Source organism: Elaeis guineensis, chromosome 7 (assembly GCF_000442705.2).
Source record: "Elaeis guineensis isolate ETL-2024a chromosome 7, EG11, whole genome shotgun sequence".
Taxonomy (NCBI): domain Eukaryota; kingdom Viridiplantae; phylum Streptophyta; class Magnoliopsida; order Arecales; family Arecaceae; genus Elaeis; species Elaeis guineensis.
Window position 1 is genome coordinate 69,873,438 of NC_025999.2, and position 72,089 is coordinate 69,945,526.

General features: G+C 35.8%; 2 protein-coding genes across 7 annotated transcripts; one reads left to right on the forward strand and one right to left on the reverse strand.

Annotated features, from left to right (window-relative positions):
* Positions 1-29,164: 29,164 nt before the first annotated feature.
* On the forward strand, positions 29,165-35,029 carry LOC105048964 (mitochondrial import inner membrane translocase subunit TIM8). 2 transcript variants are annotated; one of them, XM_010928466.3, is made up of 2 exons: positions 29,165-29,344; positions 34,685-35,029. In XM_010928466.3, exons 1-2 carry the CDS (start codon positions 29,309-29,311, stop codon positions 34,871-34,873), a joined length of 225 nt encoding a protein of 74 aa, XP_010926768.1. In that variant the 5' UTR covers positions 29,165-29,308; the 3' UTR covers positions 34,874-35,029. The 2 variants fall into 2 exon arrangements, with proteins under 2 accessions (XP_010926768.1, XP_073117237.1); XM_073261136.1 differs by lacking the exon at positions 29,165-29,344 and adding an exon at positions 32,561-32,614.
* A 5,826-nt stretch (positions 35,030-40,855) lies between these two features.
* Positions 40,856-43,439, reverse strand: LOC105048965 (double-stranded RNA-binding protein 3). 5 transcript variants are annotated; one of them, XM_073261063.1, is made up of 5 exons: positions 43,145-43,439; positions 42,950-43,003; positions 42,478-42,727; positions 42,130-42,349; positions 40,856-42,022 (listed from the first exon to the last, which is right to left on the reverse strand). In XM_073261063.1, the coding sequence occupies exons 3-5, from the start codon at positions 42,721-42,723 to the stop codon at positions 41,130-41,132; spliced, it is 1,359 nt and encodes a 452-aa protein (XP_073117164.1). In that variant the 5' UTR covers positions 42,724-42,727; positions 42,950-43,003; positions 43,145-43,439; the 3' UTR covers positions 40,856-41,129. The 5 variants fall into 5 exon arrangements, with proteins under 5 accessions (XP_073117164.1, XP_073117163.1, XP_029121544.2 ...); XM_073261062.1 differs by having other exon boundaries at positions 42,478-42,806; positions 42,951-43,003; positions 43,145-43,438; XM_029265711.2 differs by having other exon boundaries at positions 40,856-41,983; positions 42,478-42,806; positions 42,951-43,003; positions 43,145-43,432.
* Between the last annotated feature and the right edge of the window lie 28,650 nt (positions 43,440-72,089).

Here is a 72,089-nt window from a genome sequence, read left to right on the forward strand (position 1 = left end):
AATGCCAAATTAATGCATGGTGATTAGTTAGGTTGGGGAGCCATTTTGCTCCCATTTAAAGAGATTCTCCCTTTTTGCTCCCCTCACTCCCTCCCAAAGGTGATTTTCCTACTTCCCAATGCCTCTAGCTTCTAGTTTCTTCTAGGTTCTAAGAGTCTTCTACATCTTGCTAGGTTGGCATTCCTCTTTCTAACCCTTTCCCTTTTTCCTCCATTCCTTTGTATTCAGTTGGGTGTGTTGTGATGAGTAGCACACCTTCAAATGATTTACTAATGAGCTAGTCATCTAGTCCACCTTCTCTTGGTTGGTCCTCCGATAATTTGAAGACCGTCGAATGTTCTATTTGGTCCAAGCACAAAGAAGTGTATCCTGGATCATATAGATCTAGATAGATTCTGAAAGAGTTTTTACATTATGGAAAGCTTCTCTCTTAGGTTGCTCGACCCCGTGGGGAAGGTCAACTTTCTCCTGCATCAGCTCAGCCTCTATGAGGAGACTCTGAAGGTTGGACTAAAGTTTCCTCTTTATCATTTTATTGTCTTCCTTGTCCAATTTCACTTAGTTCCCACCCAATTGATTCCTAACTCATGGCCTATTATCATAGGATTTTTGTCACTTTTGGCTCTGCATGGTGTTCAACCTGACTGTCAACCTTTTTAGGGCCTTTTACATTTTGAAGGACCATCCCTTCTAGCAAGGCTAGTGATATTTTTCTGCTCGGAGTGACTGTCAACCCGTTTAGGATGGTCCTTCCTTAATGTATGGCTGGAAGTGTTGCTTCTTTTTTATCCTATCCAAGCAACCATATGGGTTTAATCCTCTCTGGAGCACTCTGAAGAAGGATTTGAATAAAGCTCTAAGCCTTCATCGATGTTGAATAGTATGTATTCGAGGCTTTATGTAACACCAAGGCCCCGCCTATTCAGAAGCTTTTGGTTTAGCAAACCTTGGTCAACATCAGCCTAAGTCCAACTCAACCTTCAGGTGAGGAACTTTCCTCTATATTTTATCATATATTTCATTATTAAGATTTTCTTGACCTTACTTCATTTGTGCAGAAATAGTGAACAAGATTCAGCTCAAAAAAGTCATCATTAATTATCAAGCGCAATGCAATGGAAGGTAGGCTAACCTCACCTGCCAAGAGGACAAGATGTGCTTTGACCTCTTAGGTGGGTGTGGGTTAGAGTTCAATTGAGTCTCCTTAGATTGATCCCAAGCTAGAAATTTGCCTGACTCTAGCTTGCTTTTGTTGGGCTTCCATCACTTACTCTCTAATCTATCACCATCACCCATTCCCTAATCTATCACTCTAGAGGTGCCTTCTCAACCCATTGCCGCAAAAAATGTGCTCCATAATTCCAGGAGCATGATGAAGTCTTCGGCCTCCATGCTAACTAACCTTAAGGTGGTGTAGGAATTAATGAGAGGGATCATTCTCCCTGCAGACTAACAAAAGCTGGAAGAGCGCACCATAAAGGGCCTTATTTGATGGAGCCTTCTAAGCAACTATCATGGTGATCTTAGAGCTATGGCCTATCAGACTTTAATTTTCTTCAAATGATCTAATTGCTAAAATGTTTGCTTTTTTATAGAATGTCATCCATACCACCCTCATCCAGGAGAGGTACTGAGCTCTCCATTAGTATTTTAGGTAGCTAGAGTGGGAGAGGGACGAGGCCAGAAAGGTGGCCGAGCTAGAGGCCTTGAAATGGTCAAGTTGTAGGGCATAGAAAGCTAGCATGAGTCAACTCAGTTTAATGCTGATGTAGCCAAGAAAGCACACACATAGCCTAGTAGTGGGTAGCCAAGGCTGAGAGGAGAACCCTTCAAGCTATGGAGTATAAGGCCTCAGAGGCCTATCATCAAGTGGTGAGGCTTGTGCCTAAGGTTGACTTTAACTATCTCAAGCCTTTGCAGAAGATGGTGATGGCAATACCGAGGAGCTTGAGGAGGATAAAGCCAAAGAATGATAGGAAGGTTCTGAAGGGTAGGGTGGCAAGAAGAGACCACCGCTAATCTCCCTCCACCACCAATCTACCTAGTCTGTTGTGGTCGAGGCCCTTCCATCAGGTCCCGAGGAATTAGCCTTGGTGTAGGTCTTCTTTTTTCACTTCTTTACACCATTTTGGAGTAAGATGAGGTGGAGGGTGGCTTCCTAAGCCTAGTAACATTGCCAAAGTTATCGATCTTGTAGAATTTTAGCACTGTAAGCTTGATCTTATTCAAAGCCAGCGATCTTATAGGGCTTAACATGGCCAACTTGATTTTTTATTTTTTGTTTTTGTACTAATTTTCTAAGGTTGATTGGTCATCGAGCTAATTTTGCCCTATAATTAGACTCAATCAATGGAAGTAATTTCTTTTCATTCATACATTGTTCTTGTCTACATTAAATTAATGCTTTTTTATCGAAATGACTAAGATCATTTTGTGGACATTCAGGTTGGCTGAGCTTAAGCCAACATGTCTTTGAGAGTAGGCTAGGGTGTAATCACATTGGGATGCATAAGGATTTCATGCATGCATTTCCAAAAATTTTTCAACGGAACAACATTAGATTAAACTATTTAATCTACAAATGCATGCATAAGATCTAATCTTAAAATTTCTACAAATAGATCTATGATATAAATTTATATACATAAAAATTTGAATCTAAAATGACAAGCATGTGAACCAAAAACAGTATTTAGTAATAGATCTAATCTACCACTTCTAAAGTTTCGAACCCAATACCTGAGCATGGATAGTCAAACTTCATGATTGAGAATGTAGATCTGAATGTCTTCTCTAATCGCTCGCAGCTGCACAAGTATCCGACCTCAATGGATGGTCCACACGAAGTCCCTGGATCGATTAGCCCTTCGCAGGAGTGCTAGCTTCGCGCAGTCAGCTTCTGATGGTAGATCTGATTAGATCTCCTTCTTCGATTCATCTCAAATCTTTTCGATGTTGAAGAAGGATCAAAGGAGGATGCTGGATGGTGAAGAAAAATATAATAAAGATTCTCTTCTCTTTGATTTCTCCCTCATCCAAAAATCCTAGAACAGTTCTATGTCTCTCACCCAAAAAGAGATTGGTCTCCTCTTTTGTTCACACCAAAAAGAAAGAAACCCACCCAAACCTCACACCCCAAAGAAGGCTTTTGGCCCTTCTTTCCCTTTGGTATCTCACAGTGAAAAGTTCTCATCAATTGGCATACAAAAATATAGCCTTTTTATGGTTGTCGCACAAACCAAGTAAGATAGGATAAGAGCTAGAGTTTGCTGCAATTCAAACCATTTTGAATTTCAATTTGACTCCAACTTTTTCTCACCCTTATCTAACTTAAAGAGAGACTTACCAAAAATATTTAGGCATAGAAATAATCAAGAATACTTTTTTTTCTCACACAACATGGGTGCCTTCAAAAGAAGCCGACATGTGGAAGGATAAGGATAGGATTTTAGGTTGAAATTCAAACCATTTTGAATTCAATTCAAAACCAACCAAATCCTATCTTTAATGGATAACAAAAAAAGAGTTAGCTTCTAGTTTTCTCATACATAAATTGATTTTGTACGACGAGAAAAGGTGTGAGACCTTTTGGGTGGCGCAAGAGAGAGAGTCCCATTCATTTGGGACTAGGGTTTAACCAATTGAATTTCTTTCAAACCCAATCTAATTAGATCCAAATAAAATATGATGAATCTAATCTAATTAGACTCCTATAACTCAATTAAATTTGATCAAATTAATAAATTAATCGAGTCATAGATCCGATTAAATCAAGATCACTTCTCCCTTATTGATTAGGTCATCTCATAACCTAATCAGACCTGACCTGATTGAATCCAATTCAATCAGACTTGATCCAAACTTTAATGCTCAATCAAATTAAACTAATTAATGATCTAATCATCAATTAATCCTTTATTAATGATAGAGTTCAAGTGCAGTGGGACTCTTCACCAAAGTCTCCATCCAGTGGGACTCTTTAGTAAATCTCCATGGACTCTGGTGTGAGTCTCAATCCACTAAAACTCTTCAGATTAGCCATGTGATCAAAGAAAAACTTCTAATATGTGTGATTCATAGGTTCGAACCTAATCCGATAGTACAAAATAGATTTTTGTACCAATTAGAGTAACCATCTAACAATGGTACCTGACGTCCGGATAGGCCGAATATATGCAAAGCAACACTCAAGAACTATTTGGATATAGTTATCATATAATTCATCCTTTTGAACCTTGATGTTAGGATGATTTAGAGTTTAAACTATCAACTCTCAATAGTACATCCATTATGTGTCTCAACCTAATAAACCATGTGACTCCTCACAGGGATTGCCTGGCAAGGTCTTACTAAATTGAAACACAAAGCATTCTCTCAATTTTTAGAGTGGTTAATTCCATCTTGATTCACGCACCAATTTTACAAGTACTTGACTGTGTCCAGAAATCTTTCAATCCTAAATTAAAAATTTAGGTAGTTCTGAACCGAAAGCACAGTGAGTTGCTTGCAAGTCACATGGTGATCTCAGATCAGAAAGAACTTATACCTATATCCTTTCGAAGTGACTCTTGATAGCAGAGTGCTCCGGAGTTGGTCACGTTCAGTGAAATATACTCCTACATTTCACCTACACGCATACCAGCATCTCCACGCTCCTTGGTTAAGAGGACAACCAACTTATATGGCACACAATGACCTACACTTGATATGTCTATCATCTTAGTAATAGCATATCATTTGGTCACGAACTCATTTAAGAACTAAATGATAAATCCTCCATTATCGATTTAAAATAGTCCTAAGAATTTTCATCATAACACAGAAGTTCGATAGAAGATGTACAAGCTTATGATAAAAATTATCAAATAAATATTTTATTAATTAATTCATATATAATTACATCAAATAGCACAACCGTCAATAGGCTGACAATTGATTTAGGACATATTTTCAAGAGCTTCCACTTGTACTAAAGCCAATGATACAGTATCGTATACCCATTTTCATTTTGTGATCTTTGAACTCCTTTACCGCAAGACTTTAGTTAATGGGTCAATCAAGATCTCCTTTCCATCGATCTTCTGAGGGTCGACGTAATCTCGATCTATAATTTTTGAATAAGGTGGTAGGGATGCAGAATATACTTTATCTGCTGATGTGCCTTCGGCTCCTTTGCCTGAGCTATAGCTCCAGTACTATCACAATAAAGCAAAATTGGACCATCGATGGAGGGTGCCACTCCAATTTCGGTGATGAACTTCCTCAGCCATATAGCTACCTTTGCAGTATCGGATGCCGCGATGTATTCCATCTCATATACTGAATCAGCTATGGTGTACTTCTAAAACTTTTTTAGCAGACAACTCCACCATTTAGGATAAAGATGTATCCAGACATATTTTTACTATTATCACGATCTGACTGAAAACTAAAATCAGTATATCCCATAAGTTTCAAGTCAGATTCTCCATAAAGAAGCCACTGATCCTTAGTATTTCTCAAATACTTAAGGATGGTTTTTGCAACCTTCCAATAATTCTCATCCGAATCTGATTGGTATCTGCTCACTACTCCTAGTGAGTATGCTACATCCGATCTCGTACATATTATGGTATACATTATAGAATTCACTGTCAGATATATGAAATTCTACTCATACGCTCTCTCTCTTGAGGAGTTGTCGAACAATCCTTCTTCGAGAGAGAAATTTCATGATCTATGGAAGATAACCTTTCTTGAAATTCTCTATGCTGAACCATTTCAGCATGGTATCTATATACATTGATTGGGAGAGTCCGAGCAGCCCTTAGATCTATCCCTATAGATCTTCATCTCTAGAATATAGGCTGCTTCTCCCAGATACTTCATGGAGAATTGTGACGACAGCTACACATTTATTCTCTGTAATACAGGGACATCATCCTCGATTAAGAAGAATATTGTCCACATACAAAATAAGAAACACAATTACTAAATCATTAATCCACTTATATATACAGGATTTCTCTCCATTCTTAACGAAGCCATACATTTTGATTACCTTATCAAAATATATGTTCCAACTCTGAGATACTTGCTTTAATCCATAAATAGATCTCTGAAGCTTACACATCTTGGATTTGTCAGTAGATGTGAACCCTTCAGATTGTATTATATACACTTCTTCATTTAGCTCTCTATTTAGGAAAGCTATCTTCATATCCATTTGCTAGACTTTATAGTTCAGGTATGCCGCTATCGCAAGTATGATCCGAATAGACTTAGCATTGTCACAGGAGAAAAATATCTCATTATAGTCAATATCATAACATTGACGATATCCCTTAGCAATCAGATGGGCTTTATAGGTCTTCACCTTTTCGTCTGCATCCCTTTTCCTTTTGAAGACCTACTTACACCCTATGAGTTTTACTCCTTCAGGTGGATCAACCAATATCCACACATTGTTAATCTTCATGGACTTCATTTTAGATTTCATAGCTTCAAGCCATTTTTCAAAGTTGGACCTCTATATTGTATTCATATAGGTGACTGGATCCACGTTATTCTCATCGAGCTCAACAGGATCCCCATTTTGAACCAAAAAATCTAGGTATCTGTCCGGTTGACACGGTACTCAACTAGATCACCTTAAAGATGTTAGTATATTGGGCTCTGGGTTTGATCTTATCAATTTCGATAAAAATTCAGTCACTGGTGTCAGTTTTTTTACCTATTAAACTTCATCAAGCTCGACTTTAGAGACACTTATTCTTTCACTAAAGAACTCTTTTTTCAAAAAATGTGCCTTACTGCTGAAAAATATCTTTTGTTCAACAGGGAGGTAAAAGTAATATTCTCTCATTTTCTTGGGATATGCCTACAAAATTACACTTATCGGACTTAGGTCTGAGCTTGTTGGTTTGTAATCGTTTGACATAAGTCGGACACCCCCAAACCTTAAGGTAAGTGAGGTTCGGCCTATGCCCTGACCATATCTCATATGGTGTTTTACTAACTGACTTGCTCGAAATATTATTGAGCAACAAATAGGCTGTCTCAAGTACATATCCCCAAAAGAAGATTGACAGATTTGTAAACCCCATCATGAATCGAACCATGTCCAACAAAGTATGATTTCTCCTTTCTGAGACACCATTATGCTGTGGTGTCCCTGGATGAGTCCATTATGAGAGAATCTAATTCTCTTCAAGATATATCAGAAATTTACTGAAAATGTATTCACTCCCTCAATCAAATCAAAGAGTCTTAATATTTTTTTCAGTTTATTTCTCTACTTCATTACGAAATCGTTTGAATATTTCAAGTGATTCGGACTTGTGTTTCATCAAGTAGATATACCATACCTAGATAGATCATTTATGAATGTAATGAAATAGCTATACCCTCATCTGGCACTAATATTTATAGGTCTGCAAACATCACTATGTATTAGACCTAGAACATCACTAGCTCATTCATCTTTTTCAGTAAAAGGTGACTTAGTCATCTTTCTAAGAAGATAAGACTCACAGGTCAGTAATGATTCATAATCATTGATATTGAGGATACCTTCTTGTGCTAACATGTTTATCCTACTTTTGTTAATATGACCGAGCCTACAATGTCAAAGGTAGGCATCTATGATATTATCTAATTTTGAATGTTTATTTGGAGTGTATATTATACTCACAAACTGTGACAAAATATAGATGTCATTTCTTAATTGTCCTTACATTATTGTAACATCATTTATAATGATATCACAATAATCATTCTTTATTGATAAACTATAACCATCTCTAGCTAAAAAACCAACAGAGATTATATTCATTAAGAAAAATGGACAATAATGACAATCACTCAAAATGACACTATTAGACTTGAAAATAAGCTCAACGACTCCTAAAGTCCGGATTGAAACTTGACTTCTATCTCTCACATTTAAGAATCTCTCGTCATTCTCAAATTTTCTACTAACTTGAAGTCCTTGCAATGAATTGCATATATGAACTGGACTTCCGATATCCAATACCCAGGTAGTAGTGTCACATATAGAAAAATTACAAGGTGTTATCATATAAGCACCTTGATCATTAACTAATTGTTCGTTTCTCTTTAGCCTGTTTGGGTCATAGTCTGCTTGACTCAATTCAGCTCCAAACTTTTTAGTTAGATTGGGCTCAAGACCAATATTCAACTTCTGATATTGGCTATCGAAGTTGGATCCAATAAGCTCATCACTGTCAAACAGTGAGTGAAGCGACAAATTATTAGCTATTTCTGAAAAAAAGAAAACATAGACCTAATTAGTATATGAATTAATCAAGCCTAAAGATATAAACTTTAGTCTAAAGATTATTCCACTATTTTATATGAATTGGTAGCCTCTACCTTCAATTCAAAAAATTATCTTAATTCCTTAGTGGGGACTAGAATCTGCACAGACTGCATATAGGCCCGAGTATGGCTCGACCAATCCATATGCATATATGGGTAGGTTCTCAACTAATTATTTCTTCAAATAATTTTTAGTAATTAATTTTGCCCCAGATTTCATGTCAGTAGGCGATGGGCCTCCACTGAAAGTTCTGGTTAGGTCCAACCATTAACATGAATCTACTCAGTGATTCTAACTAATGAATAATCAGATCCGAGTATGACTCAGCCAACCCAACCATTCATCAGATAGTATAATAGAGTCATCATATGATAAATAATAATTTCATCATTCAGAGAAATACCAAATGGATGGCACCTGTAATGTCAATCAGCTGAAATAATAGACTCATTACCATTCACCTTAATGAAAGGCTATGATCTAGTTATCACCATAACTAACTCATTTTATGGACTTAATAATTTAGAGAATTTGATTAATATAATTTAACAGAATTAAATACATAGACCAGCTAATCTTAATCCTCTCACTGACTTCACCAATTCAGATCAGGGTGGACTAAAAATAAGTCGGTCCTATTGACAAGTTATCAATCTTCCCACTGACTTCACCAAGTCATGTCGAGGATAAAGACAAGTCGAACTAGGGGCACCTAAATCAGTCAAACTAATTTTCTAGTAAGCATGGGTCAACCCTAATCATTAAGCGATCTGATCAAAACTTGATTCACCATGTTGACCAGATAACTAAGATCGATGGGAGGGATATGCCATTAACTTGTCATAGACTCAATGTATGCGAGTAGCTTCCAATTAATAACTACCAGTCAAGACTGCCAAACTTACCTTAGATGCCAACTGATTAATCAGTTTCAATTGGATCTACTTATAGATTTGGGTGCGACCACGAAGCTCAAGATCAAAGTCCATTTGGGTCTAATCAAAGATATGGACTCGACCAACTACAACTATTGTATTGGCTCTAAAAAAATTCTGATTTAATCTAATTTTTCTTCTTAGTCTATTTAATTTTTGATTCTAACCCTAGGATCTAACCCAATTAGGAGGACTTGATCAAGCTAACCCATAAATCCATCACCCACATTTTATGTGAATGACATTAGATCTTTAATTCATAATTCTAGATCTAATAGGTTCAATTTAATTTTTAATTAAGTTTGAAGCTGTGGGTAGGGATTCGATATTTAAAAATAATTTTAAATTTTATAAAATATTTTTATAATTAATTTTATACACAATCATTTAGATCTGAAACTTGAATCGGCTCACCTCTGGATTGAGCCGACTCATCACAATGGGTCAACTAAGTTTTGAGACTTAGTTGACTCATTGATGATGAACTATTAATTATAATTTTTAATCTATTTTATTGAGTCAACTCAATAGAAATTGAGCTGATGGATCAGGATCTTGAGTCAACTCAACAGACGAACTATAATAATTATATTAATTTTAGATCAAAATAATTCTACATAAATAGTAATAAAATCAATCATAAGTTATTTTAGAATTATTATAAATATATTTATGATTCTAGATTTTATTTACAAAGATTAGATGCTACCTTTCATATAATGTATCACATACACAATCCTAAAATTTTACAAAAAAATAAAATTTTTTTTTGCATTCATCTTCATGGGATATAATTACAATGGCACCCGTACACATTATAAGAGAATCTAATTGAATGAAAAAATAAAGGATCTAATCTCTATTACCTCCTATGACCAGATGGCCTGGTGACTAATCCAATCTGATTACTTCGCTATTCAGATCATCTAATCTAAATAATTTAGATCTAATCTAAATTATTTTAAATCTAATTATTATATTTTAATTATATCAAAATTAGATAATAATCATTATAAATAAATTTTATATGCTTCAAATTAAAATCAGATTTTATAAAGATCAGTACAAATTAGGACAATCTTTGCACTGTAAGAGGTCAACCTTACAGCAGGACAACCTTATATCAGTTTGTGTAATCAGATCTATAACTAATTTTAAATTTAAATATCATATATCAGATCTAATCTAAATTAAATTATAGATCTAAATGCATATAATATCATGTCATATCGAATCATGGCTCTAATACCATTATTGGGATGCGCAGGGGTTTCATGCATATATTTCAAAAATTTTTCAATGAAAGAACATTAGATTAAACTATTTCATCTATAAATGCATGCATATGATCTAATCTTAAAATTTTTATAAATGAATCTATGATATGAATTTATATACATAAAAATCTGAATCTAAAATGACAAGCATGTGAACCAAAAATAATATTTAGTAATAGATCTAATCTACCACTTCTAGGATTTCAAACCCAATACCTAAGCATGAGTAGTTAAACTCCATGATTAAGAATATAGATCTAGAAGTCTTCTATAATCGCTCACAGTCGCACAAGCATCCAGCCTCTACAGATGGTCCACATGAAGTCCATGGATCGATCAACTCTCTACGAGAGTGCTAGCTCGTACAGTCGGTTTTTGATGGTGGATCTGATTGGATCTCCTCTTTCGATCACTTCTAATCTTTTTGATATCAAAGATGGATCAGAGGAGGATGCTAGATGATAAAAAAAAATCTGATAAAGATTCTCTTCTCTTTGATTTCTCCCTCATTCAAAAATTCTAGAACAGTTCTAGGTCTCTCACCCGAGAGGAGATCGGTCTCCTTTTTTGTTCAAGCCAAGGAAGAAAGAAACTCACCCAAACCTCACTCCCCAAAGAAGATTTTTAGCCCTTCTTTCCCTCTGATATCTCATGGTAAAAAGCTCTCATCAGTTGGCATACAAAAATATAGCTTTTTTATGGTTGTCGCACAAACTAGGTAAGATAAGATAAGAGCTGGAGTTTGTTACAATTCAAATCATTTTGAATTTCAATTTGACTCTAACTTTTTTTCACCCTTATCTGACTTAAAGAGTAACTTACTAGAGAAATTTAGATGTAGAAAACAATCAAGAATACTTCTTTTTCTCACACAAAATGGGTACCTTCAAAAGAAGCCGACGTGTAGAAAGATAAGGATAGGATTTTAGGTTGAGATTCAAACCATTTTGAATTCAATTCAAAACCAACCAAATCCTATCCTTAATGGACGATAAAAGAAAGATTAGCTTCTAGTTTTATTATGTACAAACTAATTTTGTATGGTGAAAAAAGGCATGAGATCTTTTGGGTGTTGCAAGGGAGAGAGTCCCATTCATCTAAGACTTTAGGGTTTAACCAATTAGATTTCTTTCAAATTCAATCCAATTAGATCCAAATAAAATATGATGAACCTAATCTAATTAGGCTCCTATAACCTTAATTAAATTTGATCAAATCAATAAATTAATTGAGCCATAGATCCAATCAAATCAGGATCATTTCTTCCTCATCGATTAGGTCATCTCATAACCTAATCAGACCTGACCTGATTTAATCCAATTCAATCAGACTTGATCCAGACTTTAGTGCTTAATTAAATTGAGCTAGTTAGTAATTTAATCATTAATTAATTTTTTATTTATGATAGAGTCCAAATCCAGTGAGACTCTTCACCAGAGTCCTCATCCAGTGGGACTCTTCAGTAGAGTCTCCATCCAGTGAGACTCTTCACCAGAGTCTCAGTCCATTGAAACTCTTCAGATTAGCCATGTGATTGAAGAAGAACTTCTAATGTGTATGACCTCGTAGGTTTGAATTTAATCTGATAGTACAGAAATAGATTTCTATACCAATCGGAGTAACCATCTAGTAATGGTACCCAGCGTCTGGATAGGCCGAATATATGCAAAGCAATACTCAAGAATCTATTTGGATATAGTTACCGTATAATTCATCTCTTTGATCGTTGATGCTAGGATGACTTAGAGTTTAAACTGTTAACTCTCAATAGTACATCCAGTATGCGTCTCAACCTAATAAATCCTGTAACTCCTCATAAGGATTATCCTGACCAAGATTTTACTAAATTGAAACACAAAATATTCTCTCCAATCCTTTGGAGTAGCCAATTCCATCTTGATTTATGCACCGACTTCACAAGTACTTGACTATGCCTAGAAAACTTTCGATCTTGAATTAAAAATTTAGGTAGTCCGGCACCAAAGTACAGTGAGTTGCTTGTAAGTCACTGTGGTGATCTCATGTCAGAGGGACACCTATACCTATATCCCTTTGGAGTGACTCTTGACAGTAGAGTGCTCCAAAGTTGGTCATGTTTAGTAAAATGTACTCCTATATTTCACCTGCATGCCATACCAGCATCTCCACATCCTTGGTTAAGAGGACAACCAACCTATATGGCACACAATGACCTACACTTGATATGTCTATCATCCTAGTAATAGCATATCATTTGGTTGCAAACTCATTTAAAGACTAAACAATAAATTTTTTTTTATCGATTTAAAATAGTTTTAAGGACTTTTATCATAATACAGAAGTTTGATAGAAGATGTACAAGCTTATGATAAAACTTTTTAAATAAATATTTTATTAATTAATTTATATACAATTACATCAAATAGCACAACCGTCAATAAGCTGACGATTGACTTTAGGATATATTTTCCAACAACTCTCACTTGCACTAAAGTCAATCGGTACAGTATCGAATACCCATCTTCATTTTGTGATCTTCAAACTCCTTTACTATAAAGACTTTAGTTAATGGGTCAGTCAGGTTCTCTTTTTTATCGATCTTCTGAAGGTCGACGTCATCTCGATCTACGATTTCTCTAACAAGGTGGTAGCAATGGAGAATATACTTTATCTGCTGATGTGTCGTCGGCTCTTTTTCCTGAGCTATGGCTCTAGTACTATCGTAATAAAGTAAAACTGGACCATCCATGAAGGGTGCCATTCCAAGCTCGATGATGAACTTCCTCAGCCACCAGCTTCCTTTGCAGCATCGGATGCCGCGATGTCTTCCACCTCACATACTGAATCAGCTACGGTGTGCTACTTAAAATTTTTTCAGCAGACAGCTCTACCATTTAAGATAAAGATGTATCCCAACACGCTTTTGCTATCATCGCGATCTGATTAAAAATTGAAATCAGTATATCCCATGAGTTTCAAGTCAGATTTTTCATAAACGAGCCACTGGTCCTCAGTATTTCTCAAATACTTAAGGATGGTTTTTGCAACCTTCCAATGGTTCTCACCTAGATCTGATTGATATCTGCTCACTACTCCTAGTGAGTATACTATATCCGATCTCGTATATGTCATGGCATACATTATAGAACCCACTGTCGAGGCATATAGAATTCTACTCATACGCTCTCTCTCTTGAGGGGTTGTCAGACAATCCTTCTTCGAGAGAAAAATTTCATGGTCTATCGAAAGATAGCTTTTCTTGAAATTCTCTATGCTGAACCATTTCAGCATGGTATCTATGTACATTGATTGGGAGAGTCCGAGCAGTCTCTTAGATCTATCCCATAGATCTTCATCCCTAAGATGTAGGCTGCTTCTCTCAGATCTTTCATGAAGAATTGTGACGACAGACACACATTCATTTCTCGTAATACAGGGATATCATTTTCGATTAAGAAAATATCATCCATATATAAAATAAGAAATATAATTACTGAACCATTAACCTACTTATATATACAAGATTTCTCTCCATTCTTAACGAAGCCATACATTCTAATCATCTTATAAAAATATATGTTCCAACTCCGAGATGTTTGCTTTAATCCATAAATGGATCTCTGAAGCTTGCATACTTTGGATTCGTCTGTGGATGTGAATCCTTCAGGTTGTATCATATACACCTCTTCATTTAGCTCTCTATTTAGAAAAGCTATCTTCACATCTATTTGTCAGATTTTATAGTCCAGGTTTGCCGCTATCGCAAGCATGATCCAAATAGACTTGAGCATTATCACAAAAAAAATATCTCGTCATAGTCAATATCATAATATTTACGATACCCCTTAGCAACCAGATGGGCTTTAAAGGTCTTCACCTTTCCGTATGTACTCCTTTTTCTTTTGAAGACCCACTTACACCCTACGAATTTTATCCCTTCTGATGGATCAACCAATGTCCACACATTGTTGATCTTCATAGACTTTATTTTGAATTTCATGGCTTCAAACCATTTTTCAAAGTCGGACCTCTGTATTACATCCATATAGGTGACTAGATCCTCGTTATTCTCATCAAGCTCAACAGGATCTCCGTCCCAGATCAAGAAACCTAAGTATCTGTTTGATTGATGCGGTACTCTATCAGATCATCTTAAAGATGTTTGTATATTGGGCTCCGAATTTGATCTTATCAATTTCGGTTCAGATTCAGTCACTGGTGTCAGTTCTTCTACCTATCGAACTTCGTCAAGCTTGACTTTAGAGGCACTTATTCCTTCACTGAGAAACTTCTTTTTCAAAAAGTATACCTTACTGCTGACAAATACCTTTTGTTCAGTAGGGAGGTAAAAGTGATATCCCCTCATTTTTTTGAGATACCCTAAAAAATTATACTTATCAGACCTAGGTCTGAGCTTGTTGGTTTGTAATCATTTGACATTAGCCGGACATCCCCAGACCTTAAAGTAAGTGAGGTTCGGCCTATGTCCTGACCATATCTCATATGGTGTTTTACTAACTGACTTGCTCAGAATATTATTGAGCAATAAATAGGCTGTCACAAGTGCAATCTCCAAAAAGAGATCGACAGACTTGTAAATCCCATCATGGATCTAACCATATCCAACAAGGTTCGATTCCTCCTTTCTGAGACACCATTATGCTGTGGTGTCCCTGGAGGGTCTATTATGAGAAAATCTCATTCTCTCCAAGATATGTTAGAAATTCACTAGAAAGGTATTCACTCTCTTGATCAGACCAAAGAATCTAAATACTTTTTTTAGTTTATTTTTTTACTTTATTATGAAATCGTTTGAACATTTTAAACGATTCGGACTTGTATTTCATCAAGTAGATATACCTATACCTAGATAGATTGTCTATGAATGTAATGAAATAGCTATACCCTCTTCTGGTACTAGTATTCATAGGTCCACAAACATCACTATATATTAGACCTAGAATTTTATTAGCTCGTTCATCTTTTTCAGTAAAAGATGACTTAATCATCTTTCCAAGAAGACAAGACTCACAGGTCGGTAATGATTCACAATCATTGATATTGAGGATACTCTCTTGTACTCACCTGTTTATTCTGCTTTTGTTAATATGACTGAGCTTGCAATACCAAAGATAGGCATCTGTGATATTATCTAATTTTGGATATTTATTTGGAGTGTACATTACACTCACAGGCTGTGACAAAATATAGATGTCATTTCTTAATTATCCTCAAAGTATTGTAACATCATTCATAATGATATCATAATAATTATTCTTTATTGATAAACTATAACCATCTCTGGCTAAAAGACTAACAGAGATTATATTCATCAAGAAAGATTGACAATAATAATAATCACTCAAAATGACATTATTAGATTTGAAAACAAGCTCAACGACTCCTAAAGCTCAGATTGAAACTTGACTTCCATCTCCAATATTTAGGAATCTCTCATCATTCTCAAATTTTCTACTAACTTGAAGTCCTTGCAATGAATTACATATGTGAACTGGACTTTCGGTATCCAATATCCAGATAGTAGTGTCACATATAGAGAAATTATAAAGTATTATCATATAAGCATCTTGATCAGTAACTAATTGCTCGTTTCTCTTTAACCTATTTGGGTCATAGTCTGCTTGACTTGATTTAGCCTAAACTTTTTAGCTAGATTGGGCTCAAGATCAATGTCCAACTTCTGATACTGGCTATCGAAGTTGGGTCCAATAAGCTTATCACTGTCAAACAATGAGTGGAGAGGTAAATTATTAGCCATTTCTGAAAAGAAAGAAAAACACAGACCTAATTAGTATATGAATTAATCAAGCCTAAAGACATAGACTTTAGTCTAAAGATTCTTCCATCATTTTATATGAATTGATAGCCTCTACCTTCAATTCAAAGAATTACCTTAATTTCTTAATAGATATTAGAATCCGCACAAACTGCATACAGGTCCAAGTATGGCTCGATCAACCCATATGCATCTATGAGTAGGTTCTCAATCAATTATTTTCTCAAATAACTTTTAGTAATTAATTTTACCTCAGATTTTATTTCAATAGACGATGGACCTCCACTGAAAGTCCTAGTTAGGTCCAACCATTAACATGAACCTACTCAATGATTCTAACTAATGAATAATCAGCTCCGAATATGGCTCGATCAACCTAACCATTCATCAGATAGTATAATAGAGTTATCATATAATGAATAATAATTTTATCATTCAGAGAAATACCAAATGGATGGCGCCTGTAATGTCAATCAGAAATAATGGACCTATTACCATTCACCTTAATGGGAGGCTATGATCTACTTATCACTATAACTAGCTCATTTTATAAATCTAATAATTTAAAAGATTTAGTTAACATAATTTAAGAGAATTAAATATACAAACCAGCTAATTTTAGTCCTCCCACTGACTCCATCAAGTCAGATCTGGGTGGACTAAAAACAAACTAATCCATTGACAAGTTATCAATCCTCTCACTGACTTTATCAAGTCATGTCGAGGATAAAGACAAGTCGAACTAGGGGCACCTAAATCAATCAAACTAATTTTTTAGTAAGCATGGGTCAATCCTAATCATTAAGTGATCTGATCAAAACTTGATTCACCATATTGGCCAAGTCAGTGAGATTGGTGGGAGGGATATGCCATTAACTCATCATAGACAATCTATGCGAATAGCTCTCAATTAATGACCACCGATCAAGACTGCCAAACTTACCTTAATATCAACTAGTTAATCAGTTTTAATTGGATCTACTTATAGATTTGGGTTCAACCACTGAGCTCGAGATCAAAGTCTATTTGGGTCTAATCAAAGATATGGACTTGACCAACTACAACTATTGTATTGACTCTAGAAAAATTTTGATTTAATCTAATTTTTTTTCTTAGTTTATTTAATCTTTGATTCTAACCCTAGGTCTAACCCAATTAGGAGGATCTAATCAAGCTAACCCATAAACCCATCACCCACATTTTATGTGAATGATATTAGATCTTTAATTCATAATTCTAGATCTAATAGGTTCAACTTAATTCTCAATTAAGTTTGAGGCTGTGGGTAGGGGTTTGATATTTAAAAATAATTTTAAATTTTATAAAATATTTTTATAATTAATTTTATGCACAATCATTTAGATCTGAAACTTGAATCGGCTCACCCCTGTATTGAGCCGACTCATCATAATGGATCGATTAAGTTTTAAAACTTAGTTGACTCATTGATGATAAACTTTTAGTCATAATTTTTAGTCTGTTTTATTGAGTCAACTCAACAAAAATTGAGCTGACTGACCAGGATCCTGAGTCGACCCAAACAATACTGAGTCGACTCAACAGACGAACTATAATAATTGTATTAATTTTAGATCAAAATAATTCTACATAAATAGCAATAAAATCAATCATAAATTATTTTAGAACTATTCTAAACATATGTATGATTCTAAATTTTATTTGCAAAGATTAGATACAACTATCTTTTATATAATGTATCACATATATAATCCTAGAATTTTACAAAAAAATAAATTTTTTTTTCATATTTATCTTCATGGGATATAGTCACAATGACATCCCTACACATCATAAGAAGATTCAATTGAATGAAAAAAAAAGAGATCTAATCTCTATTACCTCCTATGACCGGATGGCCTGGTGACAAATCTAATTTGATTACTTCACTATTCAGATCATCTAATCTAAATAATTTAGATCTAATCTAAATTATTTCAGATCTGATTATTATATTTTAATCATATCAAAATTAAATAATAATTATTATAAATAAATTTTATATGCTTCAAATTAAAATCAAATTTTATAAAGATCAGCACAAATGAGGACAACCTTTGCACTGTAAGGGATAAACTTTATAGTAGGACAACCTTATATCAGTTTATGTGATCAGATCTATAACTAATTTTAAATCTAAATATCATATATCAAATTTAATCTAAATTAAATTATAGATCTAAATACATATAATATCATGTCATATCGAACCATGGCTCTGATACCACTATTGGGATGCACAGGGGTTTCATGTATGGATTTCAAAAATTTTTCAATGGAAGAATATTAGATTAAATTATTTAATCTATAAATACATGCATAAGATCTAATCTTAAAATTTTTATAAATAGATCTATGATATGAATTTATATGCATAAAAATTTGAATCTAAAATGACAAGCATGTGAACCAAAAATAGTATTTAGTAATAGATCTAATCTACCACTTCTAGAGTTTCGAACCCAATATCTGAGCGTGGGTAGTCGAACTCCATGATCAAGAATATAGATCTGAAAATCTTCTTTAGTTGCTTACAGCCACACAAGCATCTGGCTTCTACGGATGGTCCATATGAAGCCCTTGGATCGATCAGTCCTCTGCGGGAGTGCTAGTTCATGCCGTCGACTTCTGATAATGGATCTGATTGGATCTCCTTCTTCGATCATCTCAAACTTTTTTGATATCGAAGATGGATCAAAGGAGGATGCTGGATGGTAGAGAAAAATTTGATGAAGACTCTCTTCTCTATGATTTCTCCCTCCTCCAAAAATCCTAGAACAATTCTAGGTCTCTCACCCGAGAGGAGATCGGTCTCCTCTTTTGTTCACACCAAAAAAGAAAGAAATCCACCCAAACCTCATGCCCCAAAGAAGATTTTTGGCCCTTCTTTTTCTCTGATATCTCACAGTGAAAAGCTCTCATCAGTTGGTATATAAAAATATAGCCTTTTTATGGTTGTCGCACAAACCAGATAAGATAGGATAAGAGCTGGAATTTGTTGCAATTCAAACCATTTTAAATTTCAATTTGACTCTAACTTTTTCTCACCCTTATCTGACTTGAAGAGGGACTTACCAAAGAAATTTAAGCATGGAAAACAATCACAAACACTTCTTTTTCTTGCATAAAATGGGCACCTTCAAAAGAAGCCGACATGTGAAAGGATAAGGATAGGATTTTAGGTTGAAATTCAAACTATTTTGAATTCAATTCAAAACCAACCAAATCTCATCCTTAATGGGTGACAAAAGAAGAGTTAGCTTCTAATTTTCTCATGCACAAACTAATTTTGTGTGGTGAAAAAAAGTATGAGACCTTTTGGGTGGTGCAAGGGAGAGAGTCGTATTCATCTGGGACTCTAGGGTTTAACCAATTAGATTTCTTTCAAACCCAATCCAATTAGATTCAAATAAAATATGATGAACCTAATCTTATTAGGCTCCTATAATTTTAATTAAATTTGATCAAATTAATAAATTAATTGAGTCATAGATCCGATTAAATTAGAATCATTTCTTCCTTACCGACTAGGTCATCTCATAACCTAATCAGATCTGACCTGATTGAATCCAATTCAATCAGACTTGATCCAGACTTTAATGTTCAATCAATTAAGCTAATTAGTGATCTAATTATTAATTAATCCTTCATTAATGATAGAGTCCAAATTCAGTGGGACTCTTCACTAGAGTCTCCATCCAATGGGTCTCTTCACCAGAGTCCTAATCCACTGAAACTCTTTAGATTAGTCATGTGATCGGAGAAAAATTTCTAATATGTGTGATCCCATAGGTTCAAACCTAATTCGATAGTACAAAAATAAATTTTTGTTTCAATCAGAGTAACCATCTGCAATGGTATCCGATATTCGGATAAGTCGAATGTATGCAAAGCCACACTCAAAAACTTATTTGGATATAGTTACCGTATAATTCATCCCTTTGACCTTTGATGCTAGGATGACTTAGAGTTTAAACTATCAACTCTCAATGGTATATCTATTATGTGTCTCAACCTAATAAATCCTGTGACTCCTCACAAGGATTATCCTAGCCAAGATCTTATTAAATTGAAATACAAAGCATTCTCTCCAATCCTTTGGAGTGGTCAATTTCATCTTAATTCATGGACTGACTTCACAAGTACTTGACTGTGCTCAGAAACCTTCCGATCTTAAATTAAAAATTCAAGTAGTCCGACATTAAAGCACAGTGAGTTACTTGTAATTCACCGTGGTGATCTCAGATTGGAGGGACACTTATACCTATTTTTTTTGGAGTGACTCTTGACAGTAGAGTACTCTGGATTGATCATATTCAGTGAAATATACTCCTATATTTCACCTGCATGCTATACTAGTATCTCCATGCTCCTTGATTAAGAGGATAACCAACCTATATGGTACACAACGGCCTACACTTGATATGTCTATCATTTTAATAATAGCATATTATTTGATTACGAACTCATTTAAGAATTAAATGATAAATTCTTCTTTATCGATTTAAAATAATCCTAAGAACTTTCATCATAATACAGAAGTTCAATATAGAAGATGTACAAGCTTATGATGAAAATTACTAAATAAATATTTTATTAATTAATTTATATATAATTATATCAAATAGCACAACTGTCAATAGACTGACAATTAGTTTTGGGATGTATTTCCCAACAATAATTACCTGGGTAGTCATTCAGGTCGGCTCTTCCTAAGAACAAGGTGAGGAACCACTTCCTTGTGGTTCATCGAGGTCCTACCCCCATAATCAATGCTGCTAGGTCAAGGACTTTGATTCCCTGCGAGTGTAAGAATATAGATCGAGAGCACCCATCCTAATTGTCGAGACCCATAAACTATAGATTTGTTAGCTAGGGTGGTAAGCTTTAATACTTGCTGGCAAGGCCAAGCATTCGATGTGGGCTCAAACCTTAGTCTCCCACATTTGTCATTGCTTTTAGGTTGGTGAGCCATACCTGCTTTGTCATCGCTTTCAATTTAGTGGGTCATAGTCACTCTGTCATTGCTTTTGAGTTGACGAGTCATACCCATTTTGTGTCACTTTTGACTCGACTTCTCATCCTAAAGTTATCATTTCCAACCTGAAGAGGTCAGGTTATTTGGAGTTCAACTCATTGGATCTTTTTTCAATTAGGTTCTTTAGAAAGCTATTATCCGAGAGATCAAGCTAGGCATTCTTCCTTTTATCTGAGCTTAGTTTTTACTAGATTTATTCATCAGCTCTTAGCTAGTAAAATAGAGGTTCCAGTTGCTTTTGGATTATCTCCTTACCATCTTGGGCTTGCTAGCCAATGGCCTCTTGAAATAAGACTACATCAGAAGAAAAAAGATATGGTCATCTATCTAAAGTGATGACATAGCGAAGACAACAGCAGTAATGACTATCAAATATTAAATTATAGAGATTTTATAGAACTATACCAATTAGTAACTATTATATTATATCACACATAAGAGTAATAGCTACCATCCATAATTTTGATCACCAAGAGCACTACTACATGCTAACACCATATAAATTATTTTTTTTATTATTGTAGGGTGGCAAGCCATCGAAAAATTAATGAGGAAACATACAATATAGAGTCAACCAAAATAAACTAGGATAATTTTAAAGAAAAATCAAACACCAACAGGCAATCTCTACACGGCATACACGATGATGGTTGATTTATTTCAAATATTATTAGACTAGGTATTACCAAAGTATTATAAAATGGAAAGCATAAGGAAATAAACACCTAAATAATAAATAACTTTGAAATGGCTTCCTTACCCTACTGCACTTTTTCTTAATTTCTTGATATCCATATTGTAGCATCATCCATTACAACACATCATTATTATTTAAATTGACTAACTTAATAGCAGTAAATTATTTTTAAGACTTTTCTTAAATTGGAAATTGAAGAATTATTTAATAAAGTGGTCCAAAATATTTAATGCAATAGCTATATATCTTCGCAGACACATCAATGCCACATAGGCTTATAGGTCAAAACATGTTGCCAAAATTGATCCTAGTGTATTTTTTTATCTTTTCAAGCTAAAATTTATTTTTGAAAAATATAACTTCATTTTTAGGAAAGAATTTGTGAGAATATCTCTATTCTAGATCAAATAGTTTTCTAGTATCATCTCTACATGGAGTTGTTTTACATCGCAAAAAGTCTACTAGTTAGTATTTAAAGATTAGGATATCAAAGTAATTCTTTACTTATTACTCTCTAAATTCAAGACATAATATGACCATGCTATCAAAAGAAACTACCCATGCTAATACGAAGCCAACAATTATAATCTCAAATAAAATAAGAGATCTAAATCCATCATCCATTACATAATTAAATAAATATCTGTTTAGGGCAATTAAATCCAAATTTAAATATCAAAACCCATAACCTCACAATTCATAAAATCAAGAATTATAAATTCATAATCATAAAAAATTAAAAATTTTTGTTACAAAATCTCCAAGCTTGCTAGCATAAACTCCAAGCCTAGATCATCTTTCATTCTCAATGATCTTATTCTTTTGAAAAATAAATGAAATAAGATATAAGCTATACAACTCAGTAACTAAATCTTACACTATCTTACTCAATCAAGCATAAATTTGATACGAATAATTAATGCATCATTAAGAAAGCAATAATTATTTTAAGATAAGGCATTTCATAGATTCAATATGATAAAGAAAGTCAGAAAGCCAATCATTCATACACAAATCATCCATATTTCACAAACATGGTTCTAAGTGTATAGCATAAATAAAATTATAAATCATTTGCCAATTAATCATATCATAGTTCAATTATTTCTCTCAAACTAAATGCTAAGATTACTATTATACCTATGATAGGATAGTAATCGATAAAATACCTACTACTATTATTTATTGGTATGGTTGTATGCCAACTACTATTACCTACTAGTAAGATCATATGACAACTACTATTATCAATTAGCAAGGTTGTATACCAACTACTATTATCAATTAGTAGGATCATCCATTTTTATGGATGATATATAGCTATCTGAGAATTTTTTTTTCATATTTCTTAAAATAAGTATTTTTAAATTATTTTTTATTAAATCATACTTTCTTAAATTATGCATAAATAAGTTCATGGTCCATAAATAACCTTTAACAGTTGAAATCATGCAATCCTTCTTTTTATTATAACAAAAATATAAATTTCATAAATATAAAGTTCATGTTTCATAAACAAGTCATTAACATTATTCATGGAACCATTATTTTAGAAAAAATTATGAGTTTCATAATATCATATGCTCGATTCTTATTTTAAGAATTATATAGAATTATTTTTTATGATAAAATAATCGATAATTCAAAATAAATAAAAAGTGTCAGGTTACTTATTTCTTTCACTTTGAACTTTCAAAATTCAACAATACAAATCCACTAAACCTATTTAAGACATTAAAAGAAATATTAATTCCAGTTTGATAACTTTATTAGCATCATAAGAAAAAGGCACGATTGTTCAAACAACTATAGCTCCAGGTGGCACAAGTTTAAATGATTTGATCAATGAATAGAAAGCACAAACTTGATTAAGGCCAAGATCATTTGACAAGGATTATCAATAATTAATTTTAAAGATACTCGACACGGTCGGGATGATCAATCCAACAAGCTGTCTGGACATCAGGATGATTCAAAGCCTTCTTTTGGCATCAACACACATCCATAAGATAAGGAAACTAGACTTCAAACTAGAATCCTTAGGTCGGTTTCGAGAGAGAAAGAGAAAGAATAGAGAGAGAATCAAGAGAGATATGTGTCCTCTTCTCGCTCTCTTCTTCTTCTTTTTGGTAAAGCAGGGGAAAAGGGAGATGGTCAATGGTTTGGTGGAGTGCAATAGTATAGCCAGTGTTTCGGCAATGGACAACAAAACATGGCCAGTAGTGAGCGGTAGTAGACAACAAGTGCTAATGATTGTCTAGCAAGAAAACAAGAAAACAAACTTTAAAAAATAGGAGAATCAGACTTTTCTTTTGTTTTTTGCTGTTGGTCATTCACTGGTACCCATGGCTCAGCCTTGGAAGAAGATAAGGAAGTCAAGAAGCTCAGTTGAGGGCTTACCAATGGAAAGTAGTCCGATGGTTGTGGAAAATGGAAAGGAAGGCCAAAAAATAGAGATATAGTCGAGCTTTTTCTTGATTGATTTTGTTTGATTTATTGATAGAAATTGGCTAGCAAAGGGTCCTTATCATAGGAGAAGATGAAGAGGAAGGAGATCGAGACTCACTTTGGGCTCTGACGACATCTCCAACCTCAATTTTCAAGAAGCAAGATAATGGGATTCTAGCAAAATAACACAAGAAGAGGGAGAAAGAAGGGACGATGATTGTGGTGAAAGGTCATGGAGGAGAGGGGATCCAATTTATAAAGGACCTCCAAGGGTTTCGCTTGAGTCTGGCGGCCCTAAGAGTCCTTTTTCTTTTTGGACTTTTTGAAGAAGAAGACTCCCGATCTCCCATTGGGAGTCTTCTCACTAACTCTTTTTTTCCTCTTTGGGTGGGACACAAACCAACTTGGTGATGAGTTGATCAACTGATCGGGCCATCACATTCTATTCCTACTTTAAAGAGTTTCATCCTTGAAACTTATCATATCTTCATTTTCAAACAAATAGAAATGGTTAGTCTTTGTCTAATACTCCATCATGCTTCCGTTGCACAAGATAATCTAAACCCATTCTTCTATACTCATCTTGTGCCTAACCCTAATCATAGATGTAAGCTTAATTTTCTATCTATGATCAAATTTATTACTCTAATACTATCATGCATCAAGTTTGAAACATAATATGGCCATGTTAGTGAGGGGAACGGCCCACGATAATATAAAACCAACAATCATAATCTCAAATAAAATAAAAGATCCAAATCCATCATCCATCAAATTATTAAATAAATATTGATTTAGAGTGGCTAAATCCAAATTTAAATACCACCTTCAAAATTTATAAAATTGGAAACTATAAATTTATAGTTAATAAAAGAACTAAAAATTTTTGTTATAGAAACTCCAAGCTTGTGAGATGAACTCCAAGATCGGATCATCCTTTATTCCTAATGATAATCTTCTTTTGACAAAATAAAAAGAAATATGAGCTATACTACTCAATAAGTAAACCTTACACTATCTTATTGAATCAAGCATATGTTTAATATGAGCGATGCATTATTTAAGAAAGTAATAATTATTTCAAAGTAAGATATTTCATAGTTTAGTATGATGAATCCACTAGTAAGATCGTATACCATCTACTATTATCCACTGGTGGAATTGTATGCCAACTATTACTATCCACTGATAGGATTGTATAGATGCTAGCTTTAGATGTTAATCTTTTCTCTACTTTTAGGGGCCATATATAGCTATCTAAGAGTCTCTTTTCATTTTTCTTGAAACAAGTATTTTTAAAATATATTTCATTGAATCATATTCTCTCAAATCATACAAAAATAAGACACTATATAATTTTTATAAAGTTCTTGGTCTATAAATAATCTTTAATAGTAGAACTATTATGCAATCCTTCTTTGCATGGCAAAAATATAAATTTCATTAATATAAAGTTTATATTTTATAAACAAGTCATTAACATTAAAATATTTATGGAATCGCTATTTTAGAATAAAACATGAGTTTAATATATCATATGCTCGATTCTTATTTTAAGAATAACATAGAATAATATTTTTTATAATAAAATAACTGATAATTTAAAAATAAATAAAAAATGTCAGTGTTACTTATCTCTTCCATTTTGAACCTTCAAAATTCAACTATATGAATTTGCTAAACCTATTTAAAGACATTGAAAGAAATATTAAATTCTATTTAATAACTTTACTAGCATCACAAGAGGGACAGTAGTCTGAATCAAGGTTTTTCATACCGTGCTAAATCGACCGGTACATCCCGTATCGTATCGGACCGGTGAGGAACCGAAATGATTCGATCGGTAAATTCAGTACACCGGTAGTACGAAAAGAAAAAAGAAAAAAAGTGAGAAAGAGAGAGAGGAGGAGAGGGAGGGAGGTGGGAGCCGTCGGAGGCCGGCAGTGGCCAGTTACGGCCGCTGGAGGGCTTTCGAACTCCATATCACCCGATAGGACTTTTAAAAGAGTGAGAAAGAGAGAAAGGCACTCGGAGGGATCTATCGGACGGACGGTGCCTCCGTCACGAGACCCCCGATGGCTGACGAGCTGATGGCCTGAAGGCGATCGAGCAGGTGGAGCCCCTCCATGGCTCCGCCCCCTTCTTCTTTTTCGAAACAGACCGTCATCTATTTTTATTTTTTTTTTGATTTTAAACTGATGAAGTCGGCAACTCAGTTGCTGACTCCAGAGATTTTTTTTAAAGAAATTTAAAAATCGTAAAGCCGGCAAATTATTTGCTGGCTTCATTTAAAACTAGATTTTTTTAAAAACAACTCGTGAAACAGGGGTGTTGCCCCTGTTTCATGCTCGCGGTGTCGCGCATGTGGATTGCACCTTCCGACTGGCCACCATTTGCCAGCTTCACTTAAAACTAGATTTTTTTTAAATAAACTCGTAAAATAGGGGCATTGCCCCTGTTTCACGCCTGCGGCATCGCGCGCATGGATTGTGCCCTCCGACGGCCACGACGCCCAGCCGGAGGCCGTCCAGTAGCCCCACCAGCTACTTTCCCTTCCTTTTTTTCTTTCTTCCTCTTTCTCTCTCTATTTTTCTCTCTTTCTCTCTTTTTCTTCTTTCGATTCTTGCCTGCTTGCCTTCATCGATTCTCCTCGATTTGATACGGTACAAAATCATACCATCGATCGGCCAATACGATCGGTGATACCAGCTCAGCATATCTTGGTCTGAATGATAGGGGCTCCGAGTGAGTCAAATTTAAGCAATTCAATCAATAAATCAGGAAGCACAGACTTAATCAAGACCAAAATTATTTAATAAGGATCATCAATAATAGATTTCAAAGACTTGACAGGACTAAGATGATCAGTTCAACAAGCTTCCTAGGCACTAGGGTGGTTCAGGGTTTCCTTACTAGGATCAATACAAGTTCATAAGACAAGGAGATTAGACTTTGAACTAGGATCCATAGGTCAACTTAGAGAGAGAAAGAGAGAGAATAGAGAGAGATGTGTCTTCTTCTTCTCTCTCTCTCTTCTTCTTCTTCTTCTTTTTCTCTTTTGTTCTTCTTCTTTTTGGCAAAGCAAGAGAAAAGGTAGGTGGTCACTGGTCTAATGGAGTGTGGTTGTGCAGCTAGAGGTCCAGCAATGGATGGCAAGGTATAGCCAATGACAGATGGTGGTGGACAATTGATGATGATGCCTAACCAACAAGAAAATAAGGAAAAACTCAGAAAAATAATGGAATCAGGCTTTTCTTTTGTTTTTGGCCATTGGCCATCCATCCGTGGTCATGGCTTCATCATTGAGGAAGCTAGGGAAGTCAAGAAGCTCGACCAAAGACTTACCAATGAATAAAGGTGTAGGTGGCGGCCGAAAAAAAAGAAGAAAGAAAGGTCAGAAAATAAGTAATATAGAACCAAGCCTTTTCTTGGTTGATTTTGACTGATTTATTAGTGGAAACCAGCAAGCAAATGATTGTTATCATAGGAGAAGATGAAAAGGTAGGGAAATCGGGACTTGCTTTGGGCTCTAGTGGTGTCTTAGTGACTATAATGATGGGATTCCAGCAAAATAACACAAGAAAGAGAGAGAAAAAAGTGGAAGGGATCTAATTTCTAAAGACCCTCAAGTGTTCCACGCTGGTCTGGCAACCTTAAGAGTTTTTTTTCTTTTCGAACTTATCAAGAAGAGAGAGACTCAAGGGTCTTCCTCTAACTCTTTTTTCTCCTCTTTGGGTGGGATGCGAGCCGACTTGACGATGGGCTGGTCAATGGACCAGACCATCACATTATTAGTATTTTATCTTTACAATAATTTTTAATTAATATAGTTGATTTGGTATATCATAAACTAATAATATTATGATGCAATTCATATAATATAATTTATAAATATAATATAATATAATATAATATATAACTCACGTATTAGAGATTAAAAAATATATTTTGTTTTGTTTACAAGTATTTTAAACCTTTTAGATCAAATCCAACGGTTTGTACCTTCAAATTTTTTTCAATCATTCCCTTCAAGAAATAAGTGAGTAAGGTTTTGCAAAAGAAATAAATCATCTTGCTCAAACCCGACTTAGTTTGTGAAAAAAAAAAAATTTATGCACCGTAGATGGTATAAAAATTTCAATATGGAACACACTATCTTATCCGATTGATCCACTTAATCATCACTTTCTGACGTATATTTAATACCCACAGATCTTTTTTTCGTTTAAAAATTTTATATGATAAAAATATTTTTATTTTTTAATTATAATATTTTTTTATAAAAATTATAACATTTTTTCAAAAAAATTATGGCATCTTTATTTTTTTTTAAAATTATGATATTTTTTTATAAAAATTATTACCATAATTTTTATGAAGAGATATCATAATTTTTATGATAAAATATCAAATTTCTGTAAAAGAGGGGTATCATAATATTTATGAAGTATCATAATTTTATAAAAAATATTATAATTTTTTTAAAAAAAATATCATAATTTTTAAAAAAAATATCATAATTTTTTTAAAAAATATTTTTATTATTTAAAATTTTAAATAAAAATATAAAATTATAAATATTAAATATATATTAAAAAAAATAATAACATGAGCCAATAGAGTAAAGTGGTGCGCTCCAGACTTTCTGTCCCCGGGCGGTGCACAAAGAATTTCTCGCCTGTGAGGCCTTGTGGGTTATTAACAGCCATTTTGGGCCCTACAATTACGAGTAGGGTTTTGAGGGTTTTAGGTCAAGCAATCTAGTGATCTATCCCTAGGGTTTGCAGAGAAGAGGCGAGATGGAGAACTCCGCCGAGATGCAGCGATTCCTGGAGGTTAGATCCACTAGCTTCTTCTATTCTCTTAGAAATTTATTGGTCCTGACATGGTTATTTTTCCTTGCGGTTGAATATTCTTGAATTTTACTGAATTTTACATTCAAAAATTTCATTTTTGATGCAATTTTCCAGTGCTGCGCTTCATCTAAATCTTTCTCTTTAGTGAAATTCAGGTAGGTTTTTTCATAAAAAATTCTTTTCATGTCGATGTTTTCAATACATCTGGGGAATTGGAATTGTGGATTTGGGAACAACGATGGATTTATGTTGGAATTCTTAAGATTCCAGTTTCTTACTTCACTGCGATTCAGAGCTTTCAGAGTTCGCTTTTCCCACGGAAAGGGTCATGTTGGTTTTTTTGGTTGGTCTAAAACATGTCTGAAAAAGCCTATCCTTTTGCCTTCCCTTTGCGCTTGCTTATTCCTATTTCCCATTTGTTCCTGATCGGTAGATGTCTTGGACCTAAATACTAAGAGGAAAGAAAGTGATCGTAAGAAGTGATCGTAATTCACTTTAAAGACTTAGCAGTCTTTCTACACTAATCCAACCCTTTTTTTGCTCTGCCTCAACTGGACTGTAAGAGCAACTAACAGAAAACACTAGATCAAGACTGAAACTCCAGCAAGAACAAGAGAATCGGACTCTTCTGAAATAACTACTGGGGATTTGACCCTCACCAATGATAGGTTGATTGCATGAATGAGTCGGGATGACAAGCACAGTTCTTAAGCTTAGTAGTGAACCTTTGTTATGTGGAGATTTTTCCCTCTCAGGTTCATTCATAGGAGGTGTAAGGTGGAAGGAAGAATAGTTTTTGGGCTTGGATATAGGTCTACAAGAGATTTTTCTGGCATTTTGTGAAGCTGGAAAAGAGATATAAGGTGGCCATAGCCCTTATGGAAATCTCTCTTTAACAGATGTGAGCATTACATCACAAACCTGTTCAAAACCCACTTTTGTTTTCAAGGTGTTTCGCTTGACATTTTAAAAAGTCTTCTTCATATTGGAATCCAGATCAAGGGCTCCATGGGCAGAAGGATAAGGGAGGTTAGAAAAGCTTGTAGTAGGAAAGCAGTTCTCATTGCAAAAGGGGGCTGTGCAAGGGGGCATATTGTCTAGAAATTGGAAGGGTGAATTATGAAAGAAGATTAATGGATTGAGGACTTGAATTAAGTTAGACTAGGGAAGGATACAGCTTTAGGGGGTATATCAGTTGATAGAATATGTAGTTAAGGACCTGAGGTCAACAGAGAAAAATTTTTTTCTCTAAAAGGTTCTTTCTGCACTGGATTTAATGGTGGAAGGAGGAGAAATGTTTGGAAGATTGAGTGGGATTATATTATGGTGGATGAAGTGAGATGCACATATGATAGCCAATGGTCTAGATTTATGCTGTGTTAGGATGCTGGTCAGTGTCATACAAGAATGAGGATGTTTTAAGTAGATACATTGTAATGTTAAGAAGGGTAGGTCAGAAATGGCCATAATAGGGAAGATTATGATTTTTTTAAGCATTGTCAACATCGGATAGAGTGGAAATGTTTGGTGGTGGCAATATAGTGAGCCATGAACAGTGTAGCGAGAAGGGCTCGAATTCATATTGATAAGTTAGTAAAGACATAGGAAACCCAAAGGAAATTTGGATGGATGAGTACAAACAGATTTTAGGTTTTTTCTAGTTTGAGGGGTTTCAGATTTCAATAGGAAGTTAGGAACTCGATAAAGACAAAGGAGGATCCTTAAAGTTGATTCCTAATTGAAAAATGATGTAGTTTTCATATTACAAGAGTTGCACTATTAGTACATCATTCACAGAAGGTTAGCATGATCTGAGGGTTGGGCCCTTCATCAGGCATCATACCGAAAGGGAGTGGCTTCATGAATGTAGTGCTGTGCATAGATTTTCCTTGTAAAAAGCCTGTTCATGGCTAAAGAATCTTATTGGTAACACATGTTGGGGGTTTTTGTACCCATTTGAAGATTTATGCTAGGAAGCATGGATACGTCAAAATGGCTGCCGTACCAATGTCGGATACGTATGTATCGTACCATACCTCATATCCATATAGCAAAATGGCTGTCATATTTTTAAGAATTTGTTGTATCTCCGTATCCGTATCATACCGTACTCGTGTCCTGTATCGTATCTGTGCTTCCTAGAATCCATGTCTCACTATTAAGAATTTGATGTTTCCACTAAATACTTTGACCCAAGGTCGGAAAGATGCTGTTTTTGAGTAAAACAAAATCACACAATATTTCCCTTGTAGCAAGAGTTGACTTTCTTGTACCAGTGCCTGTGTTGCATTGACACATGGTACCCCTCTTGGTGTCAACACAGCATTAACAAGGTGATATACCATGCATTGGTACTGCTATTGATGGGTGTATGGTATTATTATCGTGCATTGCAGCCAGTACAGACACACCAGTTTCCAGCCTTACCTTGTGGTCTTTATAGTAGGTTACATAAAAAGCTTAAAAGTAGATTTGTTTCATTTTTTCCCTTTACCCATCCCCACTTCCCTTTTTTTCCTCAGGGGAGGGAGCTAAGTGGGGAGTGGTGGCAGCTGACTAGGGAGATGGAAGGTACTTCTCATTTCTATTTTACATTGGAATGGTTTAAATTATTTTTATTAATAAGATTAAGGACTTGACAAAATGAGTATCAAGTGTTTTCTTGTTGTTAAATTTGCTAATAAGACTATTGATAAAGTAGCTTGATTGGTGGAGAAACATCACATACATACAAAGTTTAAATTTCTCAGGTAATTAGACATTATTTTATTGCTTAAAGAAGCTTCCATTATGTTAGTTCCAACTCATAGACACACACTGTATACATGACTCTGAACGAATAATAGAATATGTTTCTCTTTTATAGCTCCGAAATCGCATCTGAAAGAATGTGATTCTTATGAAATTATTAGGTTTTGTGGTGTCAAGAAGAGAAAAATAGGTGTTTATTTGGGATGTTTCCTTTCAGTCTTTTTCAGATGACATCATATTGATTTTGTAAATAACAAAGGATTTCATGTGCAGTAAAATTTCATCTAGTATGTTTTAAACTAAATGTCTGAATGGATATCTATAGGAAGCATCAACAATAAGCATTTTATTATTGTATAGGAACATCCTTATGTCAAGAGTGCATTATTTGATCTTGTTATTGATGTCTTAATTGGAGCTTAATGGTTCCTTTTATTTTTTTTCCACATGATTATAAACATGCTCAAAACCAGTCATCAGCTAGTCCACATCTCCCATGTAAGTCAGATAATACCCATTCTGTCCTCTTTCTCCTGATTTTGTGTTTGTTAAATTTATCAAATGCCTACTCCAATTGGACAAGCCACATGATTATAAATGCCTGCTCCCATTGGAAGAAGCACATCATAAGATCTGTCAGGGGGAAGTAATGAGAAACCTTATTGTAGGAAGAGGCCTTATCCAGGTCCAGATGAAAAAAGAGATTTGACAGGGTTCATAGAGTTAACGGGCCTTGAAGATATCTGCCCTCTCAAATGCCCTCTCTCATGAATCTCTGGTTGAATTTTAACATACATTTAATTCATAAGTGTCTGTATTGCTGATCTGTTACCCCTTTGTCTAGTCCATTCACCACTGTGACAGGTCCAGTTGGCACTGACAAATCAGATCCAGATGCCATTTGGATTCCACAATATTCTCATGCTTGCTTAATCAGAACAGCCTGTCCATTTAATTCAGGTTCTTTACAGTCATTTGATTTACAAGGTTCCATTGTAGAGATGTGTTTCCCTTTCATCTAGTCCATTCACCATTCTGAGAGGTCTGCTTGGCACTGACAGATCAGATCATATGCCATTTGGATTCCACAATATCAGGGTCTTTAACAGGCAATCCTCCAATTCCTTTTCTTCTCTCTCTCCTAATGATGTCTTGCCAACTCAACAAATATATGCCTTAACAATATCTTGATTCTTCCATATAAACCTTCTCATTATGATCCCAATTTCAGTAGGGGTGCTAGCTTGATTATATAATTAGGACTGCTATCAATATTTCACCAAGCCTCCCTGAAATCACCAAGTCTTTTCCTTTCCATATGCTTGTTTGAGATTCTAGGACCATTGTAAGTTTATCTTCAACATAAAATGCTCAAAACTTTCTCAATAATGAAAGATGACCCAGATCTTTGCGTGCACACTTTCTGGTTCCTCGCTATTCTTGTGTCTTTTATACTTTCTTCATCAGCCATATGATTTATGACATGGAAATAAAGTTATATATGAATTAGATGATGGTGCTGTTAGCATACTAAAATTAAGTGAAATTGCTCATGTGCATTATTTGAATCAGCCAAACTATTTGTTTTTTTTTTTCCTAAAATGATGAAAAAGATTGCTATTTTTGTATTCAGATAAGATATTCCTGTTGGACACGTTTGTAACTATGTTTTTATAAAATTTTAGTGTTTTAAATTTCAGTGTTTTTCCACAGGACCCTGTGATTTCTAAGTTTCTATCCATCATTATAATGAAAGATTGAGAAGAAAATGTAAGAACATTGTTTTATTATTTGAGATTCAATTTTCTGATAATTACATATTCTTCAAAATTTTTAGTGTTAATTAGTGATTTCTCCTTCAGATGTGAACTTTGCAACAACAAAAAATATGTATACATGCATGCATAGATACTATTCATACACACATAGAGAGAGTTTTATAGAATCTACTGCTCTATTTTTTTTTTGTAAATTTAACCACTTCTCTCTTTTCTTTTTGTCCAAAATTTCTGTTGCTTTTGCCTCTGGCAGCTAGCACATGGATAATCTTCAGCCCTTTAATCTTTATAAACTCAAGAAAATGTGCATTAGCTTTTCAAATATGTGCATGCGACTCTGCTTAAATATATGGCTAGAAAGTATCCACTAGAACTAGTGGCAGAAGCATCTAAAAATTTTAATTTAGGCCCATTCCTACAAAAATTTGGCCTTAATCTGCAAGAACACAACAACAATGTGGCCTGAATCTGCAGAAAGGAAAATAATGTGGATTACTTTTTGTGGAGTTTCAATATACATAAATGTGAGTGCATTTGTCACATTTCGTGATTTTGGATGGCAGATCTTTCAACTTGAATGCACGAATGCAAATATTGTGCTCTGTACATTTCCTACTTTTAAAGACATTTATCATATTGCTGCAAAGGTCCTAATTCACCATGGTGCCAAAGAAAAAGTCCTTATTCACCACTACCAGTACATGTTTAAGGATTGAAAATAATTGATGTTTACTGAGGATACCAAATTTATGAGATCAAAAATTTGATTCAAGTGATTGACGTTCTGCAGCAAGAGAAGCAGAAAGCTATGGTTAGTGAGATGGTGGGGAAGATTACAAATGTATGCTGGGACAAGTGCATTACCAGTACTCCGGGCAGCAAGTTCAGCTCCAGTGAATCTACATGTCTTACCAATTGTGCACAGCGATATGTGGACATGAGTGTTCTCATCATGAAACGATTTCAGTCTATGCAGTAAACCATCGTCATTTTGACTAACTGGTTTGCCCATCTAGCATTTCATCTTAATTCATGACCTGTTTTGCTTAATATTTGACATTGTTTTTGTATGTGTTTTTCTGCCCATGTTCTTACACGAAAAAAATAATAGTATGTGATATACATTGATAACCAATATCAATTCATTTATTATATAAAAGGTAGCAGAAAATCAGTATATTTGCTACTGTTGGAAATAACAGAGAATTATTTCTGAGAATGCTATTGTCATAATACATGGTAAGGATCCTGAAGGCTCTGAGCCTGTCGCAACTCCAAAATCTAGGTTGTAGATTCTTGATCTTTGTTTATGTACCTAGATTTTTGTGGAATACTCTCAGAAGTTCTTCAAGCACTTCTATCTTAAAGCAAAAAAAATAATAATAATAAAGTCAAAGAATATGAAAGATCATTCATGATTTACTCTAAAGCATGAATGTTGAATTTGCAAGCCTGACAGCGTCCATTTTAACTACCTGCTCTTGGGCTTAAATTTCCTGGGAGCTCATTTATCCATGCGAGGAATGTCACAGAATATAGCACTTTGATGAAATTTATTGATCTTTATGTAATTTGGATCTTTAAGGGCCTGTTTGGATGGTTGGGTCCAAAATTTTATGGGATTCATGGTCCAACCATAAAAAAATATTAGATTATAAGTAGGCCAGACCTTATATTTATGGGTCTCTAGGACAGCAAGTCATTTTTTTCTTCCTATGGGATTCGGACCAGTCCATTCAAAAAGTAGTTTTGGATACTTGTAAACAAATGACCTAACATATTTATAGTCCATTATTTTTTATGCTTGAGTCACGAATCCATAAGATTTTGGGCCCAACCATCAAAACAGGCCCTAAGTTGGATAATGAACCTAAGGTTGCTGATTTTGGAATGCTTGTCATCTCTGATGTTATACATCACATCTGAATTTGTCTTCTGATGTCATCAGTATTTGTTGCACAATCTACATGTGGATGAATGGGCCTTTTGCATGTATTAAAGAATGTTGCGTAGAATCTTATTCCTGATCTTCAAACGGCTAAATGCACTTTATTGGCTGAAATGTTGTATTTGAAGTGGAATAAGGACAATGAAGCAATGGAGTAGTCTGGTTAAATTTAGGTGTTTTAGCTTGAAGATAAATGTCATTTCAAACTATTTCATGAAGTGGTAGTTCCAACATTGGTTATGATGGAGACAGATCATACCGTGATATCAACATAAAAGATGTGAAGCTACAAGTTGAACCTATGTAGGCATGTGAGCATGGGAGACGAGCAAAGCTCTAGTTTAATCAGTTTGTTTTAGTGTCATATTTATGGCTCATAGTGTTTGATCAACAGGAAAGATGCGATAAGGCTTTAAAAAATGCTGATTAAATTTGGATTGGCAAAACAATATCAGATTGTAAGAGCTTTCTTATTGATGTCTGTTGCTTAATGATGCTAAAACTTTGATGGAGAAAACTCGAGCAATTCTGAGCTGATTGAAATTTTGAAGTCCAGATACTTTCTTTCTCCTCTTGTTTGGGAGAGAAGGAAGCAAAGGAAACTTTTGCCAACCCTCTAAAACGTGAGACTAATTACCAGGAGCTGGTCTGAAAGGATTCAGTGAGAGAGGTAGATAAATAAAATGCCCCACTTCCTTCGCAGGGCTTACTGATGAACTGAAAACGTATACATCCCATGAAAGTCCATTCTCCTATTAAATGATCCTAAGACTATTGCAAGTAATTTGATTGGCTTGTGGAGTAGGTCATATTGACTGTTGCAAATGAGACAATTCAGTGTGTGGTATTCAACTCAGCCTAATTTGACAACGAAATAGCAGAATTTGGGCAATTTAATTAAGAAAACAATACCAAAAACATCTATGATATCACCACTTAGTTTTACCGGTCTTATATATGACATTTGGTAATTAGTTGAGCTGCATGCCAAGACCCAACTAACATCACCAACCGCACCATGCACTGCACCAATTCTCGACTGCCATATCAATCGAATGAACTAAGCGGTGATATCATGGAACATGCATGATAATCTTATAATTGAACAAGATTCTCGACTCATTGTTGATTCTTCTACAGGTTCTAGTCCATGGCTCGCACACACTAATATATATGTGCACATGGATAGGTGTATGCTTGCACGATATGTCTATTTGTTTATAATTTTGTATGTGTAAAATGTAAAAGAAAATAGAAGGTGATCTTGGAGCGAGAAGAGGAGGGCAGAGAGGAAAAGGGGGAAGGAATGAAACAAGATTGGTTTTTTTTAAAAAAAAATTGGTATCTTAATCAGGTTACTTAAACATATTGTTTTGGAAATGACAAGGAGGTTGGCAATTGGGGATAGATCTACATTTTGAGAATTTCTTTGATGCCATAAATCACAAACTGGCCATTTGGAGGTCGCAATCTAAGATTGTAGTGGTTATTTTACTTGATCAAAATTTGATATCTTGTTCAATATTATGTTTTAGAGCAAGAATAATAAAATGATGTCTGTGGTCCGCCATTGGTAGGACCAGAAATAAATGACAGTGGCAACGGATCGTAGGATAAGGCGATATAAAAAACACGAGACAGTTAACCTGTAATTTGAAGGAGGTAATTGTAAAAAAACTTAAGTAAACAAATAAAATCTAAAAATAAGTATAAAAAAATTCTGGTTCAACTACCCGAGCCTAAATAATAATGGACAAAACAACCTCAAAAAATTCCCATCATATATTATCTCCTAAATCTGAAAATGAATTGTATAATCTGATACATTTTGATGGATGGGGGTTGCATCTTTCATGCGAAGAAGGCTTCCTTGATGCATATCTACCATTGTATCATATAATAATCACTTCGAGATTTAAGCAAATGGAGGGATGAACTAGTTTGAAGTACCTTGAGATCTATAATGGCTTGACGTTGCAAAAGAAGATCAACCATTCTTTCACACGAAAGATACAACCCCATCCCCATATTGATAATAAGGTGTTAATGCCCCATTTAACCATCCATTTTGTTGTTTTTCTTTAACATTTTGCGATTCTTCTCCAGCTATCTTTCTTGAATGTTCGGTTATCTCAAAATTCAGTGTGCTCTTAGCCATTTCTATAACTACATTTATTCTAATTTCAAATTAATAAGCTATTCTAATCCTTATATATGATTTGGCCAACCAGTTTTAATTCACTTGATAGGCATTCCTCTCCACTTGGAAGATGTACAGCAGAATAAGGGCTGGTGATATTTCTACCCTATTTCTCCTGGAAAGAAAAAATTAATAATCATAAAACAGAAAGCCTAATACAGGAAGCAGCTTGCGCTGGCAAACACCCGCAGATCCCAAGCAACTCTCTAAGGTATGCCAAAGCCTATGCCAAACAGCACTTGTGTTCCCAAAATCTTGGCCCACCATCACATTACATTGAATAATCCTGATGATCAAATTCACCTCAACTTTAGAAGAACCAAACTTATTTATAAGCGGTTGCAAATCTTAACGGCTAATTGACTGGGATATTCTACTGGAAAAGTTGCATATAATTTCACCGTAAAACTTCTTTTGGTGCTTAGCAACTGTAAGCTCAATAAAAATAAATCTTGTTTCCATTATTTATCAACAAATTCTAAATGCAATGTAATAAATGATCTGATTGGGATGAAAGAAGTAACTCTTTCAACCTGCTCAACTTAAAATCTCTTTTTAAAAAATTTAAAAATAATAAAAATATTAACAAAAATAAGGCCTAGATTTTTTTCTTTCGTTAATAAATAAAAATTTAAGAAATATAGCTTATGTTTATGCTAGTGAGTCCATCTTTGATTCAAATCAGAAATAAATTTTACGAAATTAGACATGACTAGTATAAATAAATATAAAAAAATTAAAATCTTATAAAAAATAAATCTCAACTTCTATATCATCTTTAACTTCAATTGCTCCATCTAATTCTTTCCAGATTGAAAGATACATCTGGATAATTTTTTTTTTTTTTAAAAAAATTCAATTTGACTGCCTATTTCAAAGCTCAAATGATAAAATTGGGCATAATTACTTAGTGTACCATATCTTTTAAGAAATGGCCTCATAGAGCTTAAAATGTTATCTAATTTTTTTATGCAAAAATCATTGTAATCGAGTAAGATATGATCAAATTATGCCCTTCAAAAATTTAGTATGTAATTTGATGTTAATATAATAGATCTTACTATTGGGCACTATACAATCCTATTTGTAGTAGTCAAAATAATTTACATGAAATCTGATGATCCTCCTAAATCAATAAATTAAAATTTTTTTTGTTAAATTATCATAGTTTGATATTAACAAATGGGTGAAAGGCACAATTTCTTTTTATGATAAATGAGACAATATTACTATTGAATAAAAAATGTCCCCTGACAAACTCATTCAGAGTTTGGGCAATGATGTCCAAAATTATGCAACCCTTCTTCCGTAAAGCCAAATCTTGAACACTTTGTAACAAAATTTGCATCGTCCAATTTTCAAACTGCTGAGATCTCTACTATACAACTAATAAACTCAGAAAATTAGCAATGTCCGAAGAACAACTCAAAAATGAATGATCTTATTACCTGTCAACTGTATCCCTTGTTTCCCAACAATTACTGGAGACCTTGCACTAATTACGCCAGCATCTTGAATTGCCAAGGGACCATTTTCCCTGAAATTAGCTCCTCCTAAAGTACCTACACATACTATTTTTTTTCCCCTCAAAGCCAGTGTCCTTTGGGCTCCTCCAAATGCTACAACCCCCGACACGTGGCTAAGTCGTAACATTATCCAATCCTGGAGCAAATTACACTGAACACAGTCCCCTAGGAAAAGTCTCAAATCCAGAGCAGCGGCATATAGGCCATCAAACAACTGAGTAAAGAGAGCTGAAGGAGTTGGGAAGTTGGAGCCGGCATTCAAGGCATGCACTCTTCCCCTCCCTCTCTCCCTACCCAACAACAGGCATTAATTGGAAGGGCAGAGTCCACTAAATGACTGACCACACACTTAAAAGCTAGCTTTTTATAACAACATTTATTTATGTTTTCTTTTTTTGTTTTTCCCTCTACTTATTGCATTCAATGCCCGCCATCTGCCATCCACAACTCTTCCCCCCCCCTCTCCATCTCTCTTCCCCTCCCTCTCTCCCTACCCAACAACAGGCATTAATTGGAAGGGCAGAGTCCACTAAATGACTGACCACACACTTAAAAGCTAGCTTTTTATAACAACATTTATTTATGTTTTCTTTTTTGTTTTTTCCCTCTACTTATTGCATTCAATGCCTGCCATCTGCCATCCACGACTCTCTCCCTCTCCCCCCTCCATCTCTCTCCTGCTTCCATCTGAGATGCCAATAAATGTGAGTATTGCTCATTGATATCATGACACATCTCTTTCCACAGAATTATGTGGTGCTCACTTCTCTCTTTTATCCGTAGTAATTTTATAGTACATGGAGAAAAAAAATGGTGAAAGAGTTGAAGAGCTATCCCATTGCAACAGAGTTCCCTCAGGACACCTAGACTGTCATATAAAGCACACACATAGAAAACTTGAAATGCGGTCTTAAGCTAAGACTAGATGGATTAAACTTTGGATGAAAAATCAGTAAGCTAGGTATAAAGAGTTTGATAGTTTTCCCGACTATCAGCCTGCAGAAAACAATCAGAGTTTGATCAGAACAGATGAAGCAAAATAAGAAAAATTTAAGCAATCCAAGACGGTTCAACACTAGATTCATGAAGTTTGAAAGATCTTTTGCATCAGAAAAGATGTGATTGTTTGGTTTCATTCGAATTGCCAAACCTGACAGGCAAAGTAGGCTGGCTCTTAAGAAGCCATCAGCTAAAACAAAAGGTCCCAAGGAACCAAAATATAAACCAAGAGACAAACGAAACAAAAATTTGTATGTATGATGTGTTAAATTGATGTCTGTATGATGCTTTTTGTCTATAACTCTAGTCAGCAGTAACATTATCATTGAAAACATAGAGAATATAGAGTACAAGTCTATCAGTTACATAGCTGGATGTGACAAAATTCCACCCAAGGAACCACCCTCAGCAGAAGATCCATGAGAGCCAAAATCCATGAATTTCAAACAAGCAAAAGCAAGAGAGAGTTCTCAAGAACAAAATCCCCATAGAGTCAAAACCTGCAGAATATGTATTCAGAAAAGAAGTTTATCAAGGGATGCTGAAGCAATTCATTCCATCTTCACAAGTGGAGCCTATTGAGCTTTGAGGTGGCTGCCGAGATCTCTCCTTCTTTCTTCTGGACTACCGTGGTGTTAACAGCCGGCCTCATCGGCGGGGCGGCGCAGACTGGAATCACGGATCTTATATGCACAGCAGGAGCAATACCAGGTGGATGGTATCCACCACTGGCAAAAATTGTGGGAATTGGAATTGGCTGGATATTTCTTGTAGTAGCTGCTCCAGTTGAAGGATTGGTTCGAGGAGAGGGGCCAAATGTCCTAGCACCCATCTGGCTTTGCTGAATTCTTTGATCCATTATTCGGTTGGAGACCGAAGTATTCGACAAAGAAAAGGCTCGGCAATAGGCCGGCATGAGAGCATATGCTGGAGTTGGCTTTGCAACTGAATTCCCATTGATCTGTTCCTCCTCATCCTTTTGTTTCTCCTCCAATTGAGGTGGAGGCAATGGTCTATTTGATGAACAGAGAGGAAGATTGTTGCTCTTGTCCTTGGAGAAATGTGGCTCTTGAGGGGTGGTAGATGAGTGCTGCTGCGATAAGGGCAGTGGGGGTAAAATCTTGGGGCCAGTGGAAAGTGGGGGAGCTAGGAAACATCTCTGTCGTTGAGGGGATAGAGGATCCATAGCCTTCCATTTGTGATGAAAACCTAAAGAATTGAGAGAAGAAGCAGAGGTGCCTTCTCTAGAGCCTAACATCACCCTGCTCCTCTGATGCTGCTGATTTCTCTGTCTCATTGGTTTGATCTCCTCTTTAGGCCTCAAATTAGATAAAACTCTTGTCACAACTACCTCTTCCTGCTCTTCACTATTCTCTCTCTCTTTGGCCTGCTGAGAGGAAGAACCCAGATCTGGCACTACAAATATATAACCCATTTGAAGACAAATCATAACAGCTTTGCTCGGAAAGAAAAAAAAAAAGGTGGGGGAAGGAGAAGTTAAACCATAAGAATACTGAAGAAGAAAAACATATTAGACCAGATAAAAAAGACTTGTTTTTTACTTTGTTTAAGAGCAGACCAAGCAGCCATGGCAGCATTCTTCTCAGCTTGCTTCTTAGTCTTTGCTGGCTCACCAGTGAAGCTCATAGCAGCAAGCTCCACAGAGCAAGTGAAGACAGGGAGGTGGCCAGGCCCAGACCTCACCGTGGTGTAGACAGGGAGCTTCAAGCCAGCTCTGTGAGCAGTCTCTTGGAGAAGGTTCTTGTACACCCCCGTCTCATCCTATCCAACAGTAGCCACAGGACAAAAAGAAGGAAGAAAACTATTATAGGAAGAGACAAATAGCTTGCTCCCCATGACAAAATAAAGAGGAACACAACAAAGTTCTGGGAAAGAGGAAAGGGACTTACAAGGACTCTAGCGGCCAGAGACCTTGAAGGACCTCTGGTGGAGAGGTTGGTGAGGGCCACCTCGGCTGCAGCATGCTCTGCCTGCCTTAGAGTGGTGCAATTGCTTGGCCCCTCAAAGATCTCACCATTGAAGTTAACTGAGGCTTTGAACCTTGGTGCATGGTCTGGTCCTTCCCTTGTGCAAGCATAAGAGGGGAGATTGAAGCAGCTCCTCTGTGCTAGCTCTTGTAGCTGGTTTTTATACATACCTGTTACCAATGGATCACTTTAAAGCAAACAAAGCATCCAAGCTTACAAGAGGACAGCGAGGGAAAGAAGGAGAAGACCTCCTGAATCAAAAGCCAGCACAAACAATAAACACATACGAGATTACAGGAGAAACCAGGGCTTTCAACTCCAAGCTTGCAAGACATTAAGAGATACAGCTTTTTAGAAGGTAAGCAGGGAAGAAGCAATGAATAAAAGGTTGTTACCTTTGATTCAAAAAGGCAGCACGGCAAACGAAGAAGCAGCAAAAGCCATGAATCTAGAACACACGGAAAATCCAAACTTATGGGAGAACAGGAAAAAGAAGAATTTTTGAATCAAAAAGTTTGACACTTTTCAGAAGGCAAACAAGGAAGAAGCCATGAACAAGAAGGACACGAGAATGGAGAGCGCAGCCCACCTTTAAGAAAAGTAGGATAAGGGAACGCAACCACCTTCCTGGGATCGCTTTACAACCTCATGATGGCCTTCGTATCATCTTGGAAGGGAGAAGACAGGAAAGTTCTCAAAAGAGGTCACTTTTTATTTTTGGGTGGGACTTCCATAGTGGTCTTGGATTCCTGTTGGAGTTCAGAGTGGGAGAGGATGGAAACGGGACTCCGGTTTTTGTATTTAACCAGCACAATTTCCAAATGGAGCACGGTTTTCCAGCGGTATAGAGGGTCCAAAGCCGGCCACCCCTCTACCATTAATGGGCATTTATAGCTTCTGTAAGCTTTTTGTGGCTTTCCCTCTCACCAATCTTTAGCCGTTGGCCTTGGTTTGGGCTCGGAGGTCTCTTAACAGTAGGATTTAAATGCGTTGAAGGGGTTACATGTTCTCCAGTCAAGGCTTACAGTTCCTTGGGACCAGCCACAGCCCTTTGATATCTCCATCATGGATTAGTGCTGATATAATTTAAAGTTTCTAAATGAGAAATCACCATTAAATCTGATTAGCACTGATATAGTTTAAAGTTGCAGAGGAGAAATCACCATTGAGCCTTTTACGAGTGGGTTGGCCATTTGAAGGGCGCATCTGATTCACAACGAGAATCAAAATCGGAAAAAAAAAAAAAAGATTAAAATAAAAATTAGAACGATGATATCTTCCAATATCTTTAATTTATGATCACAATTGAAATAAAATTTAAACAGTAGAAAAGAATAGGAACCGAATTTTGATGGATTAAAATATTTTAAATATTTTTAAAAACTGAAATAGAAATAATTTTTTTTCAAATTAAATGATTGAAATGTAATTATAGAAGTCACACATTTTTATGTACATTTCAAAATCCAACTTCTCCGACTAAATATACATCAAATACTATCATTGTTTGCCACGTTGGTACAATCCAAAATTGTAGTTGGACAAATCTATACAAATGTAGTATGGTCAAACACAATTCTAATGTTGTTGTTTGACGCAATTTATGAACCTTTTAAGGCATGTGGGTGCACGTTAAGCTGCCGCTAGGCCAGGTGATGGGAGTGTGGCGTAACTGTCACTGGCCAAAAAAACGGTTCCATTACTTTTCTTCAACAGAGGCAAACTAAAAGCTCCACCTCACTAGCCTTGTACATACGTAATGCTGTATACCATATATAACGGAAACTCTATTGAGGCAACAGTTAATCTCTCAAGTATTATTTGAAAAAAAAAAAAAAAAAAAACCTTAACTGTCTCATGTGTTTCGAAAGGTCAAATTCTAAAGGAAAAACTTTAACCAACGACCTTGTTAGGTTGGGAGGCAGTGCTAGGTTAAACTATTACTAACCAAAAAGCTTTTAATCAACAAAGATAAAAAAAATTCCATCATATTTGTCTTATATATGTTCATCCACCCTTTATTTAGTATGGATGTATTCTCTATTTCACACGAAGGATTGAATAGAGGAAGGATAAATAATAGAGGAAGGAGGGGCGAAGAAGAGGGTGGAATGAAGAATGGATAGGAATGATTTCCTTCTTAATATAGAAGGCATGAAAGAAAAAATGAATAATATTTATATGATATTTTTATTAAATTATAATTTAATAAAAATTATTATTATTATTAATTTATAATATTTATTTATACTAAATAGGTAGGACAATATATAAATTTATAATCTTTATAATTTATAATTAAATAAAAATTATATAAATATTTAATCTAAATTAATTTATTTAAATAAATAATTTTATAAATTAATAAAATGTATATAAATTGATTTATATATATTAGTTATAGAAATAACTAAGTAATGTATAATTTAATTTAAATAGTTAACTAATTTTATATAAGTAGTCAACTAAGAAATCAACTAATAAACAGTGAATATAAATAAAAATAGATGACAGTTCTAATTATTTACTTATAATTATAGAAATATGTATTAGAATTAAAATTATTAGTAATAAAATTTAATATTATAGGGTAAATAGTATAGATAAAATATAATATATGCATACATAAATATTATCATTTTCTAATATAAATTTTTATAAAGTTAAGAGATTTCTACTGATCCTTTGGTTGTTGGGGCATCCACTTATCTCATAAAGAGACTATTGTTTAAATATTATGATTTACCTTCCTATATAGCAAAACTGAACTCTTGTCAAAATCTATAAGCTCTTGAAAAAGATGAGCAAAACTTTACCCAAAAAATAAAAGATATGAACAAAACAAAGTAGAAAACCTATCTAATAAAATAGATAAAGAAGACATGAACTAAAAATATTTATTTTCCCTTTGTATGATGCTTTTTTATGATTGTATAAGATGGCCACCTGAATTTTTTATTCTAGCATTAACTTTCCTTTTTTCTTTTTTTTTTTTTTTTGTTTGGAGGGCACTCTCAACCAAAAGATTTCTAAGAATAAACTTACTTAGTTTCTTTTCACATTTGACCATACTTAAGATGGTTGAATATTTGACTAAATCATTATATTAAGGGAGTCATCAACCATAGTTAATATTATCTCTATATTTGATTGAGGTCATGAGAGGGAAAATCGATAGTATTAGAAGGATGAATGGCTTTCATTCATCATTTGGTTCAAAAAATTTTAGGAAGGATAGATGAAATGAAGAGATTAGCCATCCACTCTAACCTACCAATTTATATCCTCTAAAATTGAAAGGATAGATGGGGCACGTAAGTAATAGATTTTTATATTGACATAATTATTATTTTTTTGATAAAATCCTAACCCTTTTTCATCCATTACACACACACACACACACACACACATATATATATATATATATATATATATATATATATATGCGCGCGCGCGCACGTGTGTATGTATATATATATATATATATATATATATATATATATATATATATATACATATATATATATATATATACATATATATATATATATATATATACATATATATATATATATATATATATATATATAGAATTTGAGAAAACATTAAAACTAGTAAGGTCATATGCAGCAGTGGAGCTAAAAATTTCATTCGAAGGGACATTGTGTTAATAAATATATGATAAACCTTAGTTATATATATTTGATTTATCATTGATAAATAAATAAATAAATAACTTAAATTTCTATCAAACACTTGTATTTTATTTCCTTTCACTAAACTTTTTTTAGATATGAATTTATAACTATTACCTTCTCCAATTCCTTTTTTGTTTTCATGTGAAAACAAATCTGCATTAAACCCCATGTCTCCTCTCAGAAAGCAATTTCCCGCGCATCATAAAGACTCGTTCCTCTTTGAACAAACAAAACATTAATGTATTGAGCTAAACCCATCTTGGTGCCAAAAAACAAAAGAAAAAATTTATACTTGTCCATCTAAATTTTTCACTGTTCTTTGACAGAGCAAATGGAGTTGATTGATACCAAGTGCTAGAATATGAGAAATGGAAATTCAGGGGGCTGTGGGGATTTTTTTTTTCTTTTTTTTTGTAAAAACTGTTTTTGTTGTTCTTGTTTTTGGTGGGGAAGGGGGGATTGGGCACGTACTAGTGGTTTAGACAACTATTCATTCAGTCCGAAATTATCCAAATCCATTTCAGAAATGGATGTTTTATGTTATACAGATCCTATCAAATGATATTTGGACCCATGTCCACACTAACCATTAACCCCTGGAATTTTAGAAAATAATTTGTTATTACCATTATTATTTTTTTTTTTCTGAGAAAAGTTATCACTATTAATTTTCAGGTAGCTTGTGTCTAATTTACCTCATTGACTTCTACATGTGGCTGATCTTCTTTTAGTTATGTAGAATTAGTTGCTCACAATGCTTACAATTATGGTGGCTGTGTCTAACAAAACATACTAATGATGTAATCAAGTTATATCTGGTAAATTAATATGTTTCTTATAGCTTGTGTTTTGTTTACACTAGCCCAATTCGATCCAACAAATGCATTGCGTCATTTTATTTTATTTTAAAGGGAAAGTAGATCAGGCTTTGGTTCAGTATATTACGTACCCATTTAAAAGATCAAGCACTGCTCATGCTGAAACCTAATCTAACCAATCTATTTTCCGGTTGATTAAGCTTCTTTGTTTATTTTGGTTCTTACATGTAAACTTTCTATTCTGCGCTAAAACAAGATAAGAACAAGGGAAAAAGAAAGAAAATCTTAAGTTTGAAGGTTAAAAGTCTAGGTCTTTGGTCAGCAATATTTTGGTTATCGATCGGTGCAAATATACTAGCTAGGCTATTTTTGAATAGCTTGAGCTTGCTTGGTAGTGTTCCTGTTTGAGCTCAATTCAACTAGAAAAATGAATCAAGTTCCTACATATGTTTAAATCATGCTGATAAACACTATCGAGTTTGCAAAAGTTTAATCAAACTTGTCACAGAATATATAAGCTGCTTGAATAATGCATCATATCAAACTTGGCTCATGCTCAATTGGATATTTTACATAAGGAGTTAATCTTAAGCTACTCTTAGAAAGCCGGCCTTGGTTCATTTGCACTTTTCCTTACTTCAAAATTTTATGTGCACTAAACCATGCATGTTTCTCTAACCACCCCTCCTTTTCTTGTCCTTTTCTCCCTCCCTATGAAGGCACATGAACGACGTTTTGACATCACTATAAGGAGTTACGAATTTCCCAGCATTCCAAAAATATTGACAAAGATTAAAAAAAAAAATATTATCTATCATACCTCTTGCATATTTTGAAAACTGTATACAAATGTCAGATAACATATTATATATAGAGGATTTATCTCTATATTTGTAAACTATGAAGAATTTAGTTTTTTTTTTTTTTTTTTTTGCGGCAGTTTAAATAGATTTTTTTTCAATATTTATAAAATATCATAATTTTTGTTAGCACTTACAAGTATTGGAAAAATTATATATAACTACTATTTTATGTGGATATTATATTCTTTTAAGAACTATAAGCAAGATTTTGTCTTATACGGTATATTAATCTTTATTTAGATGGAAGAATGGCATTCTGAATAGAACCAAGTACGTTTGCTTCAGAGGGAAGTTAGGATGATCTATACTGGTTGAATTTGTATGTGCTTGCTTGCTGATGTTCTTTTTTATATAAATAAAAATGGAAGTTTAAAACCCATAATCTTTATTTGCATTCATCAGAACTTTCATCCGAGGTTTCAAATATTGATATCAAATATTCTACTAATATTTTGCCCAAATGATATAACATTGAATAGGAACTATGTTCCATGCTGACGTACAATTAAACCAAAAACTTGCGAGAACAGTATCATATCATTCAAATCTTTTCATTTTGATAGTGTTGGGGAATACCCACCGACCGACTTATGGTCGAAGGGGCCGACCCCGACGGACGACTCCGACTGACCGACCCCGACGGACGACTCCGACTGGCCGACCCCGACGGACGACCCCGACGGCCGACCGACCGACTGGCCGACTCCGACGGCCGACCCTGACTGGCCGACCGACCGATTGGCCGACCCCGACGGACGACTGGCCGACTCCGACTGGCCGACCGACCGACTGGCCGACTCCGACCGACCGACTGGCCGACTCCGGCCAGGAAGTCTGATGGCCGACTCTCGCAACATGATGCTCGCCGACCAATGGAGGGGCCCGACACCACTCAGCTGGCTACCGACTTTGGGTCAGTCGGCTCCTCCAACCACCGTACAGCCGCCAGACGTTGTCAGCTCTGACACGGACATGCGGCGCAGTTACCTAGGGACATGGTCCCGCCGAGAGCCGGGTCAACCCTGGTGACTGGACGGCCACACGGCGACATGACGTTTTTACGACGGCTCTGACAGTCCACAGTGAGTTGACAGTTCCTCACTTGTCCGCGCCATTAATGACGGCGCCATACCTAGCTCCACTATATATATCGGGGAAGGCAACAGTGCAAAGGATCGATCCGCCCGTCTCTCCCACATACGCAGGCTCGCTCCTCTCCCCCTCTCCCCCTCTCTCAGAGCTCTCTGTCTGCATTTCACTGTTGCCCAGTCACCTCTCTGACTTGACCGTCGGAGGGTCCCCGACCGGAGCCGCCTCCGGTCAGTGCGGACTTCCTTTTGCAGGTGCACGCTTCCCGGCGATCGGACGACGAGGCGATTGGCCGCAACAGATTGGCGCGCCAGGTAGGGGAAGGCATGACAAAGACAAGAGCTCAACGATCAAGAGTCACTGGGTCGGCCAGGTGCTCTTCCCGTCGGGAAGAAGCCTCCCCGCCCCCACCGGCGGCGGAGCCTAGCTCTCCGCGCCCTGCAGTGACCACGGAGGCCCAGATTGCGGCCATCGTGCGGCAGATGACCGTACTGACCGACGCAGTCAAAAGCCTCCAGCAGCAACCGACGGCCCGACCTATGCCTTCCAGGAGCAGCCGCCGATGGCCGCACCGACCCCTGTCGCCTCCGTACGAGCGCTCCCAACAGCGCTCCCACGGAGAGGAGGAGGGGCGACCACGGCGCGACGACCGACGGTCCCAGCGGCCCTCCCCTTCCCCGTTGGAACGGGCAAGGAAGGAGAAACGGCCGCGCACGCCGTCGGCCTCTCTCTCAGAATCTTCCGGAGGCTCCACCCCTGGGGTCTCCCAGCATCGACGAGCGGACGACTACGAGCGCCGGTTCGAGGAAATCGACCGCCGACTCGCTCAGTTGCAGATGGACGGCCAGAAGTCTTCAAACGACGTCGACTTCCAAACCGCCCAACCTCTCTCCCGACTCATCCTCGACGAACCGATCCCCAATCGGTTCAAGATGCCGCACGCGGAGTCTTACGACGGCTCCACCGACCCAATCGACCATCTGAAAAGCTACAAAGCTCTCATGACGATTCAAGGGGCAACCGACGCTCTCCTTTGCATCGGCTTCCCCGCCACACTCCGCAAGGCTGCCAGGGCCTGGTACTCCGGCCTCCGATCGGAAAGTATCCACTCCTTCGGACAGCTCGAGCACTCGTTCGTGGCCCATTTCAGCACCAGCCGAAAGCCGCCGCGAACGTCGGACAGCCTTTTCTCCCTCAAGCAGGGGGAAAACGAGACGCTCCGACACTTCGTGGCGTGATTCAATGCGGCCACGCTCGAGGTCCGGGACCTCAATGAAGACATGGCTGTTTCAGCCATGAAGCGGGGCTTGAGAGCGTCCCGATTTACCTACTCCCTGGACAAAACCCTCCCCCGAACATACGCCGAACTACTGGGGCGCGCATATAAGTATATGCACGCGGATGAAGGGGCATCCGACCGACGTTTGGCCGAACCCAGAGGCCCGAAGGAGAAGCGGAGGAAAGGTCGGGAACCCGCCGAACCAAGCAGGCTCCCGACAGATAGTCGGGTCTCGCCACCCCGACGAATCCAAAAGTCACCCTGACGATGGAGTCCGAGACTGACGCATCGCAGGTATGACTCCTACACCCCTCTCCCCGCTCCTCGTGCGCAGATCCTGATAGAGATCGAAGGAGCGGAGAATCTACGACGGCCTCGGCCTCTGAAGGCAAAAGGCTCCGACCAACATGGCCGATCGTCGATCGTCGAATCAATGGCTCGATCATCGATCGCCGAAACCGACGGCCTCGGCCTCTGAAGGCAAAAGGCTCCGACCAACACGGTCGATCGTCGATCGCTGAATCAACGGCTGGATCATCGATCACCGAAATCGACGGCCTCGGCCTTTGAAGGCAAAAGGCTCCGACCAACACGGTCGATCGTCGATCGTCGAATCAACGGCTGGATCATCGATCGCCGAAATCGACGGCCTCGGCCTCTGAAGGCAAAAGGCTCCGACCAACACGGTCGATCGTCGATCGCCGAATCAACGGCTGGATCACTGATCGCCGAACCGACGGCCTCGGCCTCTGAAGGCAAAAGGCTCCGACCAACACGGCCGATCGTCGATCGCCGAATCAACGGCTGGATCATCGATCGCCGAAATCGACGGCCTCGGCCTCTGAAGGCAAAAGGCTTCGACCAACATGGCCGATCGTCGATCGCCGAATCAACGGCTGGATCATCGATCGCCGAAATCGACGGCCTCGGCCTCTGAAGGCAAAAGGCTCCGACCAACATGGCCGATCGTCGATCGCCGAATCAATGGCTCGATCATCGATCGCCGAAACCGACGGCCTCGGCCTCTGAAGGCAAAAGGCTCCGACCAACATGGCCGATTGTCGATCGCCGAATCAACGGCTCGATCACCGATCGCCGAACCGACGGCCTCGGCCTCTGAAGGCAAAGGGCTTCGACTAATGCGGCTGGCTAACTTGCCGACTTAGCTTCGACTAAGAAGGGCAAAACGCCAAGATGACCGCAGTCGCATTCGCGACATACCGATCTGGTCACGACCGATCGAAGGATATTCGGCTTGCCACCGTTTATCATACATCCCGACGCATACGTCCGACCAAGGGCTGGACAATGGATATTCGACTTGCCATCGTTATCCTATCCGAATACGTCGGATGCTACTCGACTATCAGATTCTGCAGAATGATCGTGTCGACGAGCAACGTTCGGAGGTTGGCCGACCTCCGACCCGACGTGCATGCTCGACCTACAGTCGGGACGATCGATATTGGATCGTTCGTTGATATGATCGCCAGAGTCGGGGCAGGAAAAGATGGAACACCACTCCTTTCGTCCGAAGCCGTCGCCCACGTGTTCACGCGAGCCAACACGACATCGGGCTCAGGAGTGGAGGGGTGCAACTGTTGGGGAATACCCACCGACCGACTTACGGTCGAAGGGGCCGACCCCGACGGACGACTCCGACTGGCCGACCCCGACTGGCCGACCCCGACGGCCGACTCCGACTGGCCGACCCCGACTGGCCGACCCCGACTGGCCGACCCCGACGGACGACTCCGACTGGCCGACCCCGACGGACGACTCCGACTGGCCGACCCCGACGGACGACCCCGACGGCCGACCGACCGACTGGCCGACCCCGACGGCCGACCCTGACTGGCCGACCGACCGACTGGCCGACCCCGACGGACGACTGGCCGACTCCGACTGGCCGACCGACCGACTGGCCGACTCCGACCGACCGACTGGCCGACTCCGGCCAGGAAGTCTGATGGCCGACTCTCGCAACATGATGCTCGCCGACCAATGGAGGGGCCCGACACCACTCAGCTGGCTACCGATTTTGGGTCGGTCGGCTCCTCCAACCACCGTACAGCCGCCAGACGTTGTCAGCTCTGACACGGACATGCGGCGCAGTTACCTAGGGACATGGTCCCGCCGAGAGCCGGGTCAACCCTGGTGACTGGACGGCCACACGGCGACATGACGTTTTTACGGCGGCTCTGACAGTCCACAGTGAGTTGACAGTTCCTCACTTGTCCGCGCCATTAATGACGGCGCCATACCTAGCTCCACTATATATATCGGGGAAGGCAACAGTGCAAAGGATCGATCCGCCCGTCTCTCCCACATACGCAGGCTCGTTCCTCTCCCCCTCTCCCCCTCTCTCAGAGCTCTCTGTCTGCATTTCACTGTTGCCCAGTCATCTCTCTGACTTGACCGTCGGAGGGTCCCCGACCGGAGCCGCCTCCGGTCAGTGCGGACTTCCTTTTGCAGGTGCACGCTTCCCGGCGATCGGACGACGAGGCGATTGGCCGCAACAGATAGTATTTGAAATCTTACTTTTATCTTTTTCATATTTCTTAAAAAAATTACATTCAATTGGCAAAATATCCTGAGATTGAAAGGTTATACTCATCCATGATTGGCTAACACAAAATGGATAATTTGAGCACTATTTATTCTCTAAACTTTGGATCCTCTATTTCATCCAATTCTTTCATAAGGCAGGCGTGGCCAACCTCTGAATGCTCTTAGTTAACTTGCCGATGGTTTCAGAGAGAGAGCGAGAGCGAGAGAGAGAGAGAGAGAGGGAGAGAGTTTTGTGCCAGTATTGTTGCTTCGGTCGATGGTGGAATTGCCTTTTCTTTACAAAATTTTAAGAAAAATCATTTAGACGTCGAGTACTTTACAATATGTTTTTAAAAAAATATATATACAACATTTTTCCGCAATCTTTGGAAATTATATATATTGTAGAGGTTCATGGAAAATCTAATAATTCATGGAAAATCTTTAAAAAATTCTTTATGAAACCACATCGTTCTTTCACTACTGCACTAAAATAGCTTCTCAGTCTATTCTTAAAAAACAAAATTCTTTATGAAACCATCGCATTATTAGAGTTTGGTCCGTGCTTTTGTTTGTTTCTTATATATTTCTCCACCATGTATTAACTATGAGGGCCAAGATTGTTGCTACTTTACTTTTGGTCGTAAGTTCTATTAATTACTAATTTTTTTGAAAAATAATTACTCTTCTTTTAAATTATATAATAATTAATGCATGCATAAATTTTTTTTGTCTTTTGTTCCTGTCGTTGACGAAGACGTTTCTATCGTGCACAAATGCATCGTTTAAAGTATGGCTGATTCGTTCCCAAAGATTCTTATGCAGGTAAATTATAGTAAAACATTTCAAAAGGATTTTGGCCATTTAAATTATATGTAATGATGATGCCCGATTATTGATCGACCAAATTCATAAATAAAAAATATTTATTATGATATTTTTTGTAATATTTTATTATATAAAATATTTAAAATATTATTTTATTATCTTTATTATATTTTATTATTTTATTTAAAAATAATATTTTATTATTTTTAATTCTTTTACTCCTCTTTTGGAACTTCTTCTCAGGGCCACCCATTTCTTCTTTTCTTATCCTTCGCCCATCTCTCTGCCACTCTCCGCTCGCCTCTCCATCATCGTATGCTGCCCCTTACTCCTTTTTTGCCCATCTCTCTATCATATGGGTATGCTTCTTTTTCTTTCTCCTCCTCTCCGTCCACCACTCTACTGCTTGAATCTGTCGCTTGCCTCTCAGTCACCGTATGCTACCCCATTATTTTTCTTTCACCTATCTCTCCACCACTTGTCTTCTCGCTGCTACATGCCATTCCCTTCCTCCTCCACCACTCCTCTCTTCTTTTGTTCTTGGCAAAGATCTAAGCTCTCCCTCCTACTCCTCTTCCTCCCTCTTCTCTTCCTCCTTCCTTTCTTGGGCCTTCCCCAACACCATCTAGTCCCATCAAGAAATCGTGATACGAGAGAGGAGGGATAGGATAAAAATTTTTGACAAAAAAAATTTTGATATTTAATTTAATTATAAAATTTATTATTTATTTTAATATATAAATATTTTTGAAATATTTATCGTATTAGCTATGTACGTTGGTGCTCCAACTAGCTGCTGTCGAAAAAATTTAAATCATTCATCTTTAATCTAATGATCTGTAATAGATGGGTTATCAAAAGAGCAAACTATCCACAAAACTCTAGATAAAAAAAAATGCAGCTGTACTTGTAATTTGATTGTACTATGAGGTTAAAGCTCCGGCTTCCGCATCTGTTCCCATCTGTCAGGCTCTCTCCTTTGATTCACATATCTTAAAGCATTCCCAAATGACTTGCGTTCTTTTCCCGTTTTGTTCAAATGCGTATAGGAGGAGAGCACGTATCGCAAAGCATTCCCAAACGGCTCGAGGGAAGCCAGCACAAGTCTTAAAGCCTTCTATGAGCGGACGGGAAGGACCTTATGGGATAGTAAGAAAATTTCCACTCTACCCAACCCAAGCACACGTTTCAAAGCATTCCGTGACAGGATGGCAAGGACCTGATGGGATGGGAAAACTTTTCATTCTATCTAACCGAAGCACATATCTGAAAGCATGCCATGATGGATGGGACGAAGAATTTTCATTCTACCTAGCCTTCCAGTTTTTACCGGTTTACCTTTGCTTTTTTTGATTTTACCTCTATTAAAATGCGTGGACGAGATGAACAGAGAGAAGCTTGAGTAAAATGCTTTACGCACCGAATAAAAATTCTTATAATACGTAGAAATCTAAATATTCATAAAAAATCTTAAAAAAATATACATAAACCATGCGATGCTTTTACCACCATGCTAAAATAGCTCTCCTTATGTAAGCAAATGATGCCCACACAATAATAATAATAATAATAATAATAATAATAATAATAATAATAAAATATATATAATTTTATATATTAGAAAATTAATATAGATTTGAAATAGAAAAAAATAAAGATATCGTACTAAACTTTCTAATTGATTCAATAACTAAAGATACAAATTAGCACTTCAATTGCAAGAAGAAATAAAGGCAAGATTTTTTCCCCAATCTCCTACTATCTTTGATTGCCGCAACAACAAACTCCAGTTTGATTTTTTTTTTTTATGCATGAAGAAAAATAAATAAGAAGTGATTTTTTTCCTTAAGTTTTAAGAAGAAATAAAAAGCAAAATTCTTTTGAGTGTTTCTTTTTTATGTGTGTAAAATTTTTTCTTTTTAAATGAAATATCTTCTTTTCCAAAAGTCTCATTAGAAATCTAATTTTAGTATAATTAAATTATCTTACGATCATTTTATATCAATGATTTATAAAAAAATCTTAAAATTTATAAAAAAATTTAAAATATTATTCATGAACCATGCCATGCTGCTACATGGATCTCTCAATTACCATCTCATCGTCCACTGCCTCCCCTCACCCAAAACTTCTCATGACTACTTGCTACTAGACTCTAATTGCCACCAAGCTCTCAAAAATTCCCACTCCACATTATTAGAGTGTATCCTTGATTTTTTTTATTTTTTTATATCTTTTTCCATCCATTTGGCCATGAGGGCTAAGATCATGCTCGATACAGCTTTGATTAGCTATCTTAAAATTATTGTCTGACAGCTCAGCTCACCCAACAAAATGGTGATACATTTTCTTTGAAATCAATGATCAATTAAATCTCTAATTTATTAGCAAAAGGTTATCATCCAGCATAATCTTGATCTATCTAGAAAAGATATATCTTCACTGATGAGCAGATAAAGCAAGTGCTTAAATTATAGCACACCTAATAAGGTATATTTTCTCCATTCTGATCAATTGATAAGAAAAAAAGCCTAACTGCTTGCCTGATTATCTTATGAATTCAATCATAAAGATTCTCATATTCATTTCTATAAAAATATCTGCATAAGGGATCCTCAAGTACGGGAAGAAAAAATTTTGTATATTTTCTCTCTTTCATATCTTCTATTTTCTCTCGTAACTCTATCTGACTTAAGTATTGAAAGATCTCCGTCGGATATATCTAATAAACCTTTTGACATTTCTTTGTGATTGCAGATCTACTCCAGCATTTAGCCAAACTTTCTCATCATCAACAAGCAAAATAGCTTATCTATCAACTTAACCGGATCGGGTTTTAAGCGGCAATAATGATCACTTGATTTTGAGGATAAGTTTGATTACTCGTTTTCAAAGAAATTACTCTCTTTCTAACATTAGATGAAAATTGATGTATGTATGAAATCTGTGATTAATAAAGATCTTTAGATCATGCACAATTCTATTATCATTTCCTTAACTTTTCTTGGGCTGGCCATGGGTTTCTTCTCCTGCAGTACTAAGATATTGTATTCTTCCCAAGTATTCCATGATACTTTCATATTACGCATACTAATTGATGTTCAATACTTTTCTCTTTTATTTCAGTGATTGATACAATAGGTTAAACAATTCACTGTTTTAATCCCACTTAGACCATGCTCTGGTCCCCATTCTTCCAAGCTCTGGAATCTCGGATCACTCATATTGGTAAGTTTGGTCCCTTTCTCATTAAATATATCGTTATTCTTTTTTATGTGTTCAAAGTGAAAAATCATGCTACATTTTAATTGTAATACAGCAATCAATAATTTCAAATCTTAGTCAATTTAATACATAAGTTTTGTTCTTCTACAAGCATGGATTGAGATTCAAAACTTTTAATATTATGAGATACAAAATGACTTATAAAAAACGCCATTACAAGTGAGTTATGCCATTAGAGTAATGATATATAACAGTCATGAGGGGAGTAAGATGCTCCCGTCATAATATATTTAAATAATAGAGTAATCATAGCAAGTGGTATGGTTGGAGGATTACATTGGGTTGTTTATACAAAAGGACAAGTTAGCCCACCAGAGAATCACGTGATTCATTGTTATTTTATGAGACCATCCCATCAACAACAGTGAGATTTATGTTGTTGAGTAGGAAATTCTTGTAATTCTAAGGTAGCCATGGAACACATCGATGATCTGAAGTTAGCGCACATATTAGCTTTTGAAAGAAAATAAGTAATACTTGTGTCCCGATTGGCTGCAAGGGTGAATAGGGAAGGAAAGTTTTCAATAGGCATTCTTCCATTGGCCCAGCTATGAAACTAGAATGAAGTTTATCTGTGGTCCGTAATGATAAAAATTATACACTATCTGAATATTTTGAAGACCTTTAAGATTTCCTTCCAAGTTGGAGAGGCAATAAAGAGGGACTGAGGCATTGATTCAGAGGAAAGTTTGTTCGAATAATAAATTGAATCCATCAAACTCTTCTATTGCTTGTTATACTCGGAATAGTATTTCCACCACCATTTGATTAAAAGCACTTGATTCATGATTTTGGGATCAATAATTTCAAGCCCATCAAATTTTTTCGGACAACATATATTAGACCAACTAGCTAAATATTTGATCCTGCTAATTGAATCTTGGCTGCTACGACAATCTCTCCAAATGAAATCTCAGCATGATTTGTTTATCTTTTAAACGATTGGGTTGAAAATTTTTAGAACTATCATCCAATATAGTGGTATTGCTCTTAGCACTGAGTTAGTCAAAGTGATTCTTTTAGCTAAGGTGATCAGTAAGTCTTTTCGAGATTTTCGCAAGAAAAAAACCCCAGTGGCTTAAGCGAAGAGGAGAATGATGAAAGGATAGTTCTAGGTATTTGATGAGAAAATGGATAGTTTGGCATCCTATAATCATTGCTAAACCTTTAATTTTCTCCTTCGTTAGGTTGACCTCTATCAGGTGAGATTTATTGAAATTAATCTTTAATCCAGTCAACATCTCGAATAAAAGAGAATGAATTTAAGGATATTGATATTTCTTGTTGATGCACCGCAGAACAACAAGGTGTTGTCGGTGAATTGAAAACATTGAGTTTTCCTTGTAGTTTCATTTGGTCCAATGCCTTCGATGAGGTTGGTTGACTGAGCAAGTTTCATAGCCCTAGCCAATAGATCATCAGCTAAAATAAAGAGTATTAGAGAGAGAGGATTACCTTGCTTGAGCCCTCATTTATTATGGAACCAGCTTCTAGGTGACACATTGAGTAGGATGGAAAAGTTAGTAGCTAGGATTGATGAAATCTAGGATCTTCATTTAGCACTAAATCTACATTTTTGTAGTAGTTTTGCAAAAGCTCTATGAAACACTATCGAAGGCTTTTTCAAAGTCGATTTTATAAAAGAATCCTTTTGCCTTCTTTTTTCTAGTGAAAGAAATAATCTCAGTAGTTAAGACAAAACTCTTGTAGATTATTCTCCCTGCAATAAAAGCCAATTGTGAAGAAGATATAAGTTTCTAATCTTTAATTTGAGTCTATTGGAAAGCACCTTTGAGCTAATTTTAACAATCCCATTCTCTAAGCTTATTGGTCCGTAATCCACTACCGAAGAGCATCATGCCTTCTTAGAAATTAGGGTGATGAAGGCATAGTTCAATCTTGAGATATTTGTAGTTTGCTCGTAGAAATCTGTGAACAATTGCATGATATCTTGCTTAAAGATTATCCAGAACCTCTGTTTAAAGATTTGCTATCTCTAAGTTATCCAGCCTTTTTATGAATCACTATTAAATTATATTCAGATATATATTTTTTAATAATATATATTTTATATATTTTGATATTTATGATTTTTATTTTTTTAAAGTAATGTCAAACATGTCCTAAATCTTTTTATCAATTTAAAGCAATCTAGATCTTTCACGAGATTTGCTAGTATTAAATTGTTGTGCTTTTCACAACCAACTATATTTAATGGTATTTGCTTTTATTAAATTTTTGAGATTTTGAGACTTTTTAATAATATATTTCAATGGGTTTTCAATCTCCTCTTCTCAAAAATATTGTTTTGTTTGCTGTACGAACTAAATAAAATAAATAAACAAGAAATATCTTGATAATTAAGTCTAAAACCTATAATTGATATTTTTCATTTATATTCCTTCGTAGTTAATATATCTCCCAATTGATTCTGTCCCACAATGTATCTCCTAATTGTTCAGAGCTCTATAATTGATACACATCTACTAAGATCTATTTTGCTTCTATACCAATAACACTGATGATGAATAAGGATTATTGCTTGACCGTATAAGGTCATCAGTAAGCATCTCTAGTGATTTTGCCCTTTTGATAATGTGGGTAACTATAGGGCCAAATATTTGATGGATGACTGTCATGTAAAAGAGGAATCTAATGATCATGAGCTTGATTAGGAGGTAATATTGTAGGAGTCAAAAAGATATCTTCGTAGGTTTCTAACAAGTTCTACACTCCAGAAATAAGGGTTGTTCTGGCTCTACTTTTTCTACAGAATATAAGGTCACATATATTGCAGTTCTTCCTTTTGTCATGACCTTTTCAATTGAGTGATTGCTCACGATCTATGTGGCTGGAGCTCTAGAACCTTTTAGTGAATATTGTCATCTCTGAGTGGTAAATTATATAGACAGCTTCAAGAAATCTTAGATTATGGGCCCAAGGGTGCAAAACCAATAGATTCCAAGCACCACCTCAGAACCCCCAAAAAGAAGCATATATAGACTCGTCTTAAAATGACAATCTTGAATAGTACTTGGTAGGTTAGAGTATTTACCATTTGTTGTTAATTTATCTCTATTAGCAACCATTACTTCAAAAGATTTTTTCTCTATGGATCAGCATTGAATTCTTTTAGCAAGAGTAGGGTAGATGAAGTTGTGGGTGCTTTTGAAGTCAATGAGAATAGAGACTGGTTGACACGTAATTTGCCCCTTAATCTGTATTATTTGGGGGGATAAAGATCCCAACATAGTATGCATAGAGATTTCAAGTGCTATATCCTCCATAGCTTTTTGATTTATCTCCTCCACAGTTTTTTCGATCTCATCATCAGAGTCACCTTCGATAAAAAATAACTATGATCTACATCAATGGCCAGGGCTGAATTTTTCATCATAGTTGTAACAAAAGCCCTCGTCTCTTTATACCTTCACTTCAGTAGGTGTTAGGTGCTTCATAAGGGAAAGTAACTCCTTAGGTGCAGTTGTTGTGAAAATTGCAGGATGAAAAAGGGGTGATTCAATGTGTGACATTGGATGATTTGCTTTCTTCTTGTAGACGAGCAAAACCAATCACCATAGATATGAAAGCAGGATGAAAAACCCATACATCATGCTTCAAATCCTCTCTTAGTCCACTAATAGAGTAGCTAATGAAGAACTCCTCAATTAGCTTAGTTGTATGATTTGTGAGCATCTCAAATTGTGCTTGATAATCTCAAACTGATTAAGACCCTAATGCAACTTAGTTAGTTCTCTCATATAATCCTCATATATAGTTAGTTGAAATGGATGCAAAGAGCTTCAACAAACTCTACATAAAATATAATTCCATGGTTCTTTTCGAACCATTGGATCCATTGTAGAGCTTCTTTCTCTAGGTGATAGGATAAAAGTGGTATCTTTTGGATTTTGGATATTTGATTGAACTTGAAAATTGCTCTACCTAGTTAATCCATCCAATAGGGTCATCACCATTGAAGCGAGAAAACTCTGAGTGACCCGTGGTTATACCATAGTCACAGTCTTCATAAGGAAAAGATATGATTTTTCTCATATAAATGTAGGAAGAAGTGGGCGGTTTGTATCAAAACTCAGTGTTGACACCTCCTCTATTGAAGTACATGGCTGAAAGTCGATCTTTGTATTCTTGGCAACGATCAAGTTTTTGAGATCGTTGATGGCTTTGGTGACATTCTGTACCTCATGAGTCTCAAGTTGATCATCCAAACATCGGTAGATTCCCTTTCTACTAGCTCCGTATCCATCTGCTCCTTTTGCGTACGGGTTTGCACCATAGATCAAAAAAATTTCAAATTAAATCAAAGCCCCGATATGGGATTGCTAGCTCTGAAACCAGATGATACGTGCCTCCACATATCGTGACCACTTCAAGAGGGTCAACCTCCAATTAGAAGAGAAAAGGAGGAAAAAAATGAAAGATATTTAAAGGAAGAAAGAGATTTCTTTATTACTTGATAATCAAGAACCAATGGCTTACATTATATAGATTGATTCATGCTCAATATTCCATCTATTCCATCATATATAATTTAGCATAATTGCTAAATAAATATAATACCAAATAGGTCATATGATTCTAAATAATATCAGTACCAAAATAAGAGAAATTAAATAGAAAATCCCAATAAACGATGATATCTGTACCAAAATTAAAGAGGCTAAGAAGAAAATTCTAATTTATTCTTATTGCTAAAGTCAGGTTCATATCATTATAGTTTTTCTATAAAAGAATATAATATATGCGGATTGTAATTGCACAAGAAATTATTCTTCAGGGATATATGGGCCAGATCAAAAACTTGATCTAATGTGTGATACCCATCAAGAGAAAGTCTTTGCGCACTATATGTGATACAATAAAATTGATGTGGAGTGCACCGTCAAATCACATTAGAGCACGTAGTGCACTTAATGATAGAATAAATATTTAATATCACTTAATTTTTTTTTAATTTTCAGTGATGAAAATGTCCTTCCCTTCATAGAATAAAGAAGGAATGGTATTATTGCTTTCTGTTGACCAGAAAGATAGCAACCCAGGGGGGGTGAATTGGATTCTTTAAAAATTTCAACTGAATCTCAATCTAGACAAGTATGTACCTTAATTTAAGTTAAGTGATTGTGAAGTGAAAATAACATGCAATAGTAGAATCAAGAGATAAGATAAGCTAAGCGAGAATTAAAACAATGCTAGGCAAGAAATGAAAGCAAGGCAAGCACAATAAGGCACAACACAAACATAACCAAATTTATAGTGGTTCCGTGCAACCCCACACCTACGTCAACTCCCTAAGAGTCCTTTAAAAATTTTATTATAATCATCAGATTATAGCAGATTTGTTTTATCCGAGATTACAAACAAATTCGGTTGATTTTTTTAGATCACCAATCACAATCTATACCCTGATTATTTTTTGAGTTCATAATCAATCCAGTTGGTTCTACGAACTCACCAACCAAAATCTATAATATTCAATTCTGGGCTTAGATGGGCCTACACTTTAAGTTTTCTTTCTCCAAAAAAACTTGAAAAAAAAAATAAAAATACAAGATGTAGAATTTTTGCATAAATAAAAAATAAAAAAGATGAACTCTTTTAAGCCTAAAGAAGTTGCAATGAATTGCACAAAAGATGCTTCAACTTCTCTTGAATGATTTGAGAGGATGTGGAAGAAATTGGTGATGATCACTCTTTGAAAGCTCTCAAATTTGTGCACTTGATCATACTCTTTTTTTTTCCAAGGATATTCAATGATCCTTACTTATTTGAATATTTTTTTCTTTAATCCCTTTTAATCTTACTTCTCAAATAATTTTCTAGCTTTTTGTATGCTTGAAAGTGACTGAAAAGTGAGTTTTGACTGTTGGAAGGGCTGAAATAGTCGTTAGAAGCACAACTTAAATGTTGAAAAGTGTAGAAAAATTAGTCATTAGTACAGTCCCGTATCATGAGTTGACTCACATATTAGATATATATCTTAGAAGTCAATTATTAGCTGACACATTTTATTCTACGATACAAATTTGTACTTAAACTATTGATTTAATCGATAAAGAGTAAGTTTTTCTTTTTCATTCAAGTGTTATGTATCCTTGAATCATCTTTGAAATTGATGTTATGATACATATTCTCAAATATTGAGAATTAAAGGTATGTATGATCGATTCATAAATTGCTCCTGATTTTAGGATAGTCATGGAGATGGTAATTTATTCAGATAGACTGATGCACGATTTACTTCTTTCGAGATAGATGAGTCTCTAATCTATGATTTAGAAATACTGAGTAGAAAGTACGGATAGTTATCAGAGAACAACTAGTACTGAGCGTGATCATATAAGAGATCATATAGATTTTTATTCGATCGTCAGTGATTATCTCGATGCTGTAGTTGTGTGACTGGTCCTTTGACCTGTAGTGTCACAGTGACTCATAATAAGATTGCTATAGTTTGACTACACATAAATATTAACTTGATTATGAGTTTTTGTTGTGGATATTGACTTCAGTTGGTTGAGTTGTGTGAACGATGTGTGCATTTATATGAGATCTATCGACCTTGATAGAGAGTAGTCCTATGAGTTTTGAGAAGCTGAGTCTACAAATTTATGACCATAGCAATATGATTGATGAAAAAGAGTTTTCATTTGGTATCACTAATGGACTTGAGTTGATCAAATTTATCATATGACTGATGATGAGGTTTGATGAATTATCCATGACCTTCATTTAGTCGGAACTCATGATAGAGGGATTGTATCATACATTAACTACATCTAGAGGTTCTATCTTGATTTTGCTGGATTGCCACTACATATTGCTAGATGTCACTAGTAGATTGTGAGAGCTTAATAAGATCATTTTGGATCATTGATCCTTATCGAGTTAGAGTGGAACTATTTCGACCCACTGAAAGAGATTTTCAGTGGTACTTATGATAGAGATTATGGTATATTTTACTAGCAGATAGAATTGAATTTATGAGATCACACATAAAGAGAAAAGATCTGAATTGATTATAATTGGGCTTATAAAGCATCAATTTATGGATTTGAAAAAATTCTATTAGATTCTTATTAACCTTGCTTGCAACTGGGTAAACCCAATTTCTCTTGTGGTTTCTTTATTTATATGATAAGTTTTAACCAATTTCTGTATTTAATTTGAGCCTAATTGAATTTGATTCAATAAAATCCAATAGTTGGATATTTAATTTATAACTTGAATTAAATCAAGAAAGAGTTTCTTGATTTTATTTATTAAAAATTTTTGAAAAAAATTTATGAAATCATGTGGACTGATTTGAGACTCTTAATTAGATCCCATATAATAGGACACCTAGCACTGGGTGTGGACTTGGGTGAGTATTGGGTGGCATTTTATTTATTTGGTCCTAATATATTATGACTAGAAGTTCTAATATGATTAGAGGAAGGATCCTAATTTGATTAGAACACCCTTAAGTTATCTATATAAAGAATCCTAACCCTTAATTCTCACATAAGCTCTGTTCCGCCCACCTTGCCACCACCTATTACTAGGCCCATGCCTCCCCTCCTCTTCCTCTCTCTAGCCCACACCCTCTCTCTCTAGGCATCCTTGCTTGGAGCAAAAAAGGGGTGGGTGGCAATAAAGGGTTGGAATCAAGTGTTGGCACCAACTAGTTTCTTGGTTTCTTTCCTTTCCTCTCAAGTTAGTTGAGAGTTAGTTATAACCACTTCTTAGTTGTTGTTCTTCTTAATTAGTTGAGGGATCAAGAAAAGTTTTGATTTTTTTAAGAATAAAAAAAAAAGATCAAAATGGTTTAAAATTAAAAACCTCTTCAGACTTGGTTTAAGCCTATTCAGGTTTTTGGTTCAAGCAAGCAGGAGTCAAGAGGATCTATTCAGGTCGGTCCTGTAGATATCTATAGAGGCAGGATATTTGTGCTGCTAATTCAAAATCTAATTAGGCCTCAGATCAGAGATTGGATAAGATTCAATCCAGTTACATATTTGAAGTAAAAAAAATGATTCAGGTATGTGAATTAATTACAGACTTTCATTTGTTATTTCTAAAATCAGTTTATGTTAATTTTAGCATATGAACTAAATCCATAGGTCCTTTTATATGATGAATATATGAATTTATATGATGAATGCATACTTAGATTAAAAATATTTTAATCTAATTTTTTTACTATATTTTGGATTTAAAAAAAATTTGAAATCCACATGCACTAGCATCTGTAGAAAATCCAACAGCGGTATCAGAGCCACATGTTCATGTGTATGAAAGTAACATAAAAATTTTAAAAATATTTTTAAAATTTTAATTTTAGATTATACATGAGATGTATATATTTATATTTAGATCTAAAAATATTTTAAATTTAATTTTTATTCATATATACGATATATGAAAGCACACATAGGTTTGAAATTAAAATTCTGCGATCTAAATTTTTCGTATATACGATATATGATGGTATGTTTAGATCTAAAATTATCTTTAAAAAATCTAAATTTTTTCATGTATATTGTATATGATTGCATGCATATTTTGAAAGTATTTCGAAAATCAAAAATTTACTTTTTATACAATTAATTTAGATCTGAAATCTATTTCAATGATAAAAATTAATGTGTGCATGATTGTTGGGCATGGATAGTTTTGCATTAGGTTAATGAATTGCATCTTATGTTACAATTAAATCATATTGGATTGAAATTGGTATAGCTATTGATTAAATTGAGTCAAATATTGATTTGAATTAGATCAATTGAGCTTGTGATTCTACAAGTATTGTAAATTGAGTTGATTAAACTCCATATGTAGAATTGAGTTAACCTAAGGACCTAATCTGGCTTTATGGCTTGAATCTGATTCACCTAAGCTGATTAATTAAAATCAATAAGTCATTTAGTGTCTAAAAAAAATTTGATTGACGATTTTTAATTGGGAGGCTACTCACTTAGATAATTTTGTCTACGGTGAGTTAATGGTGTATCCTCCCTCAGTCTCACTTATCTGGATAATTGAATGATTGGGTTCATTATTTGCTAAGGAGTTTTGGTTTAGCCCATGCCAATTAGATCGGTTATATGATGATTGATTAAATGAGACCTAACCTAAACCTCTTAATTAATATTAAGCCTTATAGTCTTCCACCATTATAGAAGTGCAGGCGTGCTACTGATGTTGATTATTCTCGGCTAGTTATAGTGGTTCAGTTGCATCGAAAATATGCAACCACTCTACTAGCAAAGCGTTACTTTAGGATGAAGATGGGGTGGGACCCAATATGTGTTATCTGAGGGACTCAATGATGACTTCACACCTGCTTGTGAACAGTGGGTTAGGCTTAAGTAAAGAGTGGGACAATATGTGTTATTTTAGCTCTCATAACTTAGAGACCAAGTCGCTGCAATATGCTTAGAGAAACATCTGGGTAAAGAGTTGCTTATGCATCGGTGTGCATATCATCAATAACTTTAGGTGAGGTACACGGTATCGGTGGACCACAGCACCCATTAGAAACCTTACATTGGTCACGTCGGATTTTCATTTTTCATTTGAAAAGTATCAAAATCTGAAAAAATAGTAGAAGTTTATTTGCATCTAAAAATTTTTAGAACAAATATAAATTTAAAATATAAATATCTAGCTAGAATCTCTACTCAAGCAGATAAACAATATTGGCCTCTAATCCATTAGCTCACATCCTTGAAACCAATCGATTGATCGGTACAAATTATAAGGACTGACTCAGAAATCTCAAGTAGTCCTGATATCCGAAAAGATTGGATATGTACTTGATTAGGATGCCCCACCCTTACCAGCTCATCTACGGCAAAGCAAAGGGCTGCTCTGGATAAGTGGATGGATGATGACCTTAGGGTGAAGTGTTATGTGCTGGCTTTCATATCAAATGAGTTGCAGAGCCAGCATGAGCACATGCCCACTATCCATACCATGATCACTCACCTGCAAAAGTTGTATGGTGAGTAGAGCCGAACCACGTACTTCGAATTATCTAAGTGGTTGTTCAATATGAAGATGTACGATGGATAGTCAGTCCATGATCATTGTATGACAATGATCAAGGACCTAGAAGAGCTTGAGAAGCTTGGGCTTAATATGTAGAGGGAATTAAAGGTTGATTTGATCCTCCAATCTCTGGCCAGTTCATTTGGACAGCTTATCGTAAACTACCGTATGAATAAATTGGACTGTAACTTATTCAAATTGGTCAATATACTAGTCACTGCTGAGAGTATGTTGAAAAGTTTCAGGGACTCTGTTCTTACTGTTGAGTGGGTACCTTTCAAGAGAAAATCTCAAAGAAAGAAAAAGAATAAGCCTGCAAAGGAGGAGAAGAAGGAGAGCAAGCTTAAGAAGGACACTCCCAAGAAAGCTATGAAGAAAGAAAAGTATTTCTACTACAACTCCAATAGCCACTGGAGGAAAAACTGTCTATCTTATCTGAAGAGCCTGAAGATAAAAAAAGATGATCAACCTTCTGAAGGTATGCTCATAATAGAATCTAACCTAACGATTTCTTCTACTTCTAATTAGATATTGGACTCGGATTCTGATACTCATATATGTACTTTAATGTAGGATCTAATAGAAAGTAGGAAGTTGAGACAAGATGACATGACCCTTCGGATCGGCAATGGAGCAAAGGTTGCTGTAAAAGCCATTGGAACCTACCCTCTTCAATTACCATCAGGCTTTAGATTAGATTTAAAAGACTATTATTTTATTTTCATAGCTAGTCAAAATTTGATTTCGATTTCTGTACGAGCACAGGATGGATTTATTTTTTAATTTAATAAAGATTTTTGTTCTATTTATTTCTGAAATAAATTGGTTGCATTTGATCTTTTGATTGACAGTCTTTATCACTTACATGTTGATGCTAATGTGAATTTAAATGAGCAAGTAATGAGTGCTGTAGGCCAAAAGAGACTCAGAGATGAATTTAACTATAAGTATTTATGGCACCATAGGCTTGGCCATTTTGGATAAGACAGGATAAATAGACTGAAAAAAGATGAGATCTTTGACTTAATTAAATCTGAATCGATTTCCACCTATGAATCATACCTTTGAGAAAAAATGACTAGATTATCCTTTATGAGATAAGGAGAAAAGGCCACTGAGTTACTAGCTCTGGTACACACCGATGTTTCTGACCCATTTGATGTGCAAATCAGGACTAGTTATAGCTACTTCATTACCTTTACTGATGATCTATCACGGTATGAATATGTATTTTTTGTGAAACATAAGTTTGAAGCTTTTGAAAGGTTCAGAGAATTCAGACAAGAGGTAGAGAAGCAAACAGATAAACCCATCAAAGTTCTATGATTTGATCGAGGAGGAAAATACTTGAGTGTTGAATTTTTGAGATATCTTAAGGAGAATGGTATTATCTCTCAGCAGACTCCTCTCGATACACCACAACTCAATGGGATATCTGAAAGAAGAAATAGGATTCTATTGGATATGGTCCGATCCATGATGAGCTTCTCTTCCATATTTTTTTGGGGACATGCCTTACTTACCATGATGCATATTTTAAATAAGATTTCTTCTAAGTCCATTTCTATACACCATATAAGATATGGCATGGTAAAAAGTCGAGTTTGAGTTATCTTAAGACTTGGGGATGTCCAGTCTATGTTAAAAAATAGAAAGCTGACAAGTTAGAGGATAGATCAGTTATAGCTCAGTTTATAGATTATCCCAAGGAATCTATTGGATACTATTTTTACTTTTCACATGATCACAATGTGATTATGAGTTGCAATGCCATATTTTTAGAAAAATAGTTTATCCAGGATGGTGGTAGTAGGAGGTTAGTTGAGCTCGATGAGAAAGTCTCTGAAGAGCAGTGAGCTATAGATCCTTAAAAATCTATTTATGATGAGTCAATAGTAAATGTTCAACCTCCACCTCGTAGCTCAGGCAGAATCTCCCATCTTTCTAAAAGATATATGTGTATGCTGAAAGAGGATGCAAAGAAAGTGTTCCTTATGGGAGATGGGGGTCATGGTAATGATCCTAGTACTTTTGATGAGGCAATGTCTGACATCAACTCTGAAAAATAGTTAGATGTAATAAAGTCAAAAATTGACTCAATGCATTCAAATCAGGTATGGACATTAGTGGATCCACTAAAGAAAATTATTCCCATTTGATGTAAATAGATCTATAAAAGAAAAATAGATGCTGATGGTAAGGTAGAGACCTATAAGACAAGGCTGGTGTGAAGGGTTATAGCCAGTACGAGCACATTGACTATCAAGAAATTTTTTTATCCGTAGCTATACTGAAGTCCATCCATACTTTGTTTGCTATTGCAGCTTATTATGATTCTAAAATCTGATAAATGGATGTAAAAACTACTTTTCTAAACAGATATCTTAAGGAAGATATCTACATAAAGCAATCTCTGGGTTTCACGTTTGGTGATAGTGATCACTGAGTCTGCAAGCTGTAAAGGTCCATCTATGGACTAAAATAGGCTTCTCAAAGCTGGAATTTTCATTTCAATGATGTGATCAAATTATTTGGTTTCATCAAAAATGAAGAGGAATCTTATGTTTATAAAAAGATCAGTGAAAGCACACTTATCTTTCTCGTAGTGTACGTCGATGACATCCTCCTTATTGAAAATGATATTTTCATGCTGACTTTGGTCAAGGCTTAGTTGTCTAAAGAATTCTCCATGAAAAATCTAGAGAAAGCATCCTACATCCTTGAGATAAAGGCTATAGAGATAGATCTAGAAGGATGCTTGACTTATCACAAAAGCTGTACATAGAAAAGATGCTGAAGCGGCTCAACATGAAAAACTCCAAAAGAGATTTGCTATCTCTTAGGTATGATATTCGACTCTCTAAGATGATGTGTCTTAATACTTCTGAGGAGATCGAGTGCATGAGTAGGATCCCTTATGCTTCGGCGATTGAAAGCCTCATGTACGCTATGCTATGTACTCGACCTGATATTGTCCTTGCTGTGAGTGTCACGAGCAGATATCAGTCAAATCTAGATGAGGAGCACTGGATAGCTGTGAAGAATATTCTTAAGTACTTACGAAGGACTAAAGATTTATTCTTGATCTTTGGAGGAGTATCTGAATCATTGGTTCGGTATGTTAGAAGGGTTCCAAAGTAATCGATCAATGGAGGTAGAATACGCTGTAGATATGTAGGATGCATTCTGTTCCTTTTGTTAGCTGCAGAACTGGATGTCATGCCATCAGATGCCATGACACTATACTGTAAAGATAATGACCATATAGCCCTTTTTAAGGAGCCAAGATCTCACCAGAAATCCAATCATATAGATCAGTGGCATACGCAACTATCTTGATAAGCAAAATATCGAGGTACGAAGAATAGACTCCACAATAATGTGGTAGACCCGCTAACAAAGTAGTTGAGCCAATCCAAAATGAAAGCTCCTCTTGAGAAGATGGGGCTTAGATTAATGGCCAATTGATTTTAGTTCAAGTGAAGATTGTTAGATGTATATCCTAAAACCAATTATTAGCTGACATATTTTGTTCTACGATATAAATTTATACTTAAACTATTGATTTAATCAATAAAGAATAAATTTTTTTTTCTATTCAAGTGTTATGTGTCTTTGAATCATCCTTGAAATTGATGTTATGATACGTATTCTCAAATATTGAGAATTAGAGGTATGTATAATTGATTCTTAAATTGCTTTTAATTTTAAGATAGTCATAGGAATGGTGATTTGTCTAGATAGATCAATGCACTGTTCACTTTTTTCGAGATAGATGAGTCTTTAATCTATGGTGTAGAGATATTGAGCGAAGTACAGATAGTTGTTAGAGAATAACTAGTACTAAACATGACATACGAGAGATCATATAGATTTTATTCGATTGTCAGTGATTATCTCGATGTTGTAGTTGTGTGACTGATTTTTGATCTGTGGTGTCATAGTTGCGCATAGTAAGACTGCTATGGTTCGACTATACATAAATATTAACTCGATTATGAGTTTTTGTAGTGGATGTTGCTTCAGTTGGTTGAGTTGTGCGAGCGATGTGTGCATCTATATAGGATCTATTGATCTTGATAGAGAGGAGTAGTCCTATGAGATTTGAGAAGCTGAATTCATAAGTCTATGCCATAGCAGTGTGATTGATAGAAAAAATTTTTATTTGGTATCACTAATGGACTTGAGCTAATCAATTTATCATATGACTGATGATGAGATTTAACGAATTATCCATAACCTATTATTTAGTCGAAACTCATGATAGAGAGACTGTATCATACATTAACTACACCTAGAGGTTCTATTTCGATTTTGCTGGATTGTCACTATATATTGCTAGATGTCACTGATGAATTATGAGAGCTCAATAAGATCATTTTGGATTATTGATCCTTATCGAGTTAGAGTAGAACTGTTTCGATCTACTGAAAAAGATTTTCAGTGATACCTATGATACTGATCATGGTATGTCTTACTATCAGACAGAATTGAACCTATGAGCTTACACATAAAGGAAGAAGATCTGGATTGATTATAATTGGGCTTATGAAGTACCTATTTATATGATTTGGAGAAATCTTATTGGGTTCATATTAACCTTGCTAACACTTGGATGAACCCAATTTTTTTTGTAGTTGATTTACTTATATGATAAGTTTTAACGAATTCTTGCACTTGATTTAAGACTAATTGAATTTGATTCAATAAGATCCAATGGTTGGATATTTAATTTATGGCTTGAATTAAATCAAGAAAGAATTTTTGATTTTATTCATTAAGAATCTTGAAGAAAATTTATGAAACCATATGGGCTGATTTGAGACTTTTAATTGGATCCCATGTGATGGGATGCCTAGCACTGGGTGTGGACTTGGGTGAGTTTTGGGTGGCACCCCATTTATTTGGTCCCAATATATTATGACTAGAACTTCTAATATGATTAGGAGGAGGGATCCTAATTTGATTAGAACACCCTTAAGTTGTCTATATAAGGACCCTAGCCCTTAGTTCTCATATAAGCTCTCTTCCTCTCACCTTGTCACCACCTATTATTGGGCCCATGCCTCCC

Bases quoted from the DNA above. Each gene is read 5' to 3' on its own strand.
- LOC105048964 (XM_073261136.1), top strand. From the start codon at position 32,564: ATGATTATAAACATGCTCAAAACCAGTCATCAGCTAGTCCACATCTCC. The intron at 32,615-34,684 runs GTAAGTCAGATA...GACGTTCTGCAG, and splicing joins AGCTAGTCCACATCTCCCAT to CAAGAGAAGCAGAAAGCTAT.
- LOC105048965 (XM_073261065.1), bottom strand. From the start codon at position 42,723: ATGTATAAAAACCAGCTACAAGAGCTAGCACAGAGGAGCTGCTTCAAT. The intron at 42,350-42,477 runs GTAAGTCCCTTT...ACTGTTGGATAG, and splicing joins CTCTGGCCGCTAGAGTCCTT to GATGAGACGGGGGTGTACAA. The intron at 42,023-42,129 runs GTAAAAAACAAG...TTCCGAGCAAAG, and splicing joins TTGGTCTGCTCTTAAACAAA to CTGTTATGATTTGTCTTCAA.